Source organism: Anopheles stephensi, unplaced genomic scaffold (genome assembly GCF_013141755.1).
Source record: "Anopheles stephensi strain Indian unplaced genomic scaffold, UCI_ANSTEP_V1.0 ucontig55, whole genome shotgun sequence".
Lineage (NCBI taxonomy): Eukaryota > Metazoa > Arthropoda > Insecta > Diptera > Culicidae > Anopheles > Anopheles stephensi.
Window position 1 is genome coordinate 1 of NW_023405422.1, and position 58,531 is coordinate 58,531.

At 43.5% G+C, this 58,531-nt stretch overlaps 1 protein-coding gene across 3 annotated transcripts; it reads right to left on the reverse strand.

Moving 5' to 3' along the window:
- Positions 1–11,587: 11,587 nt before the first annotated feature.
- Positions 11,588–42,172, reverse strand: LOC118517151 (potassium voltage-gated channel protein Shaw-like). Of its 3 annotated transcripts, none has more exons than XM_036063015.1 (11): positions 41,508–42,172; positions 39,245–39,394; positions 38,639–38,771; positions 37,569–37,748; positions 35,940–36,422; positions 30,093–30,389; positions 26,521–26,730; positions 13,911–14,079; positions 13,632–13,727; positions 13,351–13,458; positions 11,588–13,235 (listed from the first exon to the last, which is right to left on the reverse strand). In XM_036063015.1, exons 1-11 carry the CDS (start codon positions 41,549–41,551, stop codon positions 13,117–13,119), a joined length of 1,989 nt encoding a protein of 662 aa, XP_035918908.1. In that variant the 5' UTR covers positions 41,552–42,172; the 3' UTR covers positions 11,588–13,116. The 3 variants fall into 3 exon arrangements, with proteins under 3 accessions (XP_035918908.1, XP_035918907.1, XP_035918906.1); XM_036063014.1 differs by having other exon boundaries at positions 11,588–13,232; positions 39,245–39,448; XM_036063013.1 differs by having other exon boundaries at positions 39,245–39,448.
- Between the last annotated feature and the right edge of the window lie 16,359 nt (positions 42,173–58,531).

Here is a 58,531-nt window from a genome sequence, read left to right on the forward strand (position 1 = left end):
CTATTCAGGATGTACAGGACCCTTCTTACATACACACGCGGGGTGTATAAAGGGCAAACACACTCACAAGCACGCACACACTGTTGAGTTGGTAAGGACGTGAAGCACGTGTGCAATCTCGCTCGTTCTGCTTCCTTCCTTCGGTTTTGTTTGGTCCACACACACACACACACGCTCACACGTACATGCACGTACGCACGCACGCACACACACACACAACACGAAGGTCCTCGGGGTCAGGAAAACCGTCCTTTACGGAACAGCACGCAGAGAGCACGGGAATCGAACGACGTCTCGATTACTACTGAAAAGTGGTAACACTCCTTGGCACGTTCTCGATTCGCGGCGAGTCCATCCGCGCTCGATCGAATGAGACACGGTTTACTATGGGAGCAGGGGTGTCCAACTGTCGTTGGATGTTAAATTCAATTTATAATTCCCGGTCTTTACCTTTTATTTATCCATTTTTGCTGATTTTTATCGCTAATTGCAAAACTTCCGGAGAAATCTTCTGCATACTTGGTTATTTTTGTAGTGATTGAACTATTTAAATTAATAATGATATATTACTACTTCGAGACTTCAACAAACGAGTCATGACTCTCAGGTTGCATTCTTCCAGGAGTTTTTCATCTACAATTTGATATTAACGACCATATCGATTTCGGCCCATTGCTTAAAGGAGTTCACAGTACACCATAGCTTTATTCTCCATCAGTGTGTTTGACGCCCCTCTCATAATATCCTTCCTATTGCACAGATTTAGAGAGACGACATCTTTGAGCGGAATTTTATGAGCCAACACTGTTGCTGAGATGATGAAAATCGACGAAACGAACCATCGCCAGAGAGTGTCCAAATCGACGAAGAGAAAGCGTGAGCAAATCGCACCAACATTCTCTCTCACACCACGCTCTCCATGTTTTGAAGGCGTTACATTGCAATCTAACCGGGAGAACAGATTTTCCTGCCCAGTGTGTGAATCAACATAAAACAGAGCTTACGGGAGAAAAATGTGTAAGTAAACAAAAAATTAAACGCTTCCCGCAGCCCTCAGCTGCGTGTCTGCGTGGGGTTGAGCAGCAAGAGAAAACGTCCGAGAAAATGAGCCGGATAAACAAGAGAGAGCCACCCCCACCAACCATCCGTAGTAATAACCCACTAGCGTAACTGCCGAGTTCCCTTCCGAAACTCCACCGCAAAACCCCTTCACCAACCGTCAACTTCCCGGTTTAGTGTTTTTGTGCTTTTTCGCTTGGAAATACATTGTTACATTTGCTACAAGCGCACATTGCGAACGCACTGGGTGGAGTGGGGAGAGTGGGTGGAGGATACGGAGGAGTGCGTAAGATTGTGCGAAGAGAGTTTCAGCTTCTTGAAAACGGAAAGCCTCTCTTCTCTCGACACCGCGAGCCGTTCGGCTGGTGCGAGTCGTTGAAGTACGAAAAATTACACGAGAGCGGGCGGTTTGATGTATTTCGTTGCAGGGTGGGAGTTTTTTTTTTATTTTTTGCTGTGAGTGTTCTTGTGTTATGTTACATTTTCTTTTTAGCTTTTTTCCATTCCCGTTTTCGCTCGCCTACACGAAACAAAAGACTTTCGGCCGTTTTGGTGCGGTGGAGGGCGTGTAACGCTGGCATTGGAATTCTCCGAGCCCCTTGGTTTTGCTGGCTAGTCTTTTCCCACACAAAGAGAAAATTCGTTCAACAGATAGTAGTAGATGGGAGTAGGAGAAAAGAACTGTGTGTGGGACCGGTTTTAAGGGAGGAAGTATAATAGATTTGAAATAGTTTTAGAAATGCTTTTTTATGATGCGAAAAATATGATTAAAACAAAAATCATTTGAAAAATCTTTCGACATATGGGATGAAATATTTAAATCTTCTTAGACACAACCTAGAAAGGTCTTGGATCGAATTTCAATTTGTTAAAAATGAAATTAAACACTACTCTTACCAAACACCTTAAATAAGCTTAAATTTAATCAAGCTAAGGAATTCAGCATTTCCACTTAAGCTAAGAAGCATTAAGTTGTTGTGAAGAAAGCATTAAAACCGGCCTAAATCCAGCTAACCCGCTCTTATCTGACACAACTAATTACATTACACAAGAAACAGCTCAATCGCACGTTCACACGAATTGACGCATAAAAAAATCTCGTCTGCCCTTGACATTCACTAAACCGGCTCGACAGTCTCCGCACAAAAAAGCGTACATTTTGCTCAAAGTTCCTGTTCATGTAAATGCCCGAAAGCAACTCACCAGCAACTCGCAGCAAGCAAGTAACTAGTTAAGCCAACCAACAACCGAGTTTCTTGGACCTCCGTGTCCCAACCTCACCAACTTTTTCCGGTAATGATTTATTTTTGGTTCACCTGTTTCCGTGGCCGGTAATAGGCAGGCTAGGTCCCAGTAAGAAAACGACCTCAGCCCCTTCCGCAAAAGTGAAAAACTTCCCTCACCGGAAATGGTTCATTTTGACCTGCCCGATTCCGCCAGCGTTTCCGGCGCACACATCCACACACACACACTCACACGAGAGCACGCGGTGATGGCTTTTGGTTGAGATTTATTACGGGCGTCCCCGTCGGCGTAAGATTTATTGGGACAGGTCCTGTTTTGGTTGCACCCTCAGCCAGCCAGCCTGTTCGGATACCAATCCAATATTGAGCCTGAAAGAGAAAGAAAAAAAAGGCACAGCGGGAAAAAACTGTCATGTTGACACTACACAACACCGACGGTTACAATGTATGCACACACTCACACTCGTATCAATCTCTTTCTCTCTTTTTCTCCCAGGAAAACCCGGATGTTGGTAATATTTCCGGTTTGGTTGCTTCGGAAAACGGCTCTGTCTGATGTGTCCTGATTTTCCCATATCCAAAGGGATGGAAAAAAGAAGCAAAAAGAGTCTTTTTCTCGATGAAAGGAAAACCGGGAAGCGATTGGAAAATGAGACGCCAAACGGAAAGAAACAGGGGAAACAACAAATAATGACCCGAACGTGCAACAATTTCTCTGCCTCACAAACTTCTTCCGACAGGTGCTTCGGGATGGAAAATGGTATGGTGAATTTGAATGTTCCACTTTTTCCACTTCATAGCGTGTGCTTTTTGTCACTATCTAAACCGTTTTTAAGGACTGTGATTATTTATAATAAAATAAGATACATGATAATGGGTTGCTGAAAGGTCTGAAAAGGGACCTTAAACGACCCATTGGCATTGCGATATGTGCGTGTAAAAATTATTTTCACACCTTGCCCGTCGGTCATCAATTTATATTCTTTCGAGCGTGTAAATAATTTTGTATTTTTCCCAATCCTTGCTTCAACTTTTAACCGTTGGGATCCATTTGCTGGGACCCTCTTGTACGCAGTTAATCAGTAAAGACGCTTTTCATCTTAAATGTTATTGCCTGCGTGGAAAAATGTTATGTTTTGGCCCTCCGAACGGAAATACTCCCTCGTGCAGTACATTCAATTTAAATTAAACGTCAAACGATTCGTCAAAACGGGCTACCAATTCATCGCCGTGACCAATCCCCTTAATGGGAGTTTATCTTTTTGCGTGTGCACCGCGTTTATGTCTTTTACCTTCGCTTCATCCAACGATCTCGGTGTCGTGGTGGAAGAAAACACATTAGATATTAATTCACGCCAGTCCCGTGTGTCCTCCGGGGACGTTAGCCAAACAAACCCTGGAGGTATGAGGGTGGACACGAAACGACGACAAGCGACTCGAAGCGAAACAACCGAAAATGTGACCCAAAAGTATGGTCAAGGAAATGGTCCGTTTGTTGACCTTGGGTGAAGGAGCGAGATAATGCGCTTCTTCATGTGGGAATGTGATTGTGTGTTTGTGTGATTGGAAAGGCAAACAGTAGCTTCAAAAGGCCGAACCGGTCCCGGCTCACTTTCGGGATGAATAATTTATTCCCTCGTGGTACGCGTGCCCGCCGGCTGGCTGGCGATGCCGCTGCTTATGCTTTTTATATGTATTGATGTACCCCTGAGTCGGTTCAAGGATTTATGCGTGTGTGTGTGTGTGTGTTGGTGTTTCCGTGAACTACTACCAACCGCCATAGTAGACCACGGCTTGTCAAGGTTTTCCTTTTCTCATAGGAAAGAAATGAAAAGTTTCACTAAACACTGCTCGAGGCCGTTCCGTGGGTGTGTTGAGGAGTTTTGTACTTTTCCGACCAGTACCGCTCGCCTCTCCCTCACCCTGGGGCTGGACAATTTTCTTTGAGAATGTAGGAATGCGAGAAACGCTCATTGAATTGTTTCTTTTGCCGGTAGCTTTGAAACAAACGATTTTGGAGACTTTTAAAATTTGTGGAATTTACAGCCAAATAAAACCATTTGTGCTGCATCACTATATTAACTTGAAGAGGGGTGCTTTTGTGGGTGGGAAAGGGAAGAGAACAGTGAGAGAGGTGAAAAGTTTTATATCCATTGTCTAGTTGCCATAATTTGTTTGGAAGAGGAAAGTTCTCAAACATCGGAGCGGGCCGTTGGTAGAGGTGACAACACTGCCGGTCTTCGTACTACGGAACCGGAGTTCAAATCCCCAGAATGCCTCCCCATATGCAGGACTGATCATCTTGACTATCCGAAATCAAGTCACAGAAAGCTTAAATGGTAGGCCAAGACGCTTTAAGTTTGTAGTGCAACAGAAGAAAATGACTTGTCGAAAATGAAAATGTCTTGTCTCTTCATTCCCTGGTATAGATCTTTCTCATGGTAGAAACCAGTATATCAATCTAAACACGGGAAAAGAACCGTTAATCGTCAACCAGTTTTAAAATACCAAGCACTATTGTTACACAATGAACCAGCTTAATTAATCATCATGATGCACTTTTAAATCTGAACTCATTTTAATCTCTTATGCTCTTTAAAGACTTGCAAATAAAAACAGACTGTCATGTCATTTAAAAAACAAATCATCTCCTATGTTTGAAATATGTTTAACCATTATTTTGCGCACAGCCAATATGTAAATCTCAACGACAGACATGCTACCCGTCTACCCCGAGACACATCAACCGAACTTTATGGACACGTCTCCCCAGAAAAACAAAGAAGAACAACCAACCAACTATCTGCAACACAAGCGTCTCTTTCTAAACAAAAAACACAAAAGAACGCTTTATAGTTTCCCAGACAGATTTAAAACTTTTCCAACTACACCATTAGCCCTTTCCAGTGTGCCGCTTGAGTTGTGGCTTTTGTTTATCAGCACTGCTCCTGCTTTGTTGTCTCCACCCGGGAAACAAGGAAATTGATTCACATACTACGGCTGTTTTTTTTTACTCTCTTCCATCTATCGACGTGCTTTTCCAATCATCGACCAGGTTTTGAACCATCACACGTTTCGTGTATTATTATTTCCCCGTATGCTTCACACGCGCGCACGCTGCTTGCGACATTAAGATAAATGAAAGGAAGCATCGAAAGCATGCCAACTGGAAAGTGAATCGATTCATGCGATTTGCCAAATGATTTCGCTTGCTGTTTGAAGCTGTTCTTGTTTCTTTTGTTACACTTTTCTGCCTAAGCTTGTGTGTGCTAGTAAGCATTGTTGTGTTCCGGAAGCTGTTCTGTTCAGAAATCAATATTATTCAATTTTGAACGGATTAGGAAAAAGGGGTTTATACCTCGCAACGGTAGCGAATATTTGGCCGTCCATGTGTGTGTGTGTGTGGCACCAGTTCTTGTCTTTTCTTTGCGCTTCCTTGCTCATGAGAGATTTACAGCCTCCATTCCAAACAGCGAAAAAAACATGGAAGGAAAAACCTAATGTGGGTGCGTTTTCGTTCACAGCAAGCCGCAGGTTCCTTCAGCATTTTCCGTCCTGCCAAAAAAAAAAAAAAGGAAGCAATTGTGTCCGTGACAGGGTGAAGTAAACCCCAAAAAATAAATAACAAGCGGAAAAAAATGTTTCATCTTCTCGCAACTTATCTCAGGCTGTGCATGGAACGATCGAAAAAAAAATCCAACCTCCCCGAAAGCATGAATTCGGTCGGATATTTTAGATACTTTACATGCCTCACGGGACCCGCTAAGACGTGTTGTTGCTTGCCATTTTGCCGGTAAGGAAATCGAAGCCCGGCTCGATGCCACTCGAGCAGACGACGAGACGAGAGCGCAGCTTGTCGATGAGCACGGCAGAAGATAGCAATCTACGCCAAGACTTAATTTGATCCAGAACGTTCCGTGGAAAGCGTGGCACCGTGCGTCGCGTAACGGAGCCACTCGATAATGCCCCGAAGCGTGGTGGAAAAACGATATCCCAAGAGCAGAGCCTTGCACGCGGCTAATCCTTGTTCTTCGTACGCTGCCTCTGCAGGCCGGTAACAAAGTGTTAAGCTTTATGCAACGTGTCGCAAACATTGACAAAACGGCAGAAGTACGGCACGCTGGGGAAGCGTGGCCACAGCCACGAAGACGCAAATTACACACCTCGCTGCCCGGTGGCAATCGATGAAGCGGAAAAGTGCGTTTGCCGAAGGTGGGTGGGAAAATTGCTTTGAAAGCCAAGGGACGAGACACACAAAATGACACGACGCAAGACGACAAATCGTATTGGACGGTGTCAGTCGGTCGGTTCGATTCGATTCACTTCACATCAAACAATTATTCGTGTAATGAACATTCACCCGGAAGAGAGCATTTCAATAGGATGCTCGATTGGATGCAATAAGGGTTGGACACAGTGCCGTGCTAATCATCCTTTGGGGCGCTGATGGTGATGCGTTGGTGTCAAATGGGGTTTCTCGAGGGTTAATGTGGCTAGTGAAGGTTAATATAAGCGAGAAACAGCACAAAATGCATGAATGAATTGAAATATGCGCCTGAAAGTATGCAATAAGCCCATTAAACCTAACTTCTAGGTTGATAAATGCCTATAAACTGTTCTAAATCATCGTTAAAAAGCGAAAACCAAATGATTTTTCCAACAAAAAAGGCCTCACTAGCTCTAGTGAAAATGTCCCGGAAAAGCTTCATCGATTACACCCATTTAAGTTCTCAGTAAAAACCAGTTGAATGCACCACTCATCAGGATGTGATACTGACAGCCATTTAACATCCCCTTCTTTTTAACCCTCATTTTCATTTCCATACTTCACCGGCTGTGTGTGTGTGTGCGAGCCAAACTGAACTGAACTGGGTTATGCAAATAAGTGAGTTCCGCCAGCAGTACCATCCTGAGCCTGTCTGTGTGCCTCTGTTTTAAGCAGTCAAGTGCAGAAGCAGAAATAAAAAGCGCTCCAACAAGTTCATCAAAGGGCGGCGGCTGGTCGCTCTTGCTTAATTTTTGATTCGCCAGTGAGCGATTCGATCTCATTCGCATGCTAATTCGATCGGTTGGCTGATTATGCGGAAATATGAACTTAATTTGGAACGCAAATGACTAAAGTATCTGCTGCGGGGCTTGAGCTAACGGAGTTGGGAAAGAAAGTGCAGGAAGGAAAAAAAGCAAAAGGCTTCTGCATTAGGTCTCTCGTCGTTGAGTATTTGAGCTCTGTTTACTCGGGGCAAAAGCAAACAACCTTCCGATACGGTACGGGTGTTGATAAGGGCAAGATTTACCCAGCGGCTAACCTAAGTGCGTCAGTTAGTGTGTGTGCTTGTGTACAGATTGTATTGACATGTAATGGCTAAACAAATTATAACACACTGAGATTAGAGTTTATGGTCTTACAAATCACTACCCTGGTCGGTCGGTGGTAGTGACTAGGTCAGCAGTAGCACCACCAGCAGCACCGACTGAAATGGATCGATTTTTCTCCCATCGGACACTCATTTGTGGTCGATGGCGTGGTGTGCTTTATGGCCTTCATTATCGAGTCTCATAAACATCGCTCACACACACACACACTCGTTCTGCCTTCTTTCATGCGCTAAGTACTCTTTCTCTAGTGGTCGAGCTCGCATATGTGTGGCGCATGATGATGTTGACGGAGGGAAAAAGTTGAAGTAAAGTAGCATACATAAAATGTTGCCCTCACACACCTCCCACTCACCGCCCACTCAACCTCAGCCTTCCTCATCGATCACATGTGCAACAATCGGCACAACACACGAATCGGCCAAACCGAGAACCCAATCGCGCTACTTCGACCGTGTCCGACAGTCCGATTAACGGTCGGCACTACTGCCCTATCGATCGACGATTTATGGTGTGTCGCGCTTTTTTTCTCCACATCGCTAGCAAAACATGCCGTCCCGAATAGGCAGCATCTTCACGACACGGATCTTTCTTTTTCGCTCTTCTCGCGTTCTGTACAGTCTCGGACTGTGCTTTATCCTTCCTTGTCGATTAATTTGCCATCAGTGCCATAAAAGATTCATTACCACCTTGCACACCACCCACGGCACGGTATTGTGGTCTTATTTTTACAAAAGCGAAACCGTAGGGTTTGATGTTTTCCTTTTCCTCTCGTGACCTAAGCGATTCATGGTTGGTCCGTCGCAATGCGACTTCTTTGTCGTGTATCGGGGGAGGAGGAAAAAGGTATCAAGGTCGCATTACTGTTAAGCTTAAGTTGTGATGAATTTAAGACTTCACATCGAGAATAAGATCAAACAGGAATAAAAGTTAAGCTGTGCTCAATTTAGAAAGCAAGAAGTTCCGCCTTAAAGTTCTGATGAAGACGCCTGGTTGATTTTAAGTGTTTAATTTTGGATTTTAGACAATTTTAACAAATTATTCTCTGAAGGAGATTTAATTTACAAATTTCTTTAGAATTTTTAGAGTTTTACTTTCCTGGCTCTTCTACGTGAGGGAAAAAATTGGGTAAGAAGGAGACGCCTGGTTGCTTTACTAACTGGTAAGCGTACTTATTGGAGACGCCCAGTACTTCACGGGTTTTTTTTATTCATAAAGAACGGTCTGGCCGTATTGCTACTTCAAGGGTTTTCATGTGCCACAAATCCCACCTGATGCACAATTGCATCTCCTCAATGTCACCCATCGAATGTTTGATCAATCAACCTTCTTGTAACCTGTGCCAGACAGCCCATAACCTTTGATTGTCTACATTGGTATATTTTATTATTTCACACAGCAACAGCACAATCAATACTGCCAGCTGTAACATCAGACAGACAGTTGTCTGTCTGACAGTTTGACAGAAAAACGCAAAGGACACAACAATGTTTTCTCTGGATAGTTCCTCGTAGAAGCGAAAATTGATACGAACGAAATACACTAAGGAGAATTGAAACAATCTTGCGCCACCCGGAAACGGCCACAGACGACAAAGCACCATTTTCGACGAAGGTGAAGGTTCTCATCAACACGGAAGGCACGTTTTTGGCAAGAGTTTTCCGTTATGTTTCGTCCCATTCCTCTTCCTATTGCCTTACCTTTGAAAACTGCAATGATTGTTTATGATGATGGTTTTCACAGAGGTTTCACTGCGCTCGTCCTTTGTTCGTTGTTCACCGTTAGCTTTTCGTGCAGCGACCGTCCGTAACGAACCATTTTCCTGACCATTTACGTCCAACAAATGACTTTTTCAAGCTTTCCTTTGGGTGAATTTTTCTTTGAGGTTCTTGTTGTAATTTGTTCATTTATATGAGCTGTCTTACGATTTTGATGAAAGAACAGGAGCAAATCAAGAGTCTTCGTCAACGCTTACCACAAAAGAAAACGTCATGTAGTTTATTACACGAATTTTTAAATGTTTCATAGAGAACAAAGTAAAACCTTGAAAATGTTTGAACATAAATTAAAACTGCTGTTCCTCTTTCAAAGAATGTTTTAAAACCTTCCGTAAACTATCATCCCCTCCGATAAAATAAAAATCCCCCAAGTGCACGCTCTTCAAGGTAAGTAAACGTTGCTTAATTTCGAACAAAGTGAAACAACAAAACACTCAACCAAACACACATCCCCCGTCCGATAGACAGATGGAGATTAAAACGGGCAGAAGCGATACGGATGCTTTCGAAAGCGCCCACAGAAAATAGGATACGACTTCAACTATATACCGCACCGAAGCGTAGCATAAACAAGAATCATCATGCTGCTGCCGCCGGCTTCATCGTCTGCGATTTGGTTTGTGGTTTCAGGAAAAATTAAAATGACTGGAAACTGGGAAAGTGCTATCTCGTGCTAGAAGAATACCGCCAAGCCAAGAAGCACCGAAATGAAACAAGCATTCAAGTTTCCGCTACCGAGCTCTTAGAGTTTTACCGCTGGTCGGAGTTTCTGTTCTTTGGCCAGCGAGCAGAGTGCTGATTGCGTGCTTGAAAGTCTTTGTGAACGTTGAGAAAGGTGTGTTGAATGAAGACGCTGCTCGAAAGCCTTCCAGAGAGGGAGATACTCATCTCGAGGTTTCCCTTAATGCATTATGACCTTCATTATGCCTTTGTGGTGGAAAACTTTTTGCCACGAGATGAACAGTTTAATTGATTTTGAAGGCAAGAAGCAACAACAAAATCTGTCCCAAAAGCAACCCCAAGCTAAGACTCACTGTCGGCATGGTAACCACGTGACTACGTTCACAAGTGCGTCCGATGCAAGGACCAGAGAGCCCATAAATTTGCTCCCCTCCAATCGCGAAGAAACGCAACACGTTTTGCGTTAATGAAGGCGCTCGGTACGCGTTTTGATGAACAGCTTACCGCTTGCCCTAATTTAATGATTTTTTCGGGATATAATTCTCAACAACCGGCCCGGCCCGGCCAATAAGCCACCCGTGTCGGCTTCACAGCCCGTTTCCGCCTGCATGGAGCAATCACTCCACAAAAGAGGATCGTTCGGTGGGATCTTTTCTCCCGTTTCGGTTTGTTACTTGAGAGCTATCAAGTAAGTTACGTGGTATGCCTTGAGTTGTTCAGTCTTCTTTCGTCCGTTCGAGTTTCTTTTCTTTATTTTTTTACTGTCAAGTAGTACAGAGCGACAACGCAACGGCCTTTACTTTGTGGAACCGTCAGAAGCACTAAACAGCCGTCATTAATTTTGGTCTGCGCTGTGTGTGTGTGGGGGGATGGATAGTAGCGGGTGCTAGGTTTCTTATTTGCAAAATTTACGAGCAGCAGTAAAAATTGTCCACGATCTGTCGTCCGGCCGATGGACGGAGCGGACCAACGGACGGATGACCAAATGTCCCACCAGCCCCGGAAAGGAATCTCGAATGTAGTATATCTTCTTTATGCTATTTTCAAACACTCGAATACGCATTTTATTTCAACGCGTGAGCGACAGAGAGAGAAAAAGGGAGAAAGGAAGAGAACAAATGAGGGATGGAAAGAGAATGACAGTTCTGGAATCTGCGTGGCAAAGAGACAAAGTTGAGCTTGACTTCATTTAAATAAAACTAGAGAACTTTATCATCTATAAATAAATGTCATGGCGGTCCGATGGCCGAAGCGACAGCGGCGCTGGTCTCCACACGGCAGAACCGGGGTTCAAATCCCATCCGGACTGCCTCCTCGTACGTAGAGCTGACTACTTTGCTTAGAATTTAAAAGCAGATTAAGTCACAGCAAGCCAGAAATGGCTGGCAGAGATATCTCTCCAGGTTGAAGTGCCAAGGAAGAAGAAGAAGAAGATTAACTTAAACAACAAGATATGGCTCGTTTAAAACCGCACAAATATATTTCTGGTCTCATTTTCACTAAACATAACAGCTTAATTGTCTTGACACATATAGTTTTCCTTCACTGATTTCCTCTTGTCGCTGTGGTTCGTTTAACATTAATAAACAAGTTTTGTTTTCCAGTTAAATCAATCCTTTCTGAGTGTAAGATTTACATGTTTAATGAAGAAAGGAGAAAATCTTTGAAGAAGTTTGTCTACTGAACGGAAACTTGTAGCCCCACAACGTTCTGCTTGACGTTTTGTCGATTTGAAACCGATCAGAAATTGATTCCAATTGTTGCTCTACTGTTTCATTGACCGTTTTTATGAAAGTTGAGGGAGAGTAGCATCAGAAAGTCTTCTTTTGAAGTTGAATAATTGTTTAAACTGCTCCACATCTTTCTTTCCTTTCTTTTGGTTCGGTTAAATTTAAGAGTAGATTGGTTTGCAGATTCATTTCACTAACACGCTCCAGTCATTCGATTCCTCGTGTTTTAAAACCTCGTTTCACACCGTTGTATGTTTTCTTAAAGCTTGTTGTAATGTGGTTTCCCTCTTTCCCTCACCGATTCACATTTAAACGTGAAATGTATTTTCCGTTTTTCAGTTTTCCTTTGCTGGACATCGATAATTGTGGACATTGTGACACAGACGGTAGAAGTTTTTTCCAGTTGGGACTTTCTGTTGGTTTTTTTTCTGCTTGGTTTGTCTTTTTCAACCAATTTAGAACATTTACTGTTGGCATACATTCATACAGATACATTGTATTGTTTCACTAACACACGTCACTTCCCGCACTGGAGAAGCGTTTTTTCGCTCATGTTCGTGGTTCAACCGCTTTATCACGCTGCTTCTTCCAACCCACGTTTTGAAATCTGTTTCCATTTTGATTCGATACTTCAACTCGTCATTTTATGGCATATGCACACATACACACACGGTCGTATAAAAGTTGAGCACAACAACGTTATCCAATTAAACAACTAGTCACTAGCTAGTTTACTTATGATGCGCTTGGCACAAAGCTTAATCTCCCTTTACGATGCAAACTCAACTCGTCCAACACACGCGTCTTTGTATGACAAAAACGATTCGTTCACCACTAAATTTTGCTCCCGTTTACGATCTCTGCTAGCAAAAGGTCGCACAATTCCCTAGTAAAAACAGAAAACTTTCAACTCTAGCCTCTCTTTGACGTGAAGTGAATTGCGACGAACTTGAATGCATTTTCATTATTTGCCTTACATTTCTTTAAGTGTTTATTTAGCTTCTATTTCATATCCCTGCTTAGTTCCTTTATTTGAGTACATACATACATCCTTTTTTTCTACGACTTGCTGCCAGATTTCTTTCGCTTTACTTTTCAGACAAGTTTTTTTCCCGATGACTGTTCACTTCCCAAACTTACAACTTTTACAAATCTAATCAAAATCCTTTCGTTTCTCAATTTTCCGGGACACTCACACCGTGCCTGTGTCCCTTAGTGTGCGCATCAGGAAGAAAGCGTGCTGCCAGGCGTTCAACATTCATCCCCAGGCGTATTGCTGCCGGACACACCGTTCGGGTCGCTCTGTAAGGTGACTTTCGGTTCCAGTGGGATCATTTCTTCCGGTTTTGATTCCCGTCGCTCGACTGCTGCTGCGAATGTGGCAAAAGGGGAAGAAAAAAGCGAAACGGGAGTACGAAAGAATCGAGTTGAATTAATGGCAAACAAACGCGGTTCGATGCGGGCGGAACAGCAGTCTCGTCTTACCCAGCGGAACGAGCAATTTCGGCTGTAATGGTAGCAATAAATCCACATTTCCGGTCGTCGGTTGGCGCGGCTGCAGTGAGCTCAGCTGTGGCACGTTGATGAAATCACCTAGAGGAAGAAGAGCGAGAAAGTGGAAGAGGACAAATTTGTTGTCGTTGGCAGATTGGAACGGATGGATTATTATCGACAATATTAGCATGAAATTTGTTTGCGATTGAAGCTTTACTGGGAAGGGATTGAATTTTTTTTTCGGGGATTATGATTTAAAGTACAAAAATTACCCTGCTGTAGTACGGAAGGTGGCTTGAGGACTGCTAGCCCTGGTACGGAAGGTCCTTGAAGGGTGAGTCCTATCACATTGACGCCATTCACGTGACCTGAAGGGTGAGAACATAATTTAAACACATGAGGAATATAGAAAAAGGAGTTTTTTGTTGAAGCTTTTCCAGTCTATGTTGAAGGAAAAGCTCTCAAAAGCTCTGTAAAGCTCAACCTCTCTGAACTTTTCGGTTAAGGAATAATTCTACACGCAAAAGCTCCCACGAGAGGCGAAAGCTTACCGATTTTCGCCCCACCGAAAGCATCCTTAAAGATGGCGGGATGGGTCGGTTGGGTGTGTTGGTGTTTGAGCGCATTTACCCGCCGGTTAGCCGCACCCATGTCACGCTTCCTTCGCGGTTGCTCCACCGGCAGCACACGGCGACGCTTTTTCGGCAGTTTTGAACGAGCCTAAGAGATGGAGAGATAGTAAAGAAAAAAGTCGAAAGAAACAAATGACAATCATTTTCCTGCGGACAAACCAGTAGTTTGAGGTGCCGATGACCAGAATAGAAACAAAGTGTCCCCTTCATTTTTCTTTCTCTCTCTTTCTCTCTTCGCTGAAAGTATGAGAAGTTACACCCCAAAAAAGTGGTCGCTAGTTGAGCATGATGGGTGAAAAAAGGGCGAGCGAAAGAAATAATCACCAGATAACAACGTCTTTGTTTACGCTGTGTTTGTTTTGGGGGTTTGGTGGAAGAAAACTGTTCCGGGTTTTTGGCCCCCTGTTTGGCCCTGTGGAAAAAGTTGCCCCATCAGGGTGGTTTTCGGGAAGTTTTTCTTTTCTGCACGCAGCAGGGAAACAAAGCGAGTGGTACGGTGGTACGATGTGTAAATTGGCGCCTGTTTTCGTGAAGGGTAAATTATCTGATCAGCACACCAAGAAACACCTTTTTCTAGCCCTTGGGGGAGTTTGGTTTTGGTGGTAGGTTGGCTTTGGGCAACATCGTAAAGAAAGGATGAATTTCAATTGTCTACCAGCTATGGGACTGGGTCTGGAATTTTCATCGCACCTTCTGTTTGCTAATTGTTTGATAAGGAAGGTAGACATGTGCTGACTTAGCATTTGTTTTTTTTTGTGAGTTGATTTTTTTAGGGTTTCAAACATTATCGAGCCGAGAGTTGAATCAAATGGAAGCCATGCATTTGAACGATCATTTAATTTTTTATGGAATATTTTGTATCACATTTAATTTTTAAAAAATATGCTCAAAAATCACTCATTTAACGGCAACCTTTAAAAAAATAATTTAATAGGCGACCCCTCACGAAAACCGGTGAAATTGACTCCTCTACCACCGTACGACCCCACAAGCTTACATTATGAAAATAGTCTATTTTGTGACAAAAATACCTTAATTCAGCTGATCTCCTATGCAAATATATGTTCAAAAATTCTTATCAAATCCGTGTTAAGACTAAACTATTTCAAAATTTAACGTTTACCGTAACTCAATAAGCAAATACCTAATCGTTTCGTTGCACTTTTAGCTGGTCTGCTACTCTCCTTCACAAGAATAACAAACTCAACCCAGCTGAAGAACTAATGTTTGCTGGTTAACGTGCATCCTGTCTCATCTCCTATACAGAGAAAAAAAAGCCCCCAAGATGTCGCCGGTCACCTTTCCGATGTCCAATCAGCGAGATTGTTTGTTCAGGTCCGTCCGTGAAGTGTAACAAATTGCTTTGCATATAAATGACGCGTACACTTTCCTTCACAACCCCACACACAAAAAAGGGGATCAGTTACATATTTATGGTCCAGAGGTTTTAGTCCACGGTTCTCCCCAGCCTAATCGGCGAAAGTAATCAACAGCGTATTATGCAAAATTAACAATAAATATTTTATCTCGTACACGTGTGAAAATAAAAGTTATGTCAGCACCTTACCACGCGTTCGCCTTCAACCCAGATGAGCCTAGTTACGCAAGGTGGTAATAAATCGCTTTTACACGAGTGCGCTCACTAAGCACCGCCTCGCCCAACTAATGCGATGCGAAACGGCTATTGAACCAACGAGCGAAAACAACAACAGCAGAGGAAAAAAACAAGCATCACGATGAAAAACGCTGATAAATTTCCACTAAGCCAGCACACAACCGTTGCGCAATGTTTATCTTGGACAGAGCATCCGGACAAGCGGACACACATTATGGCGGCGCTCGGCGAATCCTTTCTTTTTTGCTGGTTGGTGTGGTGTTCCCGCACCGGGTTTCACTGGGAAGAAATGGAGCCAATTTGAGATACTGCCAGAGTCGATAAAAATTTAAATGAGAAAATTATGTAAATCGAACAACACCACCAGAGTGCGCCGCTGTCGCGAGGGCCTAGCGTGTGTAGGATCAACCAAACAAAAAAAGCATAATGGCGGCACCTGTGACCGACAACAGGCTGGCGGAAGGCGCAGACACCGACACGGCGGATTGTTGCAGTTTGGTAATCTCTTTTCCCCTTTTTAAAAGGAACTCTACCGCACACACACACAAACAACCTGACACGCTTTCCCTCCCGAAAAGCTCCAACGCGAACCAGATACTTTATTTGTCGTTACATCCCGGGGCATCAAGTGGAGTGGAACGAATGGCTTTAGAAATAAAAATAGATTTTGCTTTTGTGCTGTCAAGACCGTACATTGCGCCTGAATGAATGCCGCTCAACATGTCCTGTCGCACTTGTTGAAAACACATCATCTCGCACACCGGTGGCCGACACGCGGTAGGCTAATGACGTCAAAGGTGTGTTTTTCATTTTTCGACTGCTACCCGTCACGAAATGTGGTAGATTTTAGACAAAAAGGCCACACTTTACCACTCAGCTGACAAGCTTGCCAACAGGTAAATGAGCGCACATTAGCCCGCCGGGGTTGCCTGATGAGCGAGCAAATGAAGTGAAACGAACGCCCGAGGATGGCATTAGTAGTCAATAGACAAGCACGGCTGGCGGCGCTGAGAAGATGGCTAGTCTCGACGCTGAAAGGAGATCTCCATCTTACGGTCCTCGACAGAATCGACCTGCTCCGCGTGACCCGTTCATGCGGGATGATTTTATGCTAATGACCTTGAGGGTTTGAAGAAGGTTTGGAAGCTTGCAGCAGCAGTTCCGAGCTTCGAGTCATTGAGTGCTGGCCTTGCATAAGCGTGCAACTGTCAGCCGGGGCCAGGGCTTTTTGTTTGATCAACTTTATCAACTCGACCCACCAAAGCAATGGGTAAATGGAACTCACTCAGCCAACTCCTTTTCTCTGTTGGAAAACCTTATCGAAATGGCAGCAAATTGGAACAATCTGTGCTGGGTAGAACGAGCTGTCAAGTGCAGTTAATTAGAACGGAACAGTTTTTGGGGTCAGCCCGTAGCGAGACGATTGGTTGTCGGGTCCAATTTATTGAGATTTAAAGTTTTTTCGTGAGGACTTTGAATAATTGTCACTTGAACTATTGAGCTAACTTGAACTCTGTCTCAATTGATGTTGGTTTTGGTGCTTATAAAATTGCTGAAAGGTAATTTTTGTGTAACACATTTTAATTTGATATATTTTTTCTCATTTTATTACATATTTTAATATCCTTTTTTTCAACCGATCCTTGATATCCGATCCGGTTAAATTTCTGTAGATATTTTGTTGAGCCACCTCGTCGTTCAACAAACTTCGTTAAGAAGAAAGCTCGTCATTTAAAGGGCGTCCTCGTCACACAAAGAACCTTATCTACCAATAGATCTCATGGTCGAAAATGTCTCAATCACCAATAAGTCTCATCGGTGGAAACCTCTAGTACCGTAGAGCCTGAAACATGAAGAGACCACTTAAGGGACTTCGTACATCAAAAGACATTATTTGTTTTTATTCATCTACCAACAAACCCTGAAGTTGTCTTGATACCCATTTCAGAAATCTGGAAACAAACAAAACGATTCCAAATGTAATTCTTAGTGTCATTTCCGTCAAAGGCCACCTTCGAATTGAACCCATAACTACATCAGACGTAACTTCAGGATTTATGTCTTCAACCTTTAAAGTGCTATGATTACAGAAATTCCAATGTCAAGACTATCACACCTTTTCATCAATATGGAGAAACTGTATGGCCTTTTTCACTCAGTCTGTTTACGTTTAGATGTTTTGTTTACGCTTAGACGTCACACCATACTTGACGAAAGCTAGTTTCGTCAAGTTTTTTGATAAACGAAATATTTCAAGTATACAGTGAGTAAGGATGAGTGTCGCTCGCGTGGGGGGCACTCAGAAAGTTTATAAATAGGGCAGAAAACACAATTATAACTCTCTTCGAATTTGGAATCTGAACACGACGCTTGGTAAATATTGCAACACACATCGATCCGAAACTCCGCGAATTCTTCATGGTGCCGTGACCAGGATATATAGCTCGAATTTCTGGTGTTTTTTCGCGAGTTTGATCGACCCGTCGTTCACCGTTTTGTGTGTGGTTTGGATTTTCGTTTGGTTTGGATTTTCGTGCACCGTACAGCTGTTTTTGCCGCATCACGCATTACACTGCAGGTCACTCACTCACACGCACATACACACACAATATTGCACAATGCCCGTACCACCCGTCGTTTTGGCGTCCCGTCGGACAATTTTGTTGGCGTCCCTTACGCGGTACGAGAAGTTTTTGGATGATTTCGTTCACGCACGGGATCAAGTAGAGGTGGAGGTTCGTTTAAGGAAATTCGAAATATTATGCAAGGATCTGGAGAGTGTTCAACAAGGGTTGGAGGATTCCGCTTCCACGCTGGAAGAAACAACGCAGAATGCTGCATTACGAGAGAATTTCGAGGATAGATTGATTCACGTCCAATCTCAACTGCAGGCAAAACTAGCTTCTACCGCGCACCCGAGCACTGGATCGAACCCACTTAAGGGCATCAAGCTTCCCACCATCGCGCTGCCAGAATTCACAGGCGACTATATGCAATGGTTGACTTTCCGCGACACATTTGAGTGCTTGATTCATAACAACGCCGATCTACCAGCGATACAAAAGTTTCATTATTTGCGCGCCGCAGTGAAAGAAGAAGCGGCTCAGGTGATAGAATCAATCACCATAAGCGCAGCTAATTATGAGTTAGCCTGGAACACTTTGGCTGAGCGATACTCTAATGAGTATTTGCTGAAAAAACGCCATTTGCAAGCAATGTTTGCCATTCCGGCTGCTCAAAAGGAGAGCGTTACAACACTGCACCATCTTGTGGATGAATTTGAGAGGCACAAAAAGATATTGCAACACTTAGGAGAAGAAACGGACTCTTGGGGCAGTATACTTGAGCATCTACTATGCACTAAATTGCCAATTATAACATTGCGCGATTGGGAAGAGCACGCATCTAGCAACACAGATCCTAGTTACGACAATTTGATTACATTCCTGCACCGTCGTATGCGTGTATTGGAGACGTTGTTAGTAAACAACCATCATACGTCACGGGGTCATGAACTCAATCACTCACGGCGAATAACCTTTCCGCGTCAAACTAGTTTTGGTACCACGTCACATGAAACGCCAAATTGCATTTTATGCAATTCCTCGCATTCATTGCTAAAATGCCCACGATTTGAAGGAATGGAGCCTAAGGATCGCTATCGTTTCGCGATGACCGCGCGTTTATGTATAAATTGCCTACGCGAGAATCATATGGCTCGTTATTGTCCGTCGCACTACAAATGCCGGCATTGTAATTTGGCACACCACACAAAACTGCACTTCACACCGAATAGCCCTAGTTACAACGCTCCGCCACATCCCACACACAACACCGCTAACGATCACACGGCCACCGATAACACACAACGCACATTTGCAGCAGCACTACAGCAAGCACCCGAGCAGGTATTGCTCCAAACTGCTTTGGTGAATATCATTGATAATTTCGGAATTGCTCATCCAGCGCGCGCGCTGTTGGACAGCGCATCGCAGCCGAATCTAATTAGCGATCGACTCGCTAAACGGCTGAATTTGAAGAAGAGTAACGTACACGTTACCATTGTTGGAGCAGGACAATCTACTAAGACAGTACGGGAATCCGTACACGCCCAGATTGCCTCTCGAGTGACAGCATTTACGATCAATACTGAGTTTTTGATGGTCGACAATTTGATAGCGAATCTTCCAACGCGCGATGTTTGCACCAAAAACTGGAAGATACCGCCTGGCATCAATTTAGCAGATCCGATGTTCTACAAATCTGCTCCCGTTGATATAATTCTCGGCGCTCGTCATTACCATGCATTATTTGAGAATGCCACTCAGCTTCGTCCCGCACCTCATCAACCCGTCATGATTAATAGTGCTTTCGGTTGGGTAGTGACCGGTACCACAGCTGATCAGAATGTGTCATCTAAAACCCATCCTACCACTTCCTATTCAATCGTCTGCATGGCATCATTGGAAGAATCCCTACAACGATTTTGGCAACTAGAAAATTTAACGGTTAATGATGCATACTCACCCGATGAACGGCATTGCGAATCATTTTATAAAGCAACCACTGAACGTGACGACACAGGTAGATATATTGTCCGTCTACCAAAACAGCCCGACTTCGGAGAAAAACTCGGCCTGTCCAGAGCTCAAGCCATCCGTCGGTTTGAACTTCTTGAGCGAAGACTAGAACGCGATCCAGCACTTAGAGAAGCATACCAAGCATTCATGAAGGAGTACTTAGAACTGGGACACATGTCTCCTATAAGCACTGATACTACTGATGATACAGCTGCTTATTATTTACCGCATCATCCTGTTTTCAAAGCTTCAAGCACCACTACAAAGGTTAGAGTAGTTTTCGATGGTTCGGCAAAAACGTCGACTGGTTATTCGCTGAATGAAACGTTGCGGGTTGGACCCATAGTTCAGGATGAACTAATAGACATCGTTCTACGTTTTTGCACATTTAAAATCGCTGTTGTTGCTGATATAGCAAAAATGTATCGGCAAATCGTCCTGCACCCTGATGATCGACGTTTAGTTCGCATCTTTTTTCGATTCTCACCGGAATCGCCTATGGAATTGTACGAGCTGAATACCGTGACATACGGTTTGTCTCCATCATCGTTCTTGGCCACTCGTACTCTGTTGCAGCTTGCGGAAGATGAAGGTGCAGCTTATCCACTTGCCACACCTGCGCTTAAGCACAATTTCTACGTTGACGACTTCATTGGCGGAGCAAACAGCGTGGATGAAGCTCGGAGCCTTCGGCAGCAACTATCGGATCTGCTCTCCAAGGGCGGGTTCGAACTCCGAAAGTGGACTTCAAATTGTTTGGAAGTGCTCTCCGGTTTACCAGCGGAGCATATCGGTACACAATCCTCGCTGCAGTTTGTGCCAAACGAGAAGGTAAAGGCTCTTGGCATCATATGGAAACCCGAACTCGACGTGTTGTGTTTCGAATCACCAGCTGCAGTCGATACAACCACCATCACCATGAGATCAATATTATCGAATATTGCCCGAATGTTCGATCCCCTTGGATTGATCGCTCCGGTCATTATACGTGCGAAGCTGCTCATGCAGGAATTGTGGCTGCAGAAGATCGGATGGGACGATCCGGTTCCCGTTCACATCTATAACAAATGGAAGGCTGTTAATGATGATTGGAAAGATTTGGCTGACTTCAAACGTGATAGGTATGTGCTCTTACCAAACTCCAAAATACAATTCCATACATTTGCAGACGCGTCAGAGGTAGCGTATGGTGCCTGTATTTACGCACGTTGTGAAGACCAGCAGGGGCACGTTCGAGTTAGTTTGCTCGCATCAAAATCTCGAGTGGCCCCACTGAAACGCGTCACGCTGCCAAGACTGGAACTGTGCGCAGCCGTGTTAGGAGCTCATCTGCATCATCGTGTTCGACAAGCAATGCAAATCGAAGTCACCGATTCGTTCTTCTGGTCGGATTCCACGGTCACGCTAAACTGGATTGCGTCACCACCCAACACCTGGAAAACCTTTGTGGCTAATCGTGTTGCTGAGATCCAGAACTATTCACATCCTCGTCAGTGGAAACACATTCCCGGCTCAACAAATCCCGCCGACCTGGTATCTCGTGGGATGTCAGCAGTGGACATGCTGAAAAGTTCGATATGGAGTTGCGGTCCCGAGTGGTTGAGGTCACTTGCTTCTGATTGGCCGATTTCGAATCCATTGCTGGCGGCCGAAGCTGATATTGAAATTCGTCAGGTGAGTGCTGTAGTCGCAAATGTACAGACCACTCACCCTTGGTTCGATTTGTGGTCGTCATACACCAAATTGTTACATGTAATCGCATATTGCACACGATTCATACACAATACCAAACACAAGACACCCACACAACAATCGTCACCAGTTACTACATCCGCGATCACACCTAAGTTCCTGGAAGCAGCTAAACTCGCATTATGCAAGCTGGCGCAACAAGACGAGTTTTCATCGGAGATCCGGCTGCTGAAAAAAGGAGAAACTGTAGGGCGGCGCTCACCTCTACGGCGCTTGAATCCATTCCTCGATGAGGAAGGAATAATGCGAGTGGGTGGCCGATTGAAGCTTGCACAGCTTCCCTACCAGTTCAAACACCCTATCCTACTTCCCAAGAAACATCCGTTTGCTCGTCTCATCGCATACCACTTTCATGAAAAGCTGATGCATGGCGGGGGAAGACTATTACTTTCCCAGATTCGAGAAGAATATTGGCCGCTCGACGGACGGAGATTAGTGAAAGGAGTAGTCCGTAATTGTTTTCGTTGCATACGACAGGATCCCGCCCTAGTGCAACAACAAACCGGCCAACTTCCGTATCAACGCATCACTCCGAGCCGGCCGTTTTCTATTACTGGAGTGGATTACGCCGGCCCATTTTATCTTAAGCCGACGTACAAGAGAGCTGCCGCTGCCAAATGTTATTTGTGTGTTTTCGTTTGTTTTGCAACCAAGGCGGTTCACCTGGAGCTGGTCAGCGATCTCACCACTGCAGGGTTCTTGGCCGCTTTACACCGCTTCACAGCCCGGCGCGGGCTACCGTCGGATATACACTCCGACAACGGGAAAAATTTCGAAGGTGCGTCACACGAGCTAAAAGAATTATTCGAGTTATTTCAGAGTGAGCAACAGCAAAACATCATCGCCACCAACTGCTCTGACATAGGGATTACCTGGCACTTTACTCCACCTAAGGCTCCACATTTCGGTGGATTGTGGGAGGCTGCGGTGAAGACAGCCAAACGACATCTCTACCGGCATCTGGGCAGCTCGAGGCTGTCTTACGAAGGGTACAGCACCGTTCTTCAGCAGATAGAAGCGGCGATGAACTCGCGTCCCTTGCTGCCGATGACGGATGACCCGAACGATTTGGCCGCGCTTACTCCTGCGCACTTCCTGATCGGTACTTCCATGTACGCCGTCCCCGTTCCCGACTACACGCGCCTGAAGACCTACACTTTGGATGAACTACAAACCTGGCAATTACTCGTGCAACGTTTCTGGAAGCATTGGACCACCGAGTATTTGCAGGAAATGCAGAAGGACAATAAGGTTGCGGTTCGATGCGAAATCGTTCCCGGCAGGCTGGTCATCCTTGTGGACGATTCCCTCCCCATCACCCGCTGGCCACTGGCGCGCATCATTGATGTACACCCTGGAGAGGATCAGCTTACTCGTGTAGTGAAGCTGAAAACGGCAAAGGGATTAGTCACGCGTCCTGTTACGAAAATTTGCGTTTTACCTGTTGCGAAACCGTCCTGTTAGTACCGCGTGTTAGTTATTTTGTTATGACATTCTGTCATGGGGGGGAGTATGTTTACGTTTAGATGTTTTGTTTACGCTTAGACGTCACACCATACTTGACGAAAGCTAGTTTCGTCAAGTTTTTTGATAAACGAAATATTTCAAGTATACAGTGAGTAAGGATGAGTGTCGCTCGCGTGGGGGGCACTCAGAAAGTTTATAAATAGGGCAGAAAACACAATTATAACTCTCTTCGAATTTGGAATCTGAACACGACGCTTGGTAAATATTGCAACACACATCGATCCGAAACTCCGCGAATTCTTCACAGTCCAATTCTCAGACTCGTATGCGGAACTTTAACTATAACCTCAAGTTCACCTACACAACTTTAAAACTGTTGTTAAAGATTCTCGGTGATATCACAGCCGATTCTGAACTACAAGTGCACAGACAGCGGCGATGTTTGACTCATCTTAACTTCAAAATTTACAGCATGTCTTAAAGGGTTCCTCAGCAATTAAATAATATTAAACCCCCAAAATGGTCGTAAATTTTATACGAAACGGCTAACCTCTGCCTTAAATCGACGTGCCTCACCCGCGATTACAATTACTCAGAAGTTTCCTGCCACCTCACCAAGCTTCCATTTCCTGCTCCTTGCCCATTTCACCCACAAACAGCGATCATTTATCAACAAAACCCCGTAAGAAACCGGACATAACTCTTAGCGAACTTCCATCTTAAGGCTAGACAGGTTAAGATTGTGATAGAAAATTTAGAACCACCACAATGAACCTGCCCGGCAAGCGAGACAGGTACATAAATCATAACTGACGCGACGGAGTGGAACATAAATCTGCAAATTAAGGTCAAGATTAAGACAATATCGAGCTTCACGACGAACGAACGAATAATGCCGTTCCGAGAATGATGAATTGGAAGCCATTACACGAGCATACGAACATATGATTTTGGGCAGGAGGTAATTGAAAAGAAATAATTTTGATTTACTTCCTCTTTATCAGCGTGTCGCGGGCAGTTCGCGAGGACAGGACGACACGATCGAAATGATTTTCAAATAACAAACCATTCAAATGTAAAAATGTAAACTGATCTTACCAGTTTTAAACTCAGCACCGTGCCCGGGAAGGAAATTCACCAGACATTTTTTCACCCAACAGCATCTGCTTCCAAAAAGGCGTGTAGAGACCGTTGAGTTAAAGTTTTCCGGTGGAGCAAAACTCACTTTTTTCTTCCTGCTCAACTCTACCAAGATAATGTTTCCGGCGGTGTAAAAGTTACGCTCAATGCGAATCTCCCCAGTGGACCATAGTACGCTCAGATGATAGTTGTCCCGAGAAGTCTGTGCAGAAGAGTTGCAAAACAAGAATCAAAGTCTGTACCAAACCTGTGAGCGGGGTTGTAGAGCTATTCGCGAAGACGGAAAACTTATCACTATGCAGAATTCTTTCGCACTTTCCTTTTCGCAAAACTTTTCCATACCCCGAGGCACGTTTACAGACACACAGCTTTTGCTTGGGGCTGAGGCGCAGAATACCCGAAACGGCACAACTCAACCCAGTCAGGATAGTTTGACAAATTTACTTGCTCTTTCCGAGCCAAACAGGGACGCAGATTAAAGCCGTTAATCATCGCATCAGCCGGTCAGTGGGCGAGTGCAGCGGACATCGAACAGAGTGTCAACTTTATCGGAACATCGACACACGGCTCATCGTCACTGGAATGTCTTTATTGCTCTTTTTGCTTCTTGCCTTTCTACTGTATAGCCACGAGAGCAACAGGAACTTCGTCCATAAGCCCTTTCACCGGCAAGGTGTCGGAAACGAACCGCAACAAGCTTACGGGTGCTTTTTCGGTGGTTGAAGGATAGAGTTTTTTTTTTGTATGTTCTTGGTGAGTTCAAAAGTTCACTAAAGCTGCCGCCTCTTTCGGTCATAAATCGTGGCTAACAAGCTTCCTACAGTAGACATCCGCACAATGGGCAAGCAGTGGGATGCAAGCAAATATTAAGGTGGCTGTTTTTAAATTTTGTCATTAATTTTTCTAGCCATTAAATTTAAATTAAAATGTTAAAAGATTTATTCATTTAAGCCAAACTTTCGATAAAGTCTGATCTATATTAATCTGAACTATAGGTACTACACTACCAAGACATGTTTTGCGCCTAATAGTATGTGATATTCAAGACAGTTGTGATTAAGATCGATCATGAATTCTGTGCAGTTTAGTGTGATGAAATGAGTGAACTAAGGAAGGAACTTTTTCCTACTTTTAGGGTCAATAAGAACAATAAAATCATAATAAATTTTAAATAACAACGCTGTTTTAACCATCAAAATGCCCACTGTGAGCAGAGCTAGACAACTCCCATACTTGATGAGTCTTGTTTCGAGAGCTACCTTGTGGTTATGAGGATGTGTTTTCCCCGAATCACTTTCAGATTCAGAGAAAAAAAACAGAAGCAGACAAAAACGACTGCCATCTCCTTTCTCTACCAACCTCAGACAGCAGCGACACGTTCGTTATGGGTGATTGATGAACGAACGCGACGAAGATTTGCCTACGATGATAAGGTCAAAGCTACACCGAACGATGGCTTCCTTGTTTGGAAATAAAGATGTGTGATGAGTTCATTCCACCGATTGTACGGACTGATACCGGATGCCGGTATTGCAGTTGTGTAAGAGCCTGTTTTCTACGGCCACTTTGCCGGTTACAGCCACATGACACAATAAGAAAAATCATGCATGTCATTTCTCGGTAATGAACAATCGACGTAAAATGAGGATAAGCTTCCAGGAACGAAAAACTTGCTTCCTCATATATCACTTTCGGTGTTGAGAATAGCTACGGGAAAACAGGAAAACGAATTGTAATGCATTGCTCGTGAAATATGATATGTGTCTTTAAGCCTCATCACTATCAGCGCTACAAAATTACCCACATTTCATTAAAGTACTAATTACGTGTGTTAATCCCTTCATAATCCATAAACAACAAAATTGTAAAGCTCAACTCACGGCCCATAATTAAAACAAATAATTAACAACTGATCTTTCGAGCACCGGGCCAAGCTCATTAAATTTCCCGCCCAACGCCCCAATCTCAAACCTACCTGCGTGTGCGAGTAAAACATGGAGAAATTACTGACGATAACTGGTACCGGCAGGGCGATCGTCAGCACACCGGCCAGCGCACAGAGCGCACCGACAAACATCCCGACGTACGTTTTGGGCGCCATATCACCGTACCCAACCGTGGTCATCGTTACGATCGCCCACCATAGTCCGAGCGGAATGCTCTTAAATTGATTGTCCGGGTTATCCTGTTGAGAGAGAGAAAACACAGAGGTTAAGAGAAAAAAATCGAGGTAAAAAAGCTAGTCCATTCAATAAGAGGTGTTGTGTGACCTTTTCCAACACTCATGTTGAATGTACAAAAGATTACTTGCACTACACCGACTTATGTTGAAACAGTAAAACACATGTTGTTAAATCCCGTTAAAAGATAATAATGACTCCAAACCCGCAGTGAAATCCTTTTGTTCCCGAGGTCAACTAGGGATTGGGTGTAAAAAATCGTCAAATAATCCCTGTGACCCCGTTTTATTTATTTGTCGTACAGAAAGGCTTCGCTGATAAAAACAACAAATCACTCACGTAACGCTCACGAAGGGGTTACTCGACAGCAGCAAGTACAGCGAGTGAACGCAAATGATTTTCAAGCCATCCGTATCATTAGCAGGCTTTACGATTTAATCTTTAATTATGCTCTCCTGCGGGAAACCGGTGGCCCAAACATCGAAACAACCGATTTTCGTTCTATGCTCCCTGGACTTCGACCCGAGACCAGGGACCACCTTCAGGGATTTAAAAATAACAACAGCAGCAGCAGCAAAAAAATGGCGTCAGCTGCTGCGTTTCAAACGACGAGATTAACGAGCTTTGAAAAGGTCAGCAGAATAAAAATGCGCTCGGTAAAATGGAAGCATTTTCCAACCCGAAAACACTTACACTTCCCCAAGCCGACCGACTCGCTTAATCGGCTGATAGAAAATTCAAATTAATTTACCCTAATCAACGTAATCTCCGCAACCCCGTACCATCCAGAGCCGAACTCCGACACCAGGATAGACACGCAGATCATTATTTTCGAAGCGAAATCCATCGCCACGCGTTCGGCATCCTTCATAGCAACAGTGCCGCTCATTAGCGACATCTACCGGTAGCGGTGAAAATCAACGGACGATTGTTATTCACTTCCCCCAAACACTCGCGCGCCGCATCACACCGGCGCATAGTAACCGGGTTGCCAGCCATCATAATGGTCGGTGCGTTGGTGGATAGTTTTCCCTCCTCTGCTTTCCAGTGTTGCCAGCGTTACGCACGAGTGGCTGAAAGCGGGGGCCATTAAAAGACGAGGCATTGAAGGGACCATAAAACAAAAACTTTATCTCATATCGGGCATACGAATGCCTGCCCGGCCTGGAATGCCGGCAACGAAACGACGATGAATGTTTTGTGCAATGGTTGTTAACCGGTCCGTTGATGTAGTGTAGTGTAGTCTGTTTTCACCGTGTACTCAGATCGCACGGCCATCAAGATGAAGGGGCATAACATACGTACACATACACACGCGAAACTATTTCCTTTAGAAGTGTGTACGTGGATGGTGAGTTTTCACCACACAAACCAAAGATAAATGTGATATGTGTGAGCGTCCTCCACTTCCCGCATGGAAAATTACATTTATGCTGCATTATGATGGTGATGATGATGATGGAAAACGATAATGCTGAACGAGAATGGGCTGCGTTATGGGAAGAGGTCAAACCGCATTAAGGTTGAGCTGTGTGTGCTTTGAGCGTTTGAAAGGCAAAAAGCTGAAATGGAAATTGTTTAATCGCAACTTTTAATTGCATTTGGAATAGTAAAGTAGATTAAGGTGGATGAAAATCATATATTACGTTGTCTTGCAAATTTGGTTTTAAATGAGCGCCAAAATGTATGCCGTTTTTGTAACAAATCGGCACTTTTGATCAATTGTACTAAGAAATTCGATATGTGATCCATTAATGCAAAGCGGAAGGCTTCGAATAAAAAGTAATACACGTGCACTCACTTCAACTTTGCAGGATACTCGGATAACCTTCGTGTAGGAAAAAGAAGATCTTTTTCTGACCATGTAGTAAGAAAGCAAGATGTATCATTCATAAAAAAATAAAAAGAAACAACAGCAATAATTACTTAATCTGACGACACTGAGCCATCCTTTGAAATGCGCCTAAAGGTATGCAATTGTCGTGCATGCTTTTTGTTTACTTTAAAATAAAACAATGTATTGAATTGTACGGAAGTTTGAAGCCAATTCTAAAAAAGAATATCCTCTTAAGAACAGCAAAACCGTAGATTATGTGATAAAAAAAGAACTTCATACTTTGCTTTAACTTTTCAACGAAAGCAAAGCGCTTCAAAATCAATCGATACTTTCAATAGCGGATAATTTGTAAAATAAGTACCGCTCATCAATAGCCCATTTCAGCTAAATCGGTGACATTTAAACCTCTATTAAAACTTGATTCTTTTACAGGAATTCTGGCCGACCAGCCAAACTCAAGCTCTCTTGCACTCTAAACAATCTACCCTTTCAAATAAGTGGTAAGCATTAATTTAATCTATTACAGTTAACAACCGTCAAGCACCTATTAATTTGAACTTTTCAACACCTTGAAGTGTTTAACGGGCGTCTTCCAGCTCATTCCCTATTGGTTCCAGGATATTGGTAACGACACCGTTGCCACTCACCGGCTATTCACCTTTTGTCGCCCTTATTGCCACGCATAATCGAGATTACTTAAGAAAACTGTCAACCAACATTGTGTTTGCCCGTCGTCGTCCCAGTTGTCCTGTGCCTGACGCTATCGAACCGTTCGACCATCGATTCTTTGAATGGCTTAATAAATGAAGCGACGACACTTCATTAGCTATTCTTCAAGCAGCAGCAGCAGCAGCAGCACTCGTGAGGGAAAACAAGCGAACGATTTTTCTCTGTTTTCATTTTGCTTTTCTTCGCACCAGCAATATGGTTCGTTTAAGCACCGGCTCGGCGAAACCGGTACAGAATGGGTCTCAACAGTTTATTGCCACAATCATAATGCTCGCGCTGGTGCTGATGTCTCCAAGGAGGAATAGTGCCGGCCACGGAAGGAAAGAGTTCGTCTGGCAACCTCGAATCAATGTGCCCCATACTGCGGATAAAACCATCGGCACTGGTTATGAAACCGGATATCATAATGCAGGGAGAGAAAAACGAAGAAAGAAGGTAATTTTTATTCTTCGTCTCCGAGAAACCATTCGAGACATTCGAGACATTCGAGCCAGCTGCGGTGATTGGGGCTTACACAAATACTCTCACTCTTGTCTGTTTTCCATCTGGTTTACCATAACAACAGGCCATAATCACAAAAAAACAGCACACATACACACCGCACCGCCTGTGTGTGTATTAGGTTCGATGTTCGTACACAGGAGACCAAATATCATCCGCAGTTATCCTTCGGCGAAACTGTTCGGCGGAGACGCATTCAAGGTAACATCTTGACACAAACAAGACACCCCAACCGCACACGCACACATCCAATAGCAACCGTATTGTTTTACCCACCCACTAGTGAAATTGTTCCCTTACCTGCAGCTTTTCCGCGTAGTACACCAAGCTGGCAAACACCACGATACCGAGCACGAGGAAGAACACGAGCAGCGTCAGCTCCCGGGCGGACGCCTTGAACGTGTGGATCAGGATGCGCAGTCCGGGCGAATGGCGCGTCAGCTTGAACAGCCGCAGGATACGCACGATCGAGAACGCTTCCAGCAGACCCGTCTGTTCACCCATCCGCTGGCAGACGTCGGTGTAGAAGCTTAGCGTTGCCGCCAGGTCGATGATGTTGACGGGCGATTTGATAAACTCGACAATGTTCGGGGTCACCTGTGGAATGGGAAGCAAACAGAAAACACACACACGCCACCGTCAATGAGGGTTTTGCAGTGCAATAGGGGTTCGATGGTAAAGGTGTCAAGCGCAAAGTGTCAAGCACAATTATGCACGCTCAAGTGGGCTCTTGCGGACGAAAATAACTACCGTTTTGCGTGGAGAAGACGAGCACGGGAGAAAAACACTCGAAAGTGACATTGATTGCAGAGAAAATCAGGCACACACGCACAAATACGCAGAAACATATGGTCCTTCCTGAAACTGTTTGGGATTTGGTTCGGGAATAGTGATCCTAATTCTGCATTTGATAGTTGAATTAATATTGAATTGGTTTTCTAGAGAAAAAAAAACAATCGAACTTAATCATTGGAGTTGTTTGAGTGGCTGAAGGAATTATTAGTAGTTTTTATATGAGTTCCAGTTCCAGTTCCAATGCTTTAATTGGTTTAGGTACATGTACCTTTTTGCCAACAAAATGCCATATTGATTCAAAGATAAAGGGTTTTCACATCCAATCAGTCATCGCAAAGCGTATCCAGAGTATCAAGAGGGATTAAAGAGAAATGAGAAATGATGGAGAAAGAGAAATGAGGAGATTTAAGATATAATCGAGAGAAAATCCAGAGAGAAATGAGAATAGATTGAGAAAGAGAGAATTGAGCGAGAATCGTGCAACATATGTAGGGAAATCGAGAGCGAAATTAGAGAGAATCGAAAGATAAATGAGAAAAAATTAGAGAAAAATAAGCTACAACCCAGAGCGAAATGAGATATATTCGAAATAGATTCAGATATATTCAGATTTCTATTATATTCGAAATAGAAATGAGAGAGAATCGAGAGAAAAATGAAAAGTAAATGAGAGCAGGTTCAGAGAGAAACGTGAGAGAAATGAGAGAATCAATAAAGAAATTAAAACAGATGGAGAGAAAATCGTGAATTCTTTCTTGATTCACTCACATTTCTGTCTTGATTCTCGTTTATTGAGAAATCTCATTTCTCACACATTCTTCCTCTTTTCTTCCTCGATTTTTTTATAATTTCTATCTTGATTCTCTCTCATTACTCTCTCATTTCTCTTTAGATTATCTTTCGATTTTTTCTGGGTTCTCTCTCAATTTTCTCTATGATTTCTCACTCATGTCTCTGTTGAATCTCCCCCATTTCTTTCTCATTTTCCTTTCCTTTTTTTCCTATATTATTAATCTCTCATTTCTCTTTCTATTCGCTTTAGATTCTACCTCCATTCTTTCTCATTTCTCGCTAGATTCCCTCCCGATTCTCTCTTATTTCTCTCTCGATTCTCTCTTATTTGTCTATCAATTTTCTCTCAATTACTCTTGCTTGTTGTTTGCAAACAACTTAATTGATAGTATCGAGAAAATTTTGAATTCCCAGAGCAATACTCTTCCAAATTTACAATGCAATTAGCCTCGCTCTAAACTTTCAAATAGAATTTGTTCAAAATGTGCCCATTGAAATTAAAACGAGATATGATATGGATATCACCCACCAGACCCCACATCACATCAAGCACTATCAAATTCAATTGATCTTCCATTCATTTATTTAACACTCTCGCTCTCCCTCGCTCTCTCCGCAAAGCAACACCTTTCACCAAAAATGAATGCGGGAAATTAAATTTGCATCAGCTGCATTACACCGACCGTCACTCGGAAGCACAACGAGCTTTTCCTACTGTTCTAAATATTTAACTGCGCCATAATCGCTCTGCACCACAGCCGGAACCGTTTTGCTAAATTTATTCGATTTTAATTAGCATCATTTCAAATTCAATCACCATTTTGTGCCACGAAGGAAGGCAGCAGTAGTGTGCGAGGAAAATGGGTTGTCCTTGACCGGACCATTTCCCACCTCACAGTTTGAAAGTTTTTCGACGAGGCCATGAATCTTTGATTTGTTAAACAGCTTTAAACAGCCTCTAAGGGAGCGATCAATTTTCGACCCTTACGTTATTGCGTCCGGGCACTCCTTTCGGAAACGTGGTTGATTGAGTTAGGAACAAAAAGCCCTTTATGTATGTGAATTTTTATCTCTTTTTCGAAATAATGAATTCTTGCCCATAATTGTGCTGACTTAACACGCTCTTTACTGCTATCTCCAGCGTCGCGTTCCTAATCCGTCTCCAAAATGAAGAAAAATACGTTATGTTTACCTTATTAATCCTTCGGCAAGCTTCAACCCGAAACACACCAACACAATTTCCCTCGAGCAACCGAAGATCGATGGCAAGGCCAAAAAGGGAGGGTTCTCTGCTCGACCAAGTCACCCCTCACAAAAAAAGCTCCATGCAAACCAAATACATCCATAACAAATGTGTGAGCATACGTTACACATTCCCTTTTTTCCGGGTTACGAAGCTTTCGAAGGGGCGACATTCCAGTTGCTCAGCCACCGGGCTACGCTTGTATGGGGGCCACCGTTCGTAACGCAAAGTCGATATTTCATAAGCTGACATAAATACCACCAACATCGTTCCCGGCACATTCCCAGCCAATGCCCAAAACATGGTCCACCGTATCTTCGGTAGGCCCCAAAAGCGTCCTTCAGCGTCACAAGCCAAACGTTGGTGCTGGCTTTAACCTGCAGGCAAACGCGCAAATGATATTTATTTAAATTTATAGCATTTTCCGTTTGTTGCTTCTTCCCGCGCGGTACGCTGCCCACACAGGCCGGGCTGCAAGCACAGTCTGGGCGGAGTGATATCATAAAATAAATGTGCACTAAGAGACCGTTGGGCTCCGGCTCGGTGGCGAGTTTCAGCAATAGATTGTCCTGCACGCTGCAAACAAGCAAGGTGGAGTTCTAAAAGTTCCTTACTAAACATGAGAACAGTTGAAGGAACACTTTTAAGACCAGAGAGATGTAAATTGAATAGAGTTGAGCTTGGGAGGGCCTTCTTCAGTGTGGAACGCTTGAGAACCAGGCATCCAGGAATAATATTCAGCCTTTTGTAGGTGCATCCTTTCTAGTTAGTTAAAAATAAATTATAATTTCAGATGTTATACTCTATTGAAAATCAAACATTCAAATGCGAAGTCAATGATAAAGCAAAGCAGTAAACTCGTGTTCATTTTTTGCATACCTTCAGGCGCTAACATTTGGTGTTGAACCCAATGGACATAATTCGATTGAAATATTAATTTTTGTGCCATTGAAGGTTTTTTCATCAATTTTTTCTTGCTTATAAAGTAAATTCATCAAATGAACAAGCAGCTTTTGCAGCTCAACAAATATAAACGAAAAATAGTATACCTTTAGGCGCTCCATTTAAAGACCGCTTTTAAATAAAAAACTGATAACTTTAAACTGTCTACTACTGTCTAGTACGTTCAAGCACCAAGAGATAAGTCCACTGAAGTTTCTAGAACACTTTCTAATCAGCGATATTGTATTCCTGTGTAAAATCATCCACCCAATCTCATCTTATCTAAATCACTCCTGTTGGCGACCACTGCCTTTTGCAAGTAGCGACGTACGAAACCACCGGGATAAAGGTACAACTTTAACCTAAAGCTTACCAGCGTACGACCGGACACGAACAACATCCGGTAAGCAGATGTTAATGTCAGTCCGATCCATCGTCACGATTACGAGGGTTACGACGATTACGTGTATTTAATTCTCATCCTTCCTGCGTCTTACCACAATCAAACTCACACACACTCACATAGAAACCGGGAGAAAACGGAAAGGTACGTACGAAGTACGGATCCGGCAAAGCTCAAATGACGGTACTCGACCCGGATTGCTTCGACCCAGTTGACTTGCTTGACACCGGAGGGTGTCCGGATCTCTGGTGGTGGCAAGCAGACAAACCCGTAACCGTATCGTCACGATAGTTAGGTGTCATTTGGTGTCATTTGGTGTCATTTTAACCCCACAACCTGCTCGGACATAAAATAAGGGCAAGACAGCAAGTGTTGCTTACGTGCTGCTGCTGCTGCTGCTGCTAGTGTCACTGCTGGCTCGTGAATCCATATGCTAATAGTGGATCAGCGTGTGTGTGACTATTGCGAGCCATTAGCATTCGAGTCTTCACCCCCACGGGTGAACTTTAATCCCTTATCATGCATTCATTTCTAGCTTCTTGTGTCTTTTCACTGAGTACCCCCATTTGTGCGGGGCATTTTTAATGATACTTTGAAGAGTGTTACCGTGGAGTACTTCACCATCGACAACCGTTCATTAATCAAACCTCTTTTCGTTCGAGTTCGAGTTTTGTGCTGACTCAGTCTGGAACTCGTTTGTGGTTTTTTGAGGAAGATATCTATCGGGAAATGTAACAGCACAGTGGCGTGGGCCAAGGTGATTGATGATTTTCCGACCGATAACGATTATCCTATCGATGATTGAACGGAAGATGTTTTGAGTTCGTTGAACGGGTTTGCCGCTTCATTAGAACTTTACAATGATTTTTAGGGGAAAAAGTAATCATGATTGAACGGACTACTCTGCAACATTTAAAAAAAGAGATTTCCTAAAAAAACGTGCCCAAAAACTAGAACAAGCATTTATCTTAGTTTAGAGGAGATGTTTTTCTTGCACACAAGAAACTTGTACGGTGAAAACCCAAATAAACCCCCTAATGAAATGTAAGTTCATCCATGCCCAGGGAATAAAGCCCTTCCATTCTCATTTGCATACCTCCACAACCACCTAAAGCTTCCCGTTACTTCAAGGACTAGTTTCAGTATCATGTCCCCGTCGGCAACAACCTAAGCAAAATATAGTAATGAAAGGAAAACATGTCTGCCAACACAAATCTCTACGGAAGCTTCTGTTCCCGCAGGCTCCCCTTCGGAAGAAGCCTAACTCAATCCCAAGAACTATCGGGCCTTGTGCCATGATGAATGTCAATGTTTATCCTATCAAAAGAAGCCCCACATTTGCGCGCCGTTCGAAGACATTCGCTTGCCACCGCCGTGAAACACATCACAGCTGCCAGCACTGAAGTTGATGGGTTTTTTTTGTCGGCTAAAAGAGAGAGAGAGAGAGGGAGTGAGAGGGACCGACGTGCAAGGCCGAAAGGGCGAAGGCCTATCATTAATCTCGTGCAAGCTCGTCTCCACGGGACAAAATCCATCGGTGACAGGGCTTCCATATGGATTCGACGATGGATGGCACACAAACAGCGACCCGGCAATAGTAACTCGATTCAATCAGCATGTGAATGTTCCCACCAAGTGTGAAGGCGGGATGGTTGAAAGCGACGAACTTTTGCAAACCTTCTGCCCTCTCTGCCCGTCCCACCGAACCCACCAAAGAGGAAGTTTGCGTGCGTGAAAAAAGCGATTACACGATCGATTGGATCATAAGGACCAGACGACACCAGATGCTATCCGGACGCTAACGATCTGGAAAAATGGAATTGTTTTTCGGGGATGAAAAACTTCAGCTTGGGTTCGCACTTTTAGGAGCACTTTTGGCTGAAGAAATTCGAGAAAACTACATCACCACATCTGTTTCACGGCACGCTTTTCGGCACAGGTATTAGGGAGAACACCCGGGCCCCGTACTCACCACTAGCCGTACGGTCAGCTCGATGATGAACCACACGTTGCAGACGAGCTCGACGTAGAAGAATGCTTCGTGCGGTTGACCGTACGTTTCCTGCCAGTTCTCCACGATGCTCGCTCCCTTGCCGGAGTTCATCCGGTAGGCGCTTGAGACGATCCGGCCGGTACGTTGAGTGGTCGTTTCCGGGCGTGACGGTGGAGAAGATTGGCTCTCGGTGGTGGCACTGCTGGTGGTGGTGGATGTGGTGGTGCTGGCGGTGCTAGTGCTGGTGATGGTGGGTGACCCATAGTCCAGCAGAAGTTCGTCCAGTCGTCCGTGGTCGAGCAGATCGTCCAGGGTGGATGGTACGTCGGGCAGTGGGCCGACGCTACCGTTGGTCGTGATGTTAAGGATGGCCGGAATTTCCACCCGCAGGCCCGGGTGCGTCTTGAGGCAGAAGGATATCACAGAGATGCAGATGAAGAACACCGATATTCCAGCTACAATCTAGGGTAAAAATGGGAAATGGAATCGGACAGGGTGTATAAGAATGCTTGACTTTAACTTTGGAAGAAATTCTCCGTCCGCTATATTCTACGCTCTAGCTGGTCTAGATTGCTAGTAATTAAAAGCATGGCCCTGATACCTCGTGCAAGATATTCTTACTTGAGATGTGAATGTTCTGGACAAATTTAAAACAGAACCCCATTCATCCACGTTTTGAACTCAAGCATTCATTATTGTGAAAAATTCTTGATATTTTTCTTATCCGATTGTCCATCTGGCTGGATATCCATCTCCAGCGTCGGTAAAGAAATTTCTGTTAAGATATCTTCTCAGTTGTCCTCAGTTCGTTCTACCAAGTGTGGACAGCCGTTGCCAGCATTCCTATCTCACCTAGAACACGAATTCCTAATGACATGCCCAGAAAGTATTCATTGAATGAGATAAATAGCTTTATGCATCATCGTATTCTAATGTCAAAAGATCTTTCACTCTCAATTTGTCCTTTCACGATAGAACCTCACCTCGACTTTATCACACAGCCTTTGATCGCTTTGACTCTATTATCTCAAATGGAACCGGAATGGAAAATGAACTGTCCATTTCATTTTGCTATTATTTCTGCACCATTCCCTTTTCATTCCATTAAAAAGGAGCCCTCCTCTTCATCACTCCATTTTGTGCAGACCTCCTGCTGATACTTTCATCGACGAGTTCTAGACTCGGCTGGATATCGCTCTGAATCAGTTCTAGTTTATCAATTATGTAGTGTCTGTCACTATCGCTTCCGACCAACTCAAACTGCCGGTGGCTTATGAATACATCATTCCATGGAAACATTTGTCCAATTGCGACCGACCGGCTTTGCGGGACAAAGAAGCGCTCTTTAAGCGGAACCGGATCCAATCACGTGCCAATCGATACGATCAGTGTGATATAACCCACAAATCTTACCCATCGCAGATAGAGCCGCCTAGAAGTTAGTGTTGCTGGTTAGCCGTAGCGTACTTCAATTATTTCATGCATAAATTAAGTCCTCGCAAATAAAGTGTCTTCCCGTTTGGGTTTTCGTGTTGGGCTGCGCGTGCTGGTTGCATCCTATGAACTCTCCTACATCTCACCGTTCTGCCCACAACAACATCCACTTACCTTAGCACCGGTGGAACTCGATGGTTCATCAAACAGGGCCCAGATTTTCGGTTTCGTCCGCTGCCAGCAGGTTAGCTCGCCGTTTAGCAGTGCCTCCTCGAAGCCAAACAGTCGCGCAATCGCCTCCTCGGACGGTTGCTCATCGTCTAGCTCCAATTTGTCCAGTATCGCGAGTGTGCTCTATCGCCCCGGGCAGAGAAGAGAGAAAAGCAAAATTTAACAATTCCAATGCATAACGATTTTCTTCCGCGTACACCCACGATTTCTGCGCTCGAATATCGGTGCGGGGGGGGGGGGGGGGGGGGGGGGAAACACTTTTTGTCCAGGGAGGAAGAAATATGCAAATTTTTCGATGCGCACCTAAGACTGTCCCGCCTAGCGGTAGGGCGAAGGCGATGATCTTCACCGAATCACAAAATCTTTGCCAAAAAGCCCGCATTTTAGATGGGTTTCGCCGGGTTATCGGAGTGTGTTTGAGTTAATCGAAAACATGAGTCCTTTGCGTTTGGTGTTATGCAGTTTAATTAAAACTTGTGACATGATAAGAGGCTGTGATTGCTTTTCGCTCAACGTTTGCGGGACATTCAATTAAAATAAATTTGTTTGCATAAAGCAAGCCCAACTTAAGTTTATCGATTAAGTTCACTAAATGCGATTACTTAGAAGATGCTTTAAGAAAGACCATCTGTTAAATTATCCCTTTTTAGAATAATTAATTGCAAAGAGTTTTGCTCAATATTTACGATTTATTTTTGTATTTCAATAAACTATTATGATTTATTTAAAAAAATATTATCATCCACTCCATCTCACAATACCACAAAAAATAGATCAATAACATATCCAAGCTATCCGAAACTATGAATGGTGTGCTGCATGTTGCATAACTTCAGGCGTATATCATACAATCTTCTTCCAAAATAATCTAAGAATATTTCTCAAGTCTTTTATCCTAGTATGTTAAATTCCGTTCACACGAAAAAGACCAAATTGCGCCAACATTCCATTTAATTTATCCCTTACCACCCCAGAAAAACTACAAAGCGGTAGAAAGATTAAAGTGAACCTACCTGCGTATCACGATGCACACTGTACGTCGACCAGCAGCACGGTTCGACCTGGTTCGAATCAAGACCCCAAAACTCCAGCTCCTCCTCAAACAGTGGCCCACAGACATCGGTCGGATAGTGCAGCTTTCCAGTTCTGGCGAGAGAGGGAAAAAACACCAAACCAAAATAGCAAAACATGCTCCACACACACACACGCGCGCAAGCCAAACTTCATCGCGTAATGGTACACACTTGGCGGCAAAGAATGGGCAAAAATGGGCCCCGATGTAAATATCTCGTTCGCGAGCATGAAAACTCTGGCACAAACTGTCGAAGTAGTTTTCTTTATGGTGGCACACTCTTTCTCTCGCTGAAATATCGTTCTGTGGGATGATACTGACGATAAAAACTACTTCTAGCAGTGTGCGTCCACCGCCAATTTTTGTAAGTCTTCACGAGTTATGTCTTTATTGTTGGCAGATAAGCTGCCCATTCGAAGGGTTTCCCCTTTATTAGTGCGCCATTGTGTCCTTAGCGAGTCGTCGGTTCCAGTGGGACTTTTATTTCTATCTTGATAGTGTTACGAGTGGTGATGATGGCGATGCAACGCTACAATTGGTCGCTTACCTATAGTAGTTGAGGACTTGTGCAAACACCCCCGGATGGCGGTCGAAGAAGTACTCGTTCAGGACGGGATCGTAGTTCGCCAGAGCCTCCGTTAGCCGCGAAAGTCTTGTGGCCGGGATCTTCTTCAGCGTCGCCTTGTACGTCTCATACCTGCAAGAGAGAGAGAGAGAGGCAAACGGGTTCCCGTTTAGCAGCCTCATCGAACTGAACCGTTCGATGTGTGTTGTGTAAGGGTTTTTGGGCAGCAAAACTTTACGCTACTGTTTGCTCTCGCAACGCTTCACAGCTTCCGTCACATGCGAGCAGCTCATCTGTGAAGCGGTCATACAGTGTAAACATCATTACATATTCATAGCTTAAAATTGCCGTTTCCTACGACGCTCGTGAGCATGTTCCACCATAGCAGAGACAGAAACTATCTCACTCGAAAGAAAACTACAAAGAACTGTAGTTCCAAGCTCTCGGAACGCTCGAGTGTGCTCGTTAGGGTTGGAGGACACAGGGTTTTTGGAGCGGGACGCTGTTGGATAAATACATTCTCACATCTTAAAAGCTCCAGTTCGTTGTCTCTTCTTTCACTCTCGCTCTATGATGATGTGCTGCTGCTAGCGTCAGCTCACTTCACTAAAACAGCTAAGAAGATGGGGGCAATGAATCGTTTCCTGCGCAAATAGTGAACGGCAAACATTTAACTTTCCCATCGTACTCATCGTCGTCAGCAGAAGACCTTAAATGAAGAACTTCTTCGAGGGAATAGTTGAAGCAGCTAAATGTTGTTGTGGTTATGCACAAATTAGTAAGGACCTTGATTTCTCGGTGCAAGAGTTGCGTTCTCAGGCTGACAAAAGAAAGAAGTAAATCTATTAAAATGTTCAGCAACTTGTTGGAAAAGCATTTTACTCGCCAACAAAAATAGAAATCCGATTAACAACCTAAGTATTAGGTAAAGCTACAACAACTAATCCGTTGATGGTGTGTTTCTTTTTTATAGTTTCGTAAGTCTTGAGCATTTTCCTTTTTTAGTCTTGCTTTTTAATTTTTTTCTTCTTCTACAGCTTCTTCTGGCACGCCTTCGAACAAACGAGAAAACTTTTCCATTTTCTTCACTTCAACAAGCATTTCTCTACTAGAACGAGAAAATCTGTTTGTTCTTTCTTTTTTCTTATCTTCAATTTTTTTGCCCCAAGATCCAGGCTGTTCGCAGACTGTTCGCCGTCACGGTAACAAGTGAAAGTCTTTTCTCGCCATTCGGAAGCCATTATCGTCATCGTTGGCCTAACATTTGCCTCCTCAAGTGACCTGATGTCCACTGTAAGGTGTATTTTACCAACCCTACGGCACCCGGTACGGTAAGATAGCCGGAAGTTTTGCTCACCAACCCTTGTAGCCTTGAGTCTTCTCGTCGTGTCGGGCAATTAAAGCACAGCGAGACGCACCTTCAAGAAACACGAGACGCGTGCTGGAAAAAGTTTTCCCTACGAGAAACAACATCGAAAACTCTGGCAACATGTTGTCTTGAGGGAAGGATGCTTCCTGCACACCCCGAGTCCCACGCTACCTGGTGTCTACCTGTAGCCAATTAGAATAGTTCTGTGCTGCTGCGTAAAATTCACGGCTTTATTGGTTTTAATTATCAAACAAGGCCACCACTACTTTGCTACCACCGTTCGGCAGTTGACTTGCTCGTCGTCGTCGTCGTCGGTGGGTCTTTAAAGTGTCCACAAATAGAACAGACTACACACCCTTCCCTGCCAAACAACTGTCGGAGACGTGACAGAACGACGGAGACTTGTTAATATAGTTAGCCATTATTGCCATTAGTCACGGCAAGGGTTTGGGCCAAGTACGCGGTGTTTCGGGATGCACACGACACGCCAAGCCAAAAAGGGACGGAGCTATCCCGACTATGTCAAAACTATGTTCTTGTGGGGCAAGGTTTAGAAGACAAATAGGATAAATGGCACAGCGGAAGAAGCAGGTTTGACGAACTTCTCCGAGACTGTCGTTGTAAATCATAAAGCTCCGAGGAGGTGTCTCGAAATTTTGCCTCGTGCGAAGAGTGAAAAACACCACATAATGAGCTTCAGCTATCTGGTGTGTTATAAAAAGTTAGATAAATCGTTTGTTTTAATTATACTGGGTAAATCTAGTCAAAGATGTTGAAAAAATAGAGTTTTGCTTTGCCAGTGGCATACATTTCGGCGCAATGTCACTCATCTTTTGTGTAGAAAATAATGTCCATATTCAGTACTATTCAGCTTACCTGATGCCTCCTACGTTGAGTATGATGCGATTTTCACCATCCATGGTTTCGGTCCACTGGTCGCAACGTTGGCACACGGAAACAATACGTCACTTACAACACTCATGACAGTTCACTAAATGTGTCTGTATGCGTTGAATTACTCAAGACTAGCTTTCCACACTGCATACAGACTCCTTAATCTAACTTCTTATAATACAGCAACTTCAACAAATCAAACCTGTTCAGACTAAACTAGACTGAAGTTTCTCTATTTCCTTGGATAAGTTGTGTGGCTCTCGTTTTGTCCACCGCACGTCAGTGTTACGGAAGTGTTACATATGCTTTCAATTCCTCCACAAGTGCATTTGCAGCTTACACACACAACAGCCCTCGGTACGGTACGGGCTCCATGCACCGACCTGGCAGTTGATTTATGGATTATTATTTATTCGTGAACCTGCTCCTGCTCCGGGCACGGGCAAAACCCTGGGAACGATACGGTCCGCTGTGAGTGGGACGCATTTTTCCGCACCATTCTTCAAGGTTCTTGCTCTCGTTCGCTCGTCGCTCGGCTCAACGCTGGTCACGCTTCAGCATCATGATAGACGGCCGCAACCGAAGTAATGCTGGACACCGTCAACAGCGTCCGTAGGGCGTCGTAGGCACGTCTGCAATCGGAAGAGAAGGAAAGAAACTGGCTATGAAAAATGAGTGTGCAAGTGTGCAATTGGGGGTCGTAAAAATTTCATCTCCAGCTCCACGATTGGCAACGGGAATGGAAAAATGATTCAATGATGCAACGTGTGATGCTTTTCGGTGGCGCTGAAATGATTGCGAGCCGGGATGAAATATGGTCCAATACAGTGTTTCTAATGTTAGATATAAATATGATGTCATATCTCAACTTGAATCGATCGAACAACCCTTCTCTACTATAAATAGCTTCCCATCGGCTGTTATTGATAATTTAATGAACATTTTTAATTAGAATGGTTTGCTCCACCGTTCAGCCCGAGGTCGGATGTGGTAAATCTATAAACTGGCGTTACATTATTAACTAACCACGTCTGCAACCGTGCCACATCGCCATCGTTAATATCGCGGTATCAGGTCGTAACCACCAAAATCACTTCCTCCTCTCGCTCTCTCTCTCACTCTGTCTACACTAGTTCGGCAGACCTAATAAAGTTGAGGTTAACCGACAGCACAATCCACTAAACGAAGCTAACAGGGTCATCATTGTCACCCGTTACTGGACCCATCCACCCGATCAATCGCTCACCGCACCCGCACCCCGGTAGGTGTTTGGCTGGTCAACGGCGAAAGATACCCGTAGATAAGGAAAATCCCGACCCGCGATGGGTCAGCAGCGGAGTTTTACTACAAAACCCCCGCTAGATCATCGGCAGAACGTGTCCGCTGATCGTGATAAGCGGATTAATTATGGCATCGGGACCATCGAGTCGTCTCCCAATTAAATGGATGCGGTGTGATAAAAGTGTCACGCCAAACCCCCACACGAATGAGCGGGATTGTTTGCACGTTAAATCGTCGTTTCGATCGGCGTGATTGAATCGGAATTAAATTTGCCAGCCAATCAAACAAGCAAAACAGAGAGAGTGAGGGGAAAAATATAAAACTTTTTTTGAAGCATTCGGTTTTGCGGTAAAAACGAATCATTAACTCTATCAGAGTCGGGTGATGAAGGCGAGAATCGGGCTTTTATTGTGTTTCATCCGCCTGAAGTTATGCAATGAGCACTTCCTTATCTTCTCGTTTGTGCTTTGTTAAAGTGCAGATCGGTAAGAAGGTTTCAACGCCGAAAGCTATACAATTTACAACACATTTCATTATTTTATCTCTTGGTGGTTGATTATGCGCTGAAACAGTTAAGCATTATGATTGTGTAATGAAAGGTGAACAATTTTAGATTTTTTACTTAATTATTATTCAAAAAAAAGTTGCTGTTATAAAATTTGCATTTAAAAACAGAATCATCTCTATCGTCGCTTCCAACCATAATCGATTTTCTTTGTCCATTTTACTATTTTCTTGATATATTTCAATTCACCAAGGACAATTATGTGAGCAGGAAATGTAAAGCACTGTTTTCCGGCGGATAATTTCTCTACGACCGTCCCTATTTTCCGCTTTTCCAGTCCGCAGCACTCAATCAAGCTACGCAAACCCGTGCTGGACGAACCTCAGCAACAGCTGCTAGCCAAACCGACCGAACACAATCAGAACTCTCGTCGCATCACATCGAAAACGGCATCAGAATCCGTAGCGGTGGCGAGTGAAACTTTTCCTTCTCTCCCCACCCGAAAGCAAAAACAAAAAAAAATCCGTGTTACGAGGTCGAAGTTCACTCGGTTCACTGCAAACCGCAAAGTTAAGCACGTTTGTCGGTGCCAAACCTCCCGGACGGAGGCGAACGGATGAACCGATCTCCGAACGAACGGCATACTCGGCTCCTTGCACAAAACTTGAACAAAACGTGCCTCACCAATGGGAAAGGAAAACGTCGTGGTTTAGAAATTCGCAAAATACCGCAGCACGGGTAAGAAACATGCCGCTGGCAAACATGGGCCGCCGCCGTGAAGAAGAACAAACCCATCTTCAGCGGCTTACTTCGCAGCGTGCTTCGAGGAAAAACCCGGGAGCGAGTGGCGAAAAAACAAAGAAATGTATCAAGACAACGAACTACGAAAAGCATTTCCACGCCCTCCGGGGAAAGGGTGGCGGGGGGAGGGGTATGGTTGAACTGGGGCCCCAAATCCGAACAAAAGACCTAACCTTGGCAACCTTCGCCAACGAATGGACACGGTGTGGTGAATGTAAAGTGAAAGGATAACGAAATACAATAAAAACAAAGTGTGTTCGTGATGCTGTGCTTTCGGTTTGGTGTGGTTTTGGCTGTGTGCAGCAAGTGTGAGGGGTGGATGGAAAGGAGGGCTGAGGGTAAATGGAGACATTTGCAAGCAGCTCATTTATTTATTCATTTATTTATTAGATTCTTATGCACACGTGAGCGTCGAATGTGTGCGTCTTACATCGGTTGCAGAAGAAGGTTTTTGTCGTGTGGCACAAATTGACCTTTGATACGGAAAATGTATGTCCCATTTAAATTGGTTAGGTTAGACTGTAGGAGAGTGATGAATAATGTTGTTAATTTAATACAAATGATTTGCTGCTATTTTGTTGATAATTGTTCGTTGCAAGAAAATACTATTTTCTAGAATAAACTGTAATTATTTAATTTAACTTTTCTTTCAGCAATTGTATTAAAAGAATAACCTAAATGCTTCATTGATTGCCAACGTACTTAACACATTGAATTTCACATCACTCAAATACGTTTCCTTGAACAGAGCTGAGAGATAGTTACTAGGAATGTATACTGAACTTTGTTACGCCTAAATGTATGCAATTCTCTTCTCTTACCTCGATTTTCTTTTGTTTTACAGCGAAACGATAATAAATGATATTAGTATGAATTATTAAAATCAATTTACAATTTGAAGGTTGTTCTGAACACTTTCATTATTAGCCATATACTGCACGTATGCAATTGATAAAGTCATTTCGTACTGGATATTAGGAGTTGTTTGATTTTCTGAATTTTTAATTTTGTAACTTCTAATGACTTGTAAACTTATTTCTTACGTTAACAAAAATATGCACTGATGTAATTCAAATCGTCTTTTGATATTTAAACAATCCAACAAAATCACCTTTTTGTACAAAAATACAAAACAACCCGAGAAACAAGCGACATGTTTACCTAATTGTTGAGCATTTGTGTTTTCACCTCGCAACAATAGCTACTTGATCTTTTCAATAAATCATTGCTGAAGATTTTCAAGCAAACATCAAAGCCCTCAACAACACAATACAAGAATGTTTCAAGCATTTTATGCGTCAAACGTTTCCACCGTGCAATTGATTCAGCAAACATTTGCAACCCCCATCCAAACAACACCAATGTGCGGATGGCTCTCAACGGATTGCACACATTCTATTGCGCCACACTCGACAGCTTATCCCGGTTGACTGACAAATAAAAGGTTCAGCTGACAAATAAGCGTCGCCTAGCAGTCCTAGCGAATGATTTGCATCCAGTTGCCAGATTGGGAAACAAACTGTGCCCAAAGCTACGGACGAACGACCGTGTGGCACAACATCCTACTTGAAACACTCACACACACAATCGCCTCTGTTTGACTTATCCTTCAGCGGTGCAGGATTGAAGTACATCCGCGCCCGGGATGTGACCGAGCCTCGGGACATCGAGGTGAGTTTGGCAAATGTTAAAAAACATCACCGCGCTTCAAAGTGCCAAATTTGACAGCATTTGTGTCTAAAGTTGCCTCTCTCACAAACACACACACACAGACCGTTGTGCTCTTTGCTTCTCGATCCCGCGATCAATGAGCCTCCGCTCGGGCAGAGATTCACCGTGAAGCATCTCCTTAAATCGGTGGAAACATTGTGGCAATTTTCGTATGCATTCCTCACGCTGGGAAATCACCGGTGAATTCCTTTCTTTCGTTTTTGGGCCATCCAGCGGCCAAGCGAGAATTCCACCATTGGGGCGTGCCTCTGATTCGAGCAGCCATCGCATGAATGTTGAATTGCGGGGAGAAAAAAAAGAAGCAAAGTACGGTGTCACATTCCGGCGATGCTTACCGGCTCACCAACAGGTGAGAAATTACCCAAGCACAACGTTGCTGTCACCCGGCTCGATTGCTTTTTTCCCTCGTGGAAAAGCACATACCCACACACACACACATCCAAACCAAGGAAAATAATCATGCACAAGCAATTGGTAAACAGCAAAGCATCCCGGTACTTGAAAAGGCGACAAATGAACGCTTCCGTGCGGAAAGAAGTGTCGTATTTTGGAAAGGAAGTACATTAGGTTCAGTATTCTGTTGGATAAAGGTCTCATTAAAGCTGGGTCTCTTGTACGGTGTTTCAAAGTATAGCATGGAGAATGTCCCTTAGCTAGACATTTCCCTTTTACCAAATAGATTCTTCTTTCAACATCGTCACTTCTTATGGGCAATTGGAAGCTAACCAAAGCATTTAAATACATCTTTAAACTTCTAAGTAAGTAATTCTTCAATGGAATAATTACAAATTATTTTCTTAAACTGAGAGGAATTTTCAAGCAACCATTTTAGGTGTTTCTTTTTCTCTAAAGAGTTTTCAGGAAAAAAAATTGTAACGAAAACTTTGAATGTATTCAATGGAAATAATTTTTAAGGTTGCTTAAAAATACCTTTTGAGCCTTTTAACTAATTCAAAATATATTCTTGATATGATCATAACATTAAAGATATTATACCAAACGTGCATTGCTTCTATTTTCACGACCTATCTCTCCCACAGGACATAAGCTATGCTCTGTCCAAAACAAACCCACATGCAATATTGTTCCTGCACGGTAAGTGAAAAACTAGTGTCATTTACCAACTATTTCTCACACCCCCAAGCAGGTAGAGTTCACCTGAACGATACTGGAACTTCTGGTCCTATTTACTCTCGTTCGTTTGTCCACTCGCAAAATCGTGGACAGTGATATTTCTATTTTGCTTTCCTTTTCGTACAGAGATCTCTCCGCGCAGCGGGATTGAAATCCTTCAGGCAAATACCGTCCAATCCTCAGAACAAACTCCACGTTGCACACAGTTGCCGGTAAGCAATTTGAATAATAATTTAAATTTGTTTTCCTACATGTTTTCTCGTCTCCACGCTGGAGACAATGAGATACCAGCTATCCAAACAAATGCAGCCATACTAAACCAAACACACAAACACACAGACACGGCGATACAAGGTCCAAAGGCTCTATTCCTTCCTTTTCCAAAGCCCAGTATGAATGCCCGGATTAGGGAACGAAATTGTACGGCACAACTTTTTGCATCAGCACCAGAGCCGTTGGATTAAGACACTCGTAAATCATACACAGGGTTGGAAACTAACACAATCCTGCCAAAAAAAGGGGAGTGAAGTATACTAAAGCAGCACCAACTTTAGTACAAACGATTGTTAAATTTTACTGCAAAATTGCTTCCTTTACGGCTTGTTATACCTACGTTCAAATTCGATTTCAAATCGAATTGAGCCTTTATTCGAATCCATTATACCTTTCAGCGATTGGGTACGTTAACCGGCGCCTTGTGCTGAAAAACGCGTGTTGCTTGTTGTTTTCGTAGAGTTTTTTGTTTTTCGCCAGGAGCACCGAATGTCAAAGATGACCGCCCAGACCTGATTGAACCTTCTGCGAATTGTGCTCGACTTGTTTAACTATTTATGAGATTGGTTGCAGCTCCTGGGTTCCTGTAGCTGGAATTCCGATAAAATCCAGTCGAACGATCGAGTGCTGTTCCCTCTCCGCTTCATTTCATTTGGCCAGGTTATTTGCTTCAAGGTTCATCAATTTGTGATACTGTAAGCCTTCAAATTAAATGATTATTGATATTTGGTTCTTTTCTGTGATTGGAAATCGATTTAAAATTTAATTTACTTTAATCCTTATATTTATTCTTTGAAATATTACACTCAGCTTCCAAGTTTTTTTTCTAGATTTTCGACCACCCTTATCTTCTGAAAACTCAGTCTCAGGTATCTTGCTAGCAATGTTCTTGCTCTGCCTATTGCTGAAACACTGCACATAACCAGCACGGTGCTCAAGTTCAGGCTCCACAAGGTGAATGTTAATGTGAACACAACCTCCCATTTACCCACGCACTCATAAAATATCAATTACCTTCAAGGAACGTGCGTCCTCCCCCGAACTTCGCAATAAACATTCCCTTTTCAACCTTCAACCCCCGAAGTTCACATGCCACCAATAGGGATACGTCCACACCCGGAGGTCCTAAGGTTTTTCACCAATCGACGCTAATAGCGCTGGTTTCGGTTCGTACAGGTACTGAAACATATACGGCAGCTTTAAAAAGCCCGAAACCCATGGCAAAAAGATGTTATGATTGTACCCAAGCAAAAAGGGCACCTCCAGCGGTGCCCAGGACCTTTCTGCAGCAGCCGACAAAGCGTCCGACTCATGTAGGCATAATTTAATTTATATCAGCGCCACCGTACCGAATCCGCTAACTCCTAAGCTCATTCCGTAAAGGGCAATTGGGCTGATGCGGGCTTGACACCCGCGTACCGCGAAAGAAACATTTTGTTCTTTATATTGATGCGAACACACACACACACCATCGTCATGCGTCATGCGTTCGAGCGTGATCCTCGCGAGAGATCTGGAGTGTATGTGTGTTTTACAACAAGGCGCCAAAAACCACCCCATCGCGACGATTCTCGTGGCGTTTACCACGCATCGGCGCTTCGCAACATTCCGGCCGTTGTTTACGGGTGGCTTGTGACGAGATGAGTAAACGTTTCACTTAGAGCGCGGAATCCTAGACAAATATTTTATTATGTTTGTCATCCTCGTGTGCGCGGAAGAGCGGAACGTAATGTGTGGGGAAGGTACTGTTTTGCATGTTACCATGATTGACAGAATTCCTAACGGGCTGGGTTGGTTGTGTAGGGTTTCACTTATACAGTGTGCGTCTGCTGACAGGCACAATATGGGAAGATAGAAGGCAGATTAAGCCTTTCACCTGGCGTGAATAAGAAACACAACTTAACAAGCTTGAAGCAGGTGCAAATTGAAGTTTTGGAACTATTTTGTAATTAAATTTGCTTATCTTATTCCCGAAGGCTTTCTGAACATGTTAACACTCATTCAAAATTAAACATTTTTCGGAAGAAATTTTATCCAATTAGCTGTACAATAATTTCCAATGATATAATTTATGGAAATTCCCCACCACAGCAAGCGGCCACGCACCTTCCGTGAATCGACAGATGAAGATAAACACACGGTGGATCATAAACTCAAACGCAAAAAGGTGGTCCGTTCGGTAATGGCTGGGCCTGGTGTTTATCTTTTCAACTTTAACCGCCCCTTCCCACCATCAGCGCTGGCTGATTATACAGTCAATTATGTGCAAATGGGTTGTAATGGAGCTGCAAGCCTTCAGAATGATGATTACGATGATGATGATGATAAATTACCCTCCGGGCAAGTAAAATGCTTTGTTTGGCGAGCGTTAAGCACCAGCTAGCTACCGAAGCGCTTCGTTTCAACCAAACTCTTTAAAGCCACCAGCAGCAAGTCTCCATCGCATCAGCAGCATAAGCCACCAGGCGTCTCCATCGGCAGCATGAACCACCAGGCGTCTCCAGCGCGTAGTATCAAACAGGTCATTATAATTAGCCAATTACTCGCTCTCTTTACTTTCTCCGATTGCTCGCTTCCGTTGATCGGCAGGCAAAAAGTCCAAAACTTAAATAAAGAGCAAAACCAAGCTTAGAGTTTAAATTTGTCTGGCTCGATGTGGTCCAACCATCCGTCCTAAGCGGACTAAATTTAGCAAATCGATAAAGATAACAAAATGATAGGTTTCAGCTCACGCTTTCTCGCTCGGCGATGCCAGCACACGTCTTACGCTGCTATTTCATCTGACGCTTCACGGTTTCATCCTAGAAGCACTTCGAAGCACATCGAGACCGACCACTTGTCGACGTGTGGGTTGTGTGCATCGGGAAAAACGGGAACAATCCAATCCGTATCAACAAGTTTATTGCTTTCCGGAGAATTTATACACACACACGCTCACAACGACCGGATGCTTTCGAGCGATAAAGCCATTGGAAGCCGTTGGAAGCCAACCGACGCGGTCAACGTCGGATGGGACGGATCGTCACAGCCTTGTTCCTTCCGCTCGAGCGAATCGGGCAACGATCGAACACTTCCGTTTGGGAAAATTTGTCAGATTTCATTGGAAATGGACTGGGCACGGGAAGCAACAGCAAAAAAAAAACCGAGTCTTGCCCCTGGTCGTACAATAATTTCTCCCTTTTTGGCATCCGCTCGCCGAGGCACAGTTATGCACATCCGGCTGCTCGCTTTTGTCCGCAAAATCGCTCCATCGCTGCACAACACCAAAAACTTGTTCCGATATGTATGAATTCCATCGGACTCATCACATTTGCATAAAGGCACAAAGGGGAAGTTCATAAATCGAGATAGAACAGGCATTTTTTTCGGCTAAAGAGAGGCTTTAGCTTCAGGTTACCGGTATGGTCGTTTGCATCGGGAAGCTGAAAAGCACGCAGAAAATAAATTGCAAAAAGTTTCTAATCCGGAATCGAGCACATGATGGAGCTGAAGCATTTATTGCTATGTGGGGGCTTTAACGTACAAGGGCCGCCATTCCAATGATAATAATCTGATCCGATAAAATGCATTTGTAAAATTTTGGCATTTTTGTACCATTTTATTTAATTGTTTTCAATATTTTTCGGTGAAGTAATGGTCGACAAAATTTTGAAAATACATAAAAGCTTCTCCCCGCCATTTTGAAACGAACGCTTCATTTATCGGTGATAAACCACAGTGATTTCGGCCTCCCTCCAATCATTATCGCACAGCTCATCTCAAATCACTTAAATCGATAAACCCATTAACTACCCGTTGGCCAACTTATTGCTTCGGTTCGGGTCCCGCACACAAAAGTTCGATCCGGCCCAGAAGTGGTTGAAACTAATTGTCTATCCACTTCTCGCTCCCCTTCATCCCGAACTACTTCGCTCCCCAAAACTATAACGCGGCCGAAAAAGGAATCGAAACATCCGCAACAAATTAGACCGTGGTAGGGAAAAGTTTTCCATTTAACCTCCGAGAGTTCCAAGAACTTGGAAAATAATGCTGATGCTGTGTTCGTACTAAAGGGCGAGTGAGAGTGAGGTGTGAATAGAGACGGCGAATCTGAAACAATCGATGCGGTAAGAACGGTTTCGCAAAAGTGGCAGTACATATTTCGGCGCACACAGAGAGCAGAGCAAAAGAAAATGATGCCAATTTTTCATTTGCATTTTCACTAGAATGCAAGGAACATCCTACCTTTTTTCCGAACGAAATTTGTTCCCACTTAGCTTTCACACTTCACACTAAGTAAAACACTGCTTTGGCCTTGGCGAACAACATGACCTTTCGACTGGACTGACCTTCGCAAAAGCTAAAATTTGAAACCTCTTTCCCTTACAAACCATTTCATTTCACCAAAAGAAGCGCTTCATTCAATTTTGCGAGCTTTTTTGCGAGCCACTCACAAGGCAGCAATGACCGACGGAAAATCAATTGTTTCTGTCACTAAAACTTGTCACTGTCAGTACCGGACCAGCAACGTTTCGCAGATAATTCGCCGAAAACATTCAATCATCTGCCTGCTCCGGATTTCACTCACACTCAATCTCTTCCCGCTAATACAAACGCTTATTGAAACAATAGGATTACTTTTCCCGCTTTAGCCGTGTCATTCAACATCGCTTACCGGAAGAGGCGGAGCAATGAAAAACACCTTGCGTTTTTTTTTGCGCTCGGCTCGTGACACAGGGATAAGACTGTGCCGGGAATTATGACCGACGGACGCTCGGGTCAAAGTGCTGCCGGTTATTCAATGAACCATCGCATAATCTGATTCATTCAATATTGAGTTATGACACAGTGTGTGCGTGTGCGCGAGTTTGGCTTTCATTTTCATTGCCCGCGTTTTCTTTGAATATCCCTTAGCTGAAAGGCGACCGGTGATTGCGCTTAGCTGAAGCAAACGACATGGATTGGATAGTGAAATGGGCGAGAAGTAAGCAATCGAGCAATGTTAGTAAGTGTCTTAGCAAAAGATTTGACAGCACCAATTTCATGCATGATTGCTCGTATGCGGTTTTTGGTAAGGGGGAAACGGACGAGCTGAAGATGAGCCGGACAAGAAGGACCAGCACTGGACAGGATCTGTTCGGTGCTTCGGGAAAGTTAAGTTGCCTTTATGTGGTTTGCTTTCGAAGTGGATGGAATGACAAAAGGATGAAGAAACGGCACAAGAAACAGACCAGCAGTTCTGCAGAAAGTGGACCAACTTCGGCCGGCCAAAACTTTGTCGTACTTTGCGTAAAACATTACTTGATGATGGCATGTGTTTCTTGATGGGAAATGGGTTCAATTTTCTCTTAAATGATACATCCTTTGTTTGGACAGAAAAAGAGCTTAAGTTTTCGTTCATATATTCGAAGTAAATTGTTTGAAATGCATTCATAATTTGAACCATTCCTTGAGAGATACTTAAACAGCTAAATACGCCCAAAGTTATGCAATCCGCCTCACAAACTCATTGTCGATCTCAGCTTTCTCTTGTATTAATTTATATCGCTTGCTTTTGCCTTTTTTCTTCTCCTTTTATTGTGAAATCACTCTAATCTGACAAATCCAGCTAAGCAAACAGCTTGCTGCTTCAAAGTTTCTCTTCGCTTCAGCAAAGACCGAAGACCCGTGTTCAATCTCCCTTTCATCACCTTTCACGACCAAGCTATCAATTATAATGGGGCAACATTTTGATTACAAGTCAATCACTTTTTAACTTTCAACGTTTGCTTGTTTCCTGCAGTGTCCATTTTCCTTTCCCCCTTCTGTAAACTTTTCCAACCATGGTGTTTTTGGTAGCTGTTTTCCACCCTCGGTTCGGTTCTCATCGTCCGATCGTGACATTATAATGATCGAGATATTCATTTTCGTGGTATTATAACATTGGAGATGGCTTGTGTGTCAATAACCCTCATTAGTGACAGCAATACATCGTTAACCTTTGCCTTCTTCATTTGTGGAAAATAATCACCTACAAAACAAGTAGATTTTTCCTCGAAATTATCGATAATCTCCTACAGCTTCGATCGGGAAAATCGGTAAAACTCTTAAGCACAACTGGCTTAAAAACACACAAAACCACAACCAGCTTTCGTTCTCCACGGTTTTCCTTCACAACCCGAGGGTTTGTAATCAATTCTTTTGACAGCGAGCGATGCGAAACTTTAACATGCTTATCCATCTTTGTAAAAGGTTTTCTTTTTCTTGCCTTTTCAAAAACAAGCGTACAAGAGCTACCGCTCGTACCACCGAAACGGGGCTGAATAATGGCCATCATTTTCCATGAATCAAAAAACGAACCACCACTACCTTACGGCAATCGTAATCAATAATCGAAACAAACTTCAGTCTTATGGGATTTTTAGATGCCATGTCTTACCGTGTCTTTGGATAAAAGTACTCCCCAATAAAAACAACCCAAGCCATCGGACTGCCAGCAAATGGTTACTCTATTGGGTTAGATTAATGGTGTTTGAAACATTAAAGGGAAAAAAGGACACTGGTTAGTGACACTGTGAATGGCGTAAAATATTTTTTATGGACCAAAAAAACAAAAATATTTGCAACACCAGTTCATCACACGGAAGAGGTACAATGAGAATGAGAAACAATAGCAAAGGCCATCAAATGTCAACACCGTTCAACCCCAAAAACACAAAGAACAAGGCTGAAGGATTGGCGTACATAACAAAAAATGGGTAACGAAAACACCACAGAAAACGCACATTGACACTGGCGAAAGATCGTTTTCCTCCTAAAGGTGACCGGCAGCCATTTTGCACTCATCCCTCAGCGGGAAGCAGCGGAAAAGGGGAAAAGGGAGGTTGACGTCGGTACTAAATTTATCGGGAAAGTTTGTAAATTTGACGCGCCGACGGTTGGATTCGGGCGTCGCCGGTCGGTGATGGCGCGAATTCAATTTGTTTCATCCAATCCTTGCGTTCTCGGGGCGTCCGGAAAGGTATGCGAAGTTGATAATGTTTCCTCCATTTTTTATTGCTTTTTATTGTGATTTGTGCACGGGAGGGGGGGAGGATGGGCAAATTTTGCTTTGGTCCATACGATGGGACATTTTATTTGTTGGGTGAGTTGTTTTAAGGGGGTGCTCAGTGCACAAACTTTTGCCGAGTTTCAATTTTCGTTCTAAAAGTTCTGATAAAGCGCCATCTGTTGGAGTGCTAGCGAAGGTTTTATATGAATTTGTTTAACTATTTTTGATGAAGTGGGCAAACTTTTGATGACTGCTTTTGGTGTTCAAGAGAGGGCCTAGAATTGTTTATAATTAATTTTTCGACGAATTTTCACAAGTATTTAAAGTAATTTATTCTTATTGTCATATGCAGGATGACATATGTATAGGCTATCAATTTAATTTTTATATTGTGATTTGGCTGAGTTTTATTAATTAATTTATTAAATGAACTTTTTTTCGTTTTCTAATATCTATGATTTAGGCAGTCCGATGGCCGAAGCAATAACGGCGCCGGTCTTCACACGGCAGGACCGGGGTATAAACCCCTTCCAGATCGCCTCCCCGTACGTGGGGCTCACTAAACAGATTTTTCATTTACATAAACTCAAATAAATGTTTGGTCCAACCTCCGATTCAGCTCTTCTGTGGCGCTCTCTACCAGACTTTATTAATACTGTCATGATAGTAAATCCAGAAATCAATACCATCTTACTGGTATAACTGGATACTGGATTTCGGGATGGAATTAACTATTTCATACCAACATTTAACACCATTAAGCAAAGCTCAATATCCTTCAACAGTAATTAAACGTCTCAAGCAAACACCTTCTCATCAGTCTCCCTTAAACCTTAAGCAATAATCATTCACTCATCCAAAAAGCGTCCCTTTCTTGTACCTTGATCCTTTCCTGTTGACATTTAATATTTCAACCAACATATACATTTATATTTTTTTCATACCAACACACAACAATCCCTTCTCCGGTCAAAAAAGGTTATGGCATCTTCACCGACCGATGAATACGATGCGTTCTCCCTCGCTTTGAAATCTTCGTGAACCTTTCAACCCCTTTCCAAACCGATTGGTGGATTGATTCAAATAGGGTCAACAGCAGTGTAAAGCAATCTTGCCTAGAAACCCTCATCTAGATTTCTGCCAGGGTAACCCCTTTCTGTCGATGACAAACGAATGAGAGCCGCCTCTTGTTGAGCTACCAATATTCGGTTTTCTAACAACACGGCACATGAATTCTGATCGGCTGTCGGTCAACAAAAGGGGGAGCTGTTTATCTATCTGTTGACACATACCATATGACTTGCCATTATGGTATGCTTATGGTTTTTCGAGACGTTTTAGGAGGTGATACTCCATAGAGGGATTTTTCTATTTTAGTTGACGCTACAAGGGAACTTTTGCTTTAAGCGTAATGATACCACCATTCCACTCAATCTAGTAAAGAGCCTTCAATAAGGCACATTTCCATATAAATCTACTCCAATAAGTCACGTTCCTATTTCTTCCGGACGCGTTGATTGGAGGGTTTATAGGGGTGGGAAAAAAAGCGACCTCAAACAAACCACACGCGCGCTTTCACTTTTCCCGGGTAGAAAATTACTTTCCCGCAGCAATCTGTCCGCACATTTGTCATATTTATGATCAGCTTCGTCGTCTCCCAGAAAGCTCAAGTAACAGTTTTCAAGTAGGTTGGTAATGGAAAAGCCATCCGTAAAAGTACATTCTTTTCAGATCTTTCATCATCCTCGCTCGGCAAAGAGCGTAAAGCGTTCTGGTTCTGGTTGCTCTCGGAATGTCTTTGCCTGGCGTCTTGCTACCATTTCTCTACCTACGCGCCTACTCGTGCTCATTAATCGTGCACGGAATGCTGGGCCTTCAAATGCAAAAGAATGCTTGAGAGCATTTTGCATAAAACATATTTTGCCACATGGGTGGCTTCTGGCCTTCCAACAAAGGCACATCAATCGAGGCTAAACGCGTTTGTTGAACACGTTAATTGAAATTTTTCCCCCCGAAAAGTACACTGTATTTGTGTGTGTGTGTGTGGTGTGTGTGTGTGTGTGTGTGGTGTGTGTGTGTGTGTGCCCGTGGTTTGTTTGTGTTCTCGGTGAGAAGATTTTAAAGATTAACAGACAAGCAGATGAACTCGCCGGCGCTTAAGTCAATATTGATGGAGTTTGGGAAGCTTTTCTTTCGCGAATCGAAATGCCTTTGAAGTTCATCAAGCTGCAACAACGGCTTGCGCAAAGTTTTTCCCTCTACCACAGCCGTCCTTAAAGCCATCCCCTGTTGGAAGTCAACATTTCCGTTTGGTCGGACATGGAAAAAACCAAATCTTTTCCTTTCGCTGAAAATGGTTTCACCTAAGTGGTTACCTAAACGCAATTAATTCGGTGCGCATTTCCATCTCTCCCTTTTCCCGGTACCAATTACACCGTTTTCCTTGTTCCACCTGGTGGCAGTGGCAGTGGTGGTGACAGTAAGAGGGAGTGCGAAGTGGGACCTTTTTTCTGGAATGCTCGTTTGGAACGCTTGAAGCTTAATTTTGGTTTAAAAATGTTCATCCCCATTCTTCTTCACCCGACCAACATTAATCAGCAAAATATTTCTATTCTCTTAGCAATCGCCCAACTGTTGCTGAGCCGATGCAGCCGAGCCTTCGGTTCCGAGAATCGGTTCCGAGGGGCTTTTTGTTTCCTCCTTCCAAGTTCCATTATAAATGAGCACGCAATTTTTTGTTTTCACCGAAATTACTGTGTGAATCTGGCAAAGCAAGCAAAAGGGAAAGAAAGAGAATATTGTGAGGTGCTTCGGTTACCACCTTCGGCCAAAATAAAGATTAGAACGCACCCCATCTACCTCTAGCTGGTGTAAATAACTTCGGCAAATATTGTCTCCCGTGATTTTGTCCATTTTCCTGCTTTATTGATGCACCCGTTATTTACCTTCAGCAAATAATTTTCCTCGCGCAGCCTCAGTACAGCCACAGGGATGTGTGCCACAGTGGTTGCGGTGTGAACTTTGTGCGAGAAAAATATTGCACGAATTTTAGAAGGCGTTCGCTGAACAAATGAACACTTGGTAAACTTAATAAATATATAAACTTATACTTGCAAAAAGTGTTAAGCATGTGTGTTCATGTGTGATAGGTTGCTCAAATTATTAACCTAGAGTTGTGAAAATTTGCTCGAGGTAAATAGAAGCAATAAATTGTCCACGAAAAACCATGCATTCCTTTCTATTTGAATACTCTAATAATCAAAGCGCCTGATAGTATGCAATCAAGAGTTTTAGGGCAATTGACGGTAAGATTCAATTTCAACAGTTTCCCGCTAGTTGAACATGATCATTCGATCGCTTGATGTAGAATTTTATAATCACTCGTACAAACTGCATTTCTTAACTACTTTGCATCTCACCACCCTTGAATGCACTATGTAAGGAAAGTTTGAGTTTGCATGATTAATCAGCCATAAATTTGAATCTGACCCTTCAAATATTTGGTTCAGCTCCAAGCAACATTTGGAAAGAAATTCTTAAACGAAAGCTCTCTCAGCGATTGATAGCCACGAACGCTCAAAAAAGTTATTACAAAAAACATACAAATTGCATACTTCTAGGCGCACATCATCGATACAAATGTTTATAGCACACAATTAAAAATTACACACACCTTTCCGATGCTCCAATTCTTTAAGCACTCCTAATGCTTCTCATTATGAGCAATTCACAAGAAATACCAATGCCACCAGCACCAGAAATCATATTTTCTTGGATTCGCAGCTCTGACCTTTCTCCTTCAGCATCACGCAAGACAAGCTCTAATGTCACTCTAAGCTCACACTCCGACTGGCTCCTTGGAAAAGCGTGGCAACTCAACCACCTGACGTGATGAGCGGCAGCGTAGATGATGACAGCAAATGCTGATGAATCGTTACATTATTCAGATACAGAGAAAACACACACAGCCATTCTTCTCGTCATCGCTTCGAAATGTGTGTCGAATTTCGGTAGAAAACCGGCTCTAGAGCCGTGAGATACGGAGATGCATTATTGATGTTGCTTATTGTTATCTTTATGGGTTCGTGCTATCTGTTCTGCCACGGTTAAAAATAATCAACGATGACAATACAGCTCGTGCTGGACAATGTGTCGGACGGAGAACAATAATTATATGTATCGGTTCGGCAGTTCACTTTCAAAGCAGCACGAAACAGCCCAAAATTAGAGCACGAGCGCTTGGCTTAACAAAAGACGCCGCTCTTTGTCTTC

What these genes read in the sequence shown, in the direction of transcription:
- LOC118517151 (XM_036063013.1), bottom strand. Translation starts at nt 41,551, where the DNA reads ATGGATGGTGAAAATCGCATCATACTCAACGTAGGAGGCATCAG. An exon ending in CAAGTCCTCAACTACTATAG is followed by an intron (nt 38,772 to 39,244) that starts GTAAGCGACCAA and finishes CTCTCTCGCCAG; the next exon opens with AACTGGAAAGCTGCACTATC. An exon ending in AGCTGACCGTACGGCTAGTG is followed by an intron (nt 30,390 to 35,939) that starts GTGAGTACGGGG and finishes CCCATTCCACAG; the next exon opens with GTGACCCCGAACATTGTCGA.